A 72,089-nucleotide genomic window follows, 5' to 3' on the forward strand; every position below is an offset into this window, starting at 1 on the left:
AGGTACTATCTGCTTGGGAGGCAGTTTCGTTTAGTGACAGACCACTCGCCTCTCACTTGGATGAGGAGAATGCCAGGGTGACTAGGTGGTTCTTGTCACTTCAGAAGTTTAGGTTCACAGTGGAACACAGAGCCCGGAAACTGCAAGGCAATGCGGATGCCTTGTCCCGGGCTTATTGTTTGGTGTCTGGAGTTCGCCCCGAGGGGTCCAAACTGAGGGGGGGATATGTGAGAGAGCGAAGGGTGTGGTCTGGGAAGACAGGTATGTCCCAGCCAGGCAGCTAAAGGGTGTTTGGTAAAGTCCCACACCAGGGAGGTCAGCTGGGTAATCAAGGCCTGATAAAGTCTCTGAGTGAGGAATGGGAAGTGTGGCACCACACCACAGGCTGACCTGTCCAAACTGAATCTACAGAACAGGTACTGTGCCACCCGTTGTTGTTGCCAAGGTGGGAGTCTGGTAGCCAGGCTTTTGTATAGACAGGGAAAAGTTTGCTTGTGTTTAGTTTAATTCTCAGCCAAGAAGGGTTTTGTTTTGGTTATTTGTGCCTTTTGCAAATATAGCTTATATAGCTATAAGTCTCCACACACCTGAGAAGGTGGTCTCTCCCTAAGGATAGACGTTATCCCCACAATCAATTTTTTTCTGGTTATTTCTATATGTAATACATGGCATATTAGTCTGATTAACCCTTTTCACCATAAAGTCATTAACTTTATTAAACACTGTCTACCAATAAGTATTTGGATACCCAGTAAAGTTTTGTGGAGTTGGAGTTATGGTCTGGGGGTGTTTCTCCTGGTATGGACTGGACCCTTGGTCAACACCTATTGTACTATTTTAGATAACAGTGTGCTTCCTACATTATGGCGGTCATGTGGGTTGGACCAATGTTATTTCCAGGATGACCCCAGCTGTCATGTAGCGAAGTCTACCATGGCTTGGTACAGTGACAATCAGGTTAACCGACTGGACTGGCCTGCCCAGAGCCCAGACTTGATCCATATCAAGCACCTCTGGGACGAGTTGGATTGCCAAAGTAAGGGGTGCAGCAGCCGTCCAAAATCTGTGAAAGAACTTACCAAGCTGAATGGAATAAAATACCACTAGCTATCATATAAGGACTTGTGGAAAGCATGCCCCGCAAGGTTGAGGCTGTAATGGACACTCCTGCCGCTCGGACCACAGGTGTCCAAATATTTATTGGTAGACAGTGTATAACCTATAAACGTTTGAAGGTTGCTTTGATCTTGTCTTATCTATAACTTGCATTATGTCCAAATATAACCCTGCCGTCTATGCAGCTCATTTTTGGAGTCAGTGACCCCATCCTGCCCAACAGAGACTTATACCCAACCACATATTACTTTACTCCAAATGACCAGGCTCGGTATGAAATTATTATAAAGATTTTGAAAGACCATGGATGGAACTGGGTTGGGATTATTACTACAGGTGAAGAGAGCAATCAAATGGCAGTAAAAAAACTGAGTAAAATGATGGCCAAGTATGACATCTGCATCGAGTATATTATTAATCTGGAAATCAGGATGAATTCAGAGCAAAACGAGGAAGTGTTTGTGAAATCAACAGCTCAAGTTGTCGTGATCTGTGGACTTTACTCAGAGTTATATCAATCATTTATCCAAAAATTAGTGAAGCTTGAAAATATCACCTTGATCCTTCATGAATCATGGGTTAATTTTTTATCCAAAATAACATATCACATGGCGAGTTTTATCAACGGTAGCATAGTGGTTAGGGTTCCAAGAAGATCAGTATCGAAGGTTGTGGAATCTATTTTTAATGTGAACCCATCAACCCATCCAAATGATCCACTGCTGGAGGAGATCTGGTTCAAGCTCTTTAGATGTCTCTCCAATGATACAAAGAAAAATGGATTTTACCAGTGGTACTATAGAAAACAAGGCGTGAACTGTACCGAGATGTATTATATCCCACCATCGGAATACGAAATGACAGATACAAGCTTATACTATACATATGTATCAGTCTATATTCTGGCCCATGCTTTAAACACAGTGAAAGAAATGGGTAATAAATCAGGACTATTACAACATCAGGTAAGTACAAGTTCTACAGAACTTTACAGATATTGTCATCACTCACTGTCCTAAAATATGGCTCACCATCAAATTTACCTATTGGTATGTCTTGGGAGGATATCCATATAAACACAGGGGAAATGTACAAAATCGATGCAGATGTTGCTTTTGGCTGAATTCTAACCCAGGACCCCAGTGTTGTGAGGCTCTGGTGCTACCACTGAGCCACCATGCTGCCCAAGATAACAGAGCATTGCAGTGTGGTTACAACCATATGAATACAGCAAAGGAATGCTGTTACCATACAATAACCATATAGTGACAGAAATAAAACCTACACAGGTGCTATCAATACCATAACATAAAATCCATTTTCTCACCGGGAACATCATCTATGACAATAGTCATTGGCTTCACCTAGTGTTCTCTTTACAGCCCAGACCTTGTCACTTCTTGTTATAGATATATACACATATATATTTTATATAAACACATATTATGTACATATTGGTCTTAGACTGTGAGATATTTACTTGGGGTTTTATCATAGCCACAATAACCCGGGCCTCCGCCAAGGAGTATATTACAAACTAGTGCAGTGCCATGTCATACAGAAAAAACACGATACTGTTATGTCAAAAAAGGCAAGACAATTAATCCATAAGGTGAGGTATCACTAAGATAAGTGTGGACGTGGATTCAGTCTGTTGGTGGTGGGGTGAAGTGTCTCCCTGTAAATCCAGGTGTTAGATTGAGTTCTTTTTACCAAAAATAATCTGGGGGTAATGGTGGAGGAGGATGAGGAAAAAGCACAAGTATTAAATGCCTTCTTCCCTACAGTGTTTACACAAGAAAATCCATTGGCCAACAACATGATTAGGGGGAATGTGAACTCTCAACTACATGTCACCTGCTTAACCCAGGAAGAAGTGCGGCGCCGCCTGCAAAACAGTAAAATAGAGAAATCGCCCGGTCCAGATGGAATACACCCCCGAGTTCTGAGGGAATTAAGCATGGTCATAGATAGACCCTTGTATCTAATATTTAAAGGGGCTCTATCAGCAAAATCATGCTGATAGAGCCCCACATATGTGTGAAGCCTTTAAAAAGGCTATTCAGGCACCGTAAAAGTTATATTAAACTACCCCTCATTTTAAAATAAAACCCTAAAAAAGAATATGATCTACTTACGCATCGTGCACGATGGGCAGGCATTCAAGGTGCGCCGTCTTCTTCATCCACGCCTCCTCTTCCTCCAAAGACCTCCGGTCCCGTCCTCCTCCGGCGCTCGCGAACTGACATTGATATAAAAAAATGGCCTGGGTACATGCGCAGTAGCATGCGGCTTCTACTACGGCTTCTGCGCATGCACAATGGCCTTTTTTTTTTTTACCTTCAATCAAAATGATTAGGGGAATGGGTGGACTGGAGGACAACGAGAGGTTAACAAACTTGGGGTTATTCAGTTTAGAGAAAAAACGTCTATGGGGAGATCTAATAACAATGTACAAATACATGAAGGGACAATACAAAGAACTTTCTAAGGATCTTTTTACTCCTAGGCCAGTGATCGTGACAAGAGGACGTCCTCTACGTCTGGAGGAGAGAAGGTTTCACCAGAGACATAGAAGGGGATTCTTTTTTTGTAGATTGTGAGCCCACAATGTACATTTTTTTTCCCTATCAGTATGTCTTTTTTGGAATATGAGATGGAAATCCATGCAAACACAGGAAGAACATACAAACTCCTTGCAGATGTTTTTGTTTTGCCCTTGGTGAGATTTGAACACCAGGAACCCCAACGCCGCAAGGCTGAGGTGCTAACCACTGAGCCGTCGTGTGGCCCCATGAAGGGGATTCTTCACAGTAAGAACAGCGAGGCTCTGGAACTCTCTGCCCCAGGAAGTGGTGATGGCGGATTCACTGAACAAGTTGAAAGAGGGCCTGGATGCCTTTCTTGAAGAGAAAGATATAAGAGGTTATGGACTCTAGATTTTAAGGACACGTTGATCCAGGGTTTTATACCGACTGCCAGATTTGGAGTCAGGAAGGAATTTTTTTCCCCTGAAATAGGGCAATTGGCATGAGCCTCATGGGGATTTTTGCCTTCCCCTGGATCAACAATGTAGAGATTGTAGGGTTATAGGTTGGACTTGATGGACTGTCTTTATCCAACCTCATCTACTATGTGTTAGGATGGGGTCCCACAGGTTTTCCTTCCGGCGCACAGCGCCACCTGCACGTCGATCCAGCTCTCACCCCCAGCGTCGAACGGTGAGGTTCATGGAGTCTAAGTCCAGCGTTTGGCCTACTGAGCATGCTCGGACTTTTTGGAGACGCTCTGAGACTCTCATTCTCCCCCTACTGAGCATTCTCAGACTTTTTGGAGACGCTCTGAGGCTAAGTACCATTCGGCCCATACTGGGCATGCCCAGTGAGGTTATGGCCACTGCCCTGTGGGCAAGGAAATGCCTTTATATGGTGTGAGCCGACGCCTGCCGGGTGCTCACACTTTGACTAATAACTTTGAGACAGGAGGTCAGGGCTAGGTTCCTGTGAAAGGCAAGTTGTCAGTTCAGGGATTCTAGGTGGGATTCCTGGGTACTGCCAGTGGGGAATGCATTAGCCTGATTGAACTGTTCAGGTGTATTGTAGCTCCAAAGCTGTTTGTGGAGCCTTTGTGTTGCTGACCAGGGGTGACAATTAACCCTCGGCAGCCTTTGTTGCAGCCAGTTCACATTAAGGGTGCATTCACACTGAGTAAACGCTAGCTTATTCTGAACGTAAAACACGTTCAGAATAAGCGGCATCTAAAGCAGCTCCATTCATTTCTATGGGAGCGGGGATACGAGCGCTCCCCATAGAAATGAATGGGCTGCTTCTTTCACTCCGTGCAGTCCCATTGAAGTGAATGGGGAGTGCCGGCGTGTACGCTCCGGCATGAGCAGAGCTTGCCGTATACGCCGGCACTCCCCATTCACTTCAATGGGACTGCACGGAGTGAAAGAAGCAGCCCATTCATTTCTATGGGGAGCGCTCGTATCCCCGCTCCCATAGAAATGAATGGAGCTGCTTTAGACGCCGCTTATTCTGAACGTGTTTTACGTTCAGAATAAGCTAGCGTTTACTCAGTGTGAATGCACCCTAAAGCTGCACAAATACACTTGCCCAGTGAAGCCAACTGGTGTAAGCCTCATTGCAGCCATTTCACATTTAGGGTCCATTCACATGGAGTAACGTGCCGCGTGATGTGGCACGTATACGGCGTGTGAGACTGTGCGCACCATAAAAGCTCCCATTGATTTCAATGGGAGCCTGGATCATATATGCCGCATTATATTGCGACCGTTATTTTGCGGCCACAAAATCACAGCTGCAAAATAACGCAGCGTATACAATCCAGGCTCCCATTGAAATCAATGGGAGCTTTTACAGCGCGCACAGTCTCACATGCCGTATACGTGCCACATCAGGCGGCACGTTACTCCGTGTGAATGCACCCTACAGCTGCACAAACACCCTTGCCCAGTGAAGCCAACTGGTGTAAGCCGCATTGTAGCCAGTTCACATTAAAGCTGCACAATACACTTGCCCAGTGAAGCCAACTGGTGTAAGCCTCCTTGCAGTCTGTTCACATTGGGAACTGCGCAGACACATTACCCCAGTGAAGTTAACTGGTGAACGTGTGTTGCTCCCTGTTTCCACTAGACCGCATAGACCTACTGCTGCTCTGCTTAGGCGGACGGCCGCCCTCCTAGGGCTTGTGGACCTCGACTGCAGTCACTACCGCAGTCAAGAGGTTCTGTCAAATTATAATTTATATATATAGACGGAACCGTAACACTAACTATGTATGTAATTATGTAACTTTTGTCAGTAACTGGAAACGTATCATAAGCTTCAATTTCCAATTGTTTCTTTCTCTGTCATTCTTGAAATGCCCCTTTAATACTTTCTTAATGCTACAAAACTTACCAATCAGTGTTCTGCACCATTCTATTTCAGAGACCCATGCAGAAGACATGGCAGGGGTGTAACTAAAGGCAAAAGATCCCTAAAACAAAAGCCTAGCTACATCCAATCCATACATTTTAGCAGTATCTACATTTCCCCCTCCATCTCCATCTGACCCAGACCACCCTGAAGGCTTGTTCCCAACATCCCCACAGTGCACACAAGCTTCCTAGTTTTCCCATCCCCTGTCAGTAACTCCCACAAACTAATCCTGATGCTTTTTGTGACAAAGCCTCCAAAATTTGTCCAGGTCAAGCCTAGAACTTTCCTCCTCATAGCTGATCAGATTAGACTGAGAGGACAGATTCCTCATAAATCCCTGCTCGTTAAAGTTATAAATTTAGTTTTAGAGATGAGCAAAGTTTTGGAAAATTTGATTTGGCCGCTTCTCCGGATTTCCCAAAAAGATTTGATTCTTTGATTTGTGATGTTAAAAAAACCAGCTATTTCCTGGCAGCAGAGAGACTGTATAGTGGTGTAGAGTACTGTGCCTTGCAGTAACACACTTGGGGAGTCTGCTGTGATAGGCAAACAATACAGTGAGTCAGTATGACACGCACATGACAGGTGTCGCTCTTAGAACCGATGCGCACCTCACTTCACATTCATCTTCACAAAGGTGAGTCTCTACAAATTTTGGGCAGACAAGTGAGTTCTCTTTGGGATAACCATTGCTAACACCTGCCATGATTCCACACTACTGTCCAGTCAGGACAGCTTTTCCAGGGCACAAATCCAGTTTGACTGCCCAGACGTCCAGCAGATCTTCTACAACGGGTAGCAGGGTGCACTCTAAGTATGCCACCACCTGCTGGTTAAAGTTCTGCTCTCTGTCTAGCTGTTGATGAGGAGCTTCTTCACTATGTGGGTAAAGAAAGCTGCTCATCAGCGACTCTAGGCTCAGGTTGAGCCGATACTTCTCCTGCCACCCCCTCCCACAGCTGCCATGCCAGTGCAAGTTGAGCGCTCATGTCTGTCGGACATGCGAGAGGATGGACGATGTCACAGATAGTCCGTGGCCAACTTGCTACATAGCATGTCTCTATAGTAGTTCAGTTTGTACTCCTTCTCAGTGAGTGTAAAAAAAGGCCCCATTTTTTTTCCCAGTAGCAAAGGTCTAACATGATGGAGAGCCAGTAGTCATCCCTCTGCCAAATGGTGACAATTCAGCTGTCACTTGGGCTATTTGCACAAGTTACTCCAAGGGACTGTCTGCATCCATCTCCACTTCATACTGCCACGGTGTGTCTGGGTCATCTGCTTCACCTCTCTCTTGCTGTTCTGGCCGCTCTTGCTCCTCCTTATCACTCATTTGGCTAGACATTGCTTGTGCTCCAATCTCGTTTTCATCCTTCTCCTCTAATTCAAACCCCACAGATCTCATGTCGCCACAAGATGTTGGCACCAAATCTCCAGTCCCCTGACCAGCCGGCAGGTGTCACATATAATCTGCCACTGGCTAACATTAACGTTACATAGGGGAGTAGGTGTGTTTGCTTGTATCCTCAAGAAATTGTTTATGGCTTTTCTCTGTTCATATAGTCGATCTAACATTTGGAGGGTTTAATTCCAACGGGTGGATACATCGCATATCAGCCTATGTTGTGGGAGGCCATTCTGTCACTGCAGCTCAAGGAGGGTGTGCTTGCCGGTGTACGAGTAGCTGAAGTGCATGCAAAGTTTCCTTGACATTTTTAGAATGTCTTGTAGATGTTTGGAACACTTAAGGAAACGCTTGACAACCAGACTAAACACGTGCACCATGCAGGGTGCACGGCTAAGCCCTCCTTGAAGCAGTGCCGACACCATTTTTTGTCTTTGTCAGTCACCATGGTTACGATTTTACGTTCTCTTGAAGAAAGTCAGGATTCGATTTCTTGATTGGGACAATGGAGGAGTTCCTCCCCTGTTTGACTTAATTCTCCTTGGCAAACGAGGTGTAGAACAGCGTGACACCGCTGTGCCCTTCACATGTGGTATAATGGAGGAGCACTGGAAGTTGTCCCTGCAGTGGAGGCTGAGGACACAGTGGAGGATAAGGCGGAAATTGTAAGACCAATGGTGTGAGAACGTGGAGGCAGAAGCTGAGTCACCTCTACAAGTTGCTGTTGTGTCACAGTCACCCAGTGGGACATAAATGACATATATTGTCCTTGACCATAGTTACAACACCACACGTCAGCGCTGCCGTGCACTTTGGCAGACACCGACAGGCTCAAGGAGTGGACCACTTTCTCTTCTACCTATTTGTGCAGGGCTGCTACTTCCTTCTTGGCAAAGAAATGACAGCGTGGGACTTTCCACCTTGGTTCGGTGCAAGCCATTAGTTCTCTGCAAGGTGCAGAGTCCACCAATTGGGAAGGGAGTGACTATAGCACCAGAAACTTGGACAGGAGCGTGTTCACCTTCTGCACCAATGGATGAGCGCACACATACTGTGTTGGCCAAAAGTATTGGCACCCCTGCTATTCTATCAGATAATCCTCGTTGTCTTCCAGAAAATGATTGCAATCACAAACTCTTTGGTAATATCTTCAGCAGTGGCGTAACTAGGAATGGCGGGGCCCCGTGGCAAACTTTTGACATGGCCCCCCCATCCCAACTGACGCCAAAGACCTCGAACGACCCCCTCCTCCACACTCTATTATGTCCCATAGTGGCCCCTGTACACAGTATTATGTCCCTTACTGGCCCCTGCACACAGTATTATGTCCCACAGTGGCCCCTCCAGACAGTATTAATCCCAATAGTGGCCCCTCCACACAGTATTAACTCAATAGTGGCCCCTGCACACAGTATTAACCCCAATAGTGTCCCCTGCACACAGTATTAACCCCAATAGTGGCTCCTGCACACAGTATTAACCCCAATAGTGCCCCCTGCACACAGTATTAATCCCAATAGTGGCCCCTGCACACAGTATTATGTCCCATAGTGACCCCTGCACACAGTATTATATCCCTCTGTGGACACCCATAAACAATTATTATACTCTGGGGTCTTTTCAGACCCCAGAGTATAATAATCGGAGACCCGGGGAATAAGAACATTAAAAGCAGGTAAGCAACACTGTTGCTTACCTGTCCCCCGGCTCCTATGCTGTCGCCCGCGCTCACGTCCTTCTTTAATGACGTCGGACGTCACATGACCCGGGAAGCATGCCGGGTTCATGTTACGTCAGAGACGTCAGAAAAAGTAGAACGGAGGCCTGGCAGGATCGCGGAGAGGTAAGTAACAGTTTTTTTATGTTCCCTTACCTCTCCGGTCCGCCGATCATTATACTCGGGGGTCTGCAAAGACCCCTGAGTATAATGATAGCCTTTGTGGGGCCCGCGGTGTCACTTGCCGATCCCGGCCCAGCCAGGATCGGCAAGTGAATAGGGCCGTAACAGCCTATTGAAAAAAAACCGCAGCGGTAGCGGCTGTCACCGGGCCCCCTAATAGCCCGTGCCCTGTGACAGCCGCCTCCGCTGCCTCTGTGGTAGTTACACCCCTGATCTTCAGTTATTTTGCTTGCAATGAAAAAACACAAAAGAGAATGAAAAAAACAGTCACATCATTGATCATTTTACACAAACGTATTGGCATACTCTTAGAGAATATGAATACAATAATAACCCCCCTCCCCCACCTTTTGCCTATGTTTCTTTTTATTTCAGGTGCAGAGATACATGAAGTACATTCACTTCAGAGAGCCCAATGGATATCCCGTATTTTTTAATGAAAGAGGTGAAGTGCCCTTTGTCTGGATCATAGGCAACTGGGTTATTTCTAGAACCAATATGACTGATATTTCAGAATTTTTAGAAAGGATCATGGCTACCATTTATTTACCAATACCGAATAGGCGTATTTATACTAGAATATTGGAAAATTACATGTGGAAAAATGACAGAGTAAGAGGACACAAGTTACACACCGAGTCACAATACTATGTTTCTATTGAAGTCATGTCTCCATTGTATTTCTCAAGTAATTGTCTACAATTTTATCATTATTAAACCTTAACAGCAAACAATAAATTCTTTAATATTGTAGATTAATGGACTTTACCTGTTTTACATTATTTATAGCACGACCATAGACTAGCATCACACCAAAACCAGAAAGTGAGCTTTATAGGACCATATAAAGATCCTACAAACTCAGACATGTTCTGTACGTTCTGTACTGTGTGGGCATTAGAGATGGACAAACCTCATGAGATGGTCGAATCCATTGCTAAGGAGTCAGGTTCAACCCGTGTATTCCAAATTGCTCAATTTTTAACAAAACCATATAAATGTTGATTTACTTACTGCCACATGTATTGTGCAGAAAAAATATAGAAGAAACACGTGTCTTGTGTTACATTGTGATGCTCAAGTATCACCTGACAGCCTCTCGACCAATAGAAAGGGGTATGTGGACACATCGAACTGCTGATGTCATATACCATATAAAAGGTTTTGTATGCTGGAACACGAGGCACGTCAGTGATGATGGAAGTAGGAGATGGATGTGTTACTCACCACTTCATAATCCAAAGCAATGACTCCATTTTCTTCAGCATTGCACAGCACTTAGTACAGCAAACCTTGCGATACAGCGGGGAAAGCATAGGAGTAGGAGGCATAGAAATCAATTTAATCAATCAATTACAGGCAAACAGTGATAGAAATGATAGGAGGGAGGGAGAATATCTGTACTGTGTCAGTCAGGCTGCTACATGCAAACACTGTTAACCCTTTCAATGCCAACAATCTAATTCTGTCTATGTCTGTTATGAAGTTTGAAGTATGAAGTGATGTTTTTTTTACAGACAAAGTCGGTCCTTTAGTAAAAAATCTTTTCTTAAGGATTTGCATTTCTTAAATTAAATGCATACAAACTACTGTTCTCAGAGCAAAACACTGATTCCACTTGCGCTAATCTGATTAAAATCATATTGGGGGAGATTTGACTCCCCCAATAAACAGTGCGACTGAGCCTGCTAATCTGTTAAAATATCTGTTTATTAAGTGTTTTTTTCTATTGCCCAGCAATAGTCTTGCAGTCTGCGCTATTTTAAAAAAGTTAGTTAAAATCCATTTCTTTCATTTCCAGTAAATAAATATATATATATATATATATATATATATATATATATATATATATATACTGTATAAAAAAGCTGTCATTCTAGTAGAAAAAGAAGTAGATTCTGACTGTGCTAATCTAAATATACAGCGTGATGCAGTTTGCAAGTCTTAAAAAAAAAATCTGTTAAGCGTTTGTTTGTTTTTGGTTACCCAATATACATACAAAATATTGAACTATTGCCATTGTAACAGCAAAAATAAAAATAAAAAAATTAAAAAGTGCAAGTACTAACAATGAGCGTGTGGGTGGTAACAGCAACATTGCTTCTGGCAACGTTTGGTAGTGATCGGTGGTTTTATCTGAGAATAAAAACGTTTTTGAAAGCAGTGAAATCCTAATATTGAGTCAGGGATCTGTGTGTTCATTCTCCTTTGTACCAAGTTGTTTTTCTCTTTTGTCAACCATGTCTTCTTCACTGACACAGATCCCATTCTCTACTAGCCAATTTGTACACGATGAGAATGATATTCCTCATGGCCCAAGTCCTCTTTTTTTTTCCTCTTTGTGATGAGTTGGATGAGAACTGCCAGTGATTTTTGGATGTAGAAAAGGTAGGGATGGAAGACATGAGTGTTGGTGGAGGTAGCAGTGGCCAGAGGTGTGCTATTGGTCATGCTGGTAGGGGCATTAGAAGGAAATCTATCTGGAACAGTGAGTGCATAGAGAAAGCCCATTGTCATGATGAGTCACGAAAAAGTGGGGAAGATGAATTTGATGATGACTCTATTACAGATAAGAATTGGCCACTGTGTCAGTGTGACAGGGTGACATCACAGAAAGAGGGTGGTAGCAGGTGAAATAATAAGAATTCCACCTGATGTGAAGCCCCAACATCCAAAAGACCTGTCTGGGATAGATTTAAGACAAGTTTGGTGACACTGGAAGGGATGCTTCCACTGCTGTTGATTTTGGCAGGAGGTGAGGTCATCTCTCATATGGGATTTTTTTTTTTTTTTTTTTTTGCATATTACCAAATGAAAAATCAATGGTACTAGGTACAAGATCTGCAAACAGATAATTATCCATGGGTGTGCAGGCCCACATGTAGTAACTAGGTCTCTCTATACTAACACGAAATGGCATCACCAGCACATCTGGCAAAATATGTAAGCAGTGACACCAAGTGACCAAGACCATCTTATTCTATTTTTTCTCCCAGTGATCATCTTTGTAGGGAGGTCATGTCCACATCTGGCACATGGTCATTATTACTAGAGATGAGTGAGTAGTGAAATATTCGAGATTCGATATTCGTTTCGAGTAGAGCCTCAATATTCGACTACTCGATCAAATATCAAATCCCATTACAATCTATGGGGATAAAAAAAATGCTCGTTTCAGGGGAAACCACTATTCTACTAAAGGAGAGTCACCAAGTCCACGAGTAGCAGGAGGAGAGTGTTTAGGAGGAGCGCTGTGTAGTTAAAGCGCACGGACCCCATAGATTATAATGGGTCCGTGTGCTTGCAGCGCACTGCCCGCACAAATGATTTGTGTGGGCAGTGCATGGCAAGCACATGGACCCCATTATAGTCTATGGGGTCCGTGCACTTTAATTGTACAGCGCTTGCAGTTGTGATGATATTCCGTTGGGGGTCCTCCTGCAGACTCCTTCTGGACGGAAGGCAAGCACTAATGTGAACCAGCCCTTACTCGTACTGCAGAACCAGCATTGATTGGCTGAATGCTATACACTGTATAGCATTCGGCAAATCAACGCTGGTTCTGAATCGAATCTTTACTACAAATAGTGATAGTATTCGAAAGAGTACGAGTATTTCTAATACCGCAGTATTCTATCGAATACCTACTCGATCGAATACTACTCGCTCATCTCTAATTATTCCCATCTTCTCCATCTGCTTCGCCTCCTCTGTCACACCGTCAGTCATCATCCATCCGTAAGGGAATGTGTGTCCAGTAAACAGAAATCGGCACCCAGACATCTGCAAATGTAACTCCCACCTGGCCAAGTTGCTGGCGGTGCAGTTGCTGTTGTGTTGCTTATTGGAATCCACTGTGTTTTCCTAACTGATGACATTGCACATTATATGTAATAATAAGCTGTCCCTACTTGATGAAGAAAGTAATAAGGATTCTATATGTTACCATAATCCTCAATATCATTTTTCTATGAGAAGGCATCTAAGCAGTTTTTGACACCATCAGCTGTGACTGCTGTGACTGGCTCTTGGGGTGGCATGTTCCACAGATTCACAGACCTTTCAGTATAGAACCAGCCCCTGAGTAGGCTATTCCACGTACTCACAGTCCTTACAGTATATAAGCAGTTCCTTGGATAAACTATTGCACAGATTCACGCTGCTTACAGTGAAGAGACCTTGTCACCTCTATAGATGAAACATTACTCTTTATATTTATTTACATTGAACCCCCTTTGCCAAGTTGATGCCCAAACACTGAGTGTGTCCAAGTCTGCTTGTAAGCTCCATGTATCCTCAGCTGACTGTACTGTACTGAGTTTACCTCCCATAGTTATCTCCACCAGTCCCCTGTAGTTACTTTATAGTTTCAGAACCCATGGCATCATCATAACATCAGCATCTTGACATTTTTATGTCACAGTGTAGGGAGGGGTTAAAACTAGAGATGAGCGAGTAGTTAAATACTCGATATTTGATATTTGTTTTGAGTAGCCCCTCAATATTCGACTACTCGAATCGAATATCGAATCCTATTATATTCTAAGGGGGAAAAATATTTGTTTCAGGAGTAGGCAACATTCGATCAAATTGAACTTACCAAGTCCATGAGTGAGGGTCTGGCTGGATTCTCCGAGAAGTCTTCTCCGTGCAGCGTCCCCGCGGCATCTTCCGGCTCTGAATTCACTCTGCCAGGCATCGGGCCAGGGTAGAGCCGACTGCGCATGTCCACACTACAAGAAAATGGCCACTTACAGTCAAAGCGGCCATTTTCTTGTAGCGCGGGTATGCACAGTCAGCGCTGCCCAAGCCGACGCCTGAGCAGAGTGAATTCAGAGCCGGAAGACGCCGAGGGGACCCTGCGCGGAGAAGACTTCTAAAGATAGGAGAAGAACCAGCGTTGATTGGCCGACTGTATAGCGTTCGGCCAATCAACGCTGGTTCTGCATCAAATTTTTCCATTCGAATAGTGAGTGGTACTCAATCGAGTACGAGTATTTCGATTACTGTAATATTCGATCGAATACTACTCGCTCATCTCCAGTTAAAACAGACTTGCAATTTTTTGGATACCCAATTCATGTAGAAAAGGGCTGAGGTGGATATAGCACATTTATAATTTTCAGTTTAATGGGCACACTCTGCATATATTGGGCAAGTAAAATGCCAAGCTCCCAATGCTGGGCACCTCCATATTGTACACTGAAATGCTGCACACAGGGCTTTGGTCACACTCCTCCTTAACTAAGGATTAGTATTTATTCCTCCATACTTTACACTGCGTGCTTTTTTACTGTATCCATTTTGCTGCCCTCTATGCTTTACACAGGACTGCTGCACTACATTCACGCCTTACAGAGGGCTGCTATACCCCCCTACATATCTTACTGTACATGTATAAGCAATAGAAGGGGTGTAGAAGTCCATTGTGAAGTATGGAGTTGCCTTGGGTGAGGGGGTCTAGTTATTGTCCATCCTCTAGGTGGCGCACCAAAAGATTTTGTATGACCATAGCTGTGAGGTTTGTGATATTTGCCATAAGGTCAGGGAGGCAGGGAGTGAAATTTGAGAGACAACACATAAAATTCCCTCTTTTCTCCAGTGTTTGAGATATATACTTGCCACCACCAGTAGGAACACGCTAAGTTATTTTTGGGTGGGACTTGTGTAGTCTAAATCTACAGAGTGACCGAAATAGTTGACCCAATTATTTTATGTGGACAATTTCTATTGTAATATTAATTAATAAAAGTGAAGTTTTAGATATCATTTCTTCTAGTACGTTTTTGAGCCAGTGAACTATGAAGAATGAAGTGGCAGCAGGATGCCATGGTCTTGTGTAAAATTTGGATACCCTAACCCAATACCTAACCCAATTTCAGTATTTATCACACCTCTTATCTGTTCCTATATTTGTATTTCTGTAGACATTATCGTATACCATGCCTGAAGAAGAGCCGTATCTAGTCTTCAAAAAGCAAAACTGTTCAATATAAAAGGAGCTCTCACGACTTGTACATACCTCCCAACTTTTGAAGAACTGAAAGAGGGACAAAATGTGCGCGCCGCGGCAAATTTAGCCCCACCCACTTTTGTGTTGACTCCACCCATTCTCATTAATTTTTCATGTGCCCGCACACAGTATAATCCTCCTACAGTCACCCATAAATTATATGTTCCCCCTCTATCTCTCCCCCAGTTTCATATACACCCTTCATCTGCCCCCAGTTTCATGTCCCCCTCCATCTCTGCCCCCAGTTTCATGTCCCCTCCATCTCTGTCCCCAGATTCATGTTCCCTCCATCTCTGCCTCCAGATTCATGTCCCCACATCTCTGCCCCCAGATTCATGTCCCTCCATCTCTGCCCCCAGATTCATGTCTCCACATCTCTGCCCCCAGATTCATGTCCTCTCCATCTCTGCCCCAAGATTCATGTCCCCACATCTATTCCCCCAGATTCATGTCCTCTCCATCTCTGCCCCAAGATTCATGTCTCCACATCTCTACCCCCAGATTCATGTCCTCACAACTCTGCCCCCAGATTCATGTCCCCACATCTCTGCCCCCAGATTCATGTCCCTCCATCTCTCCCACCAGATTCATGTCCCCACATCTCTGCCCCCAGATTCATGTCCCCCCATCTCTGCCCCCAGATTCATGTCCCCCCATCTCTGCCCCCAGATTCATGTCCCTCCATCTCTGCTCCCAGATTCAGGTATCCACATCTCTGCCCCCAGATTCAGGTATCCACATCTCTGCCCCCAGATTCAGGTATCCACATCTCTGCCCCCAGATTCATGTCCCTCCATATCTGCTCCCAGATTCAGGTATCCACATCTCTGCCCCCAGATTCAGGTATCCACATCTCTGCCCCCAGATTCATGTCCCTCCATCTCTGCCCCCAGTGTCATGCCATCCTCTCCTTCATCTGCCCCCAGTTTCATGTTCCACCTCAGTGTACAGTACACATTACACTTACCTTCTCCTCGTTCCACCGCCGCTCTCTGCGCGCCTCTCTCTCTCACTCGCACACAGATCGCATTGTGTCTACAAAGCCAGTAGGTGGCGTGCAGTGGCGAAGCAAGGAGCTGAACTGTGACAGCTCCTTGCTTTAGCCGCGTATGTGTTCAACTCAGATCTGCATCCTCTGGATGCAGATCTGAGTTGAAATCGGGACATACCTCCCTCCAACCGGGACCGCAGGACACGTCACCGAAATCGTGAATTTCCCATGGAAATAGGGACAGTTGGGAGGTATTCTTGTGGAACAAAAATATTACAATCCATAGACAACAAGACTTTTTCACCATGGAAACTGTGACTCTGTAGAATAGTCTACCACTAAACTAGTTCTGTACTGTAAGATCTGTTGAATAGTCACCATTGATAGTGGTCAATGCAGTGACAACTGACGGCTTCAAAAGGACCTACTGTAGATATTGTCTTACATCAAGATAGCATTGACACTTATGGAGTTGTATAGAACCCCCCCCCCCCCTTCCCTTTCTTTCCTTCAGCCATATTCCTTCCCATTTGTTGGCTTGATGAAAGTGTCTATGTAACCAGACACTTACTTATTTCATGGGTATTTTAGATTTTATAACTTACATGATTTTTATTTCTTTTATCTAAGGAACCATACTCTCGGTGTAAAGATCCATGTAATCCAGGATACAGAAAGGCTCCTAATGGAGGAGTAAAAGTCTGCTGCTATGACTGTGTCCCGTGCTCTGAGGATGAAATGTCCAATGTAACAGGTAAGAATATTTTCTACTACAGATATATCAAGATGTAAATGTGAACTAAGGTAAAATTACTGAGAATAGAAGACTTCTGGACTCGCACACAGGGACTGTAGAATATGAATAAGCCTGCACCAAGTACCAACAAATAAGACCATTTTTACCCATCCTCCCCTCTACCTGGTTTGAGAATTTCTTTTACGAAGCAAATACTTAGAAATCCTTCTGAAAGCTCAAAGAAAAAAAAACTCCAGACAAGCTTCTTCACAAACACTAGGGTTGGTTAGGTACCCATTACGGTACCTGACTTTTCTGAGATTAAAAATCAGCATCAGAAATCTGTCACGGTTGTCAATACCTGAGTAACTGTGATACTGAATGCTGCTTGCACCAATATGGAAATGAGGTAGGAAAGCTGTCCCTAGCGCTACGATGGCTGACTAGGCCCTGCCTAAGGGTGTTAGTCAGCTCTACCCAAGCTAAGCTCGGCCCCAACAACTACTGGCTCTTTAGATATGAAGACCTAATAGACAGGTATGGTGAGAGCTGAAAGAGGCTAGGGACTGGGAAATTAGAGGTGGTCACCCCTAATGAAAGAATAAGGACAGCTGCAAACAGAAACAACCAGGATGGGATATGATGGAGAAATATCTGGCGCAGCACAACTATAAAAACACAACAGGAATTGAAGAGAGGAAAAGTGGACTAGTGAGGAAAGGGTATCACAGGTCAGGGGCAAAGTAAACCTGAGCCTTAAACAAAAACTTACTAATACTAAAACAATCACAGGCAACCAGAAAATGCAGGACAGGGGTTGAGCAGTTATGTTGAGGGTTAAACAGACTCTCACACAGAACAAACTCACATCACTTCCAAATCAGCTCCGGAGACCGTACAATTCCCATTAATCTCTCCTACTAAACTGGGCCAAAAATCCTGGTTGGTAACAACGAAAACCGGTGGGGACTGAAGCCAGCAGTGAGTCTTTTATAGACCCCGGAAAGACTTGATAGGTTGATGACAATGTCAAACACCTGAAGCTCACATCTACTGATACACCAAGGCAGATACACCCCCAACAGCTCAGTGGCAAAGGGAATGACCAGAGAGTCACAGGACACCAGCTCAAATCCCCAGAATATACACAACAATGTTATAAAACAACTCAAGTCCTGACAAAATCCAGCTTACATATGTAGCAACACCTGCAGAGAACTGTAAGTAGGTAGATAGATAAATAGATAGATAGATAGATAGATAGATAGATAGATAGATAGATAGGAGATACAGTCCTATGAAAAAGTTTGGGCACCCCTATTAATCTTAATCATTTTTAGTTCTAAATATTTTGGTATTTGCAACAGCCATTTCAGTTTGATATATCTAATAACTGATGGACACAGTAATATTTCAGGATTGAAATGAGGTTTATTGTACTAACAGAAAATGTGCAATATGCCTGAAACCAAAATTTGACCAGTGCAAAAGTATGGGCACCTCAACAGAAAAGTGACATTAATGTTTAGTAGATTCTCCTTTTGCAAAGATAACAGCCTCTAGTCGCTTCCTGTAGCTTTTAATCAGTTCCTGGATCCTGGATGAAGGTATTTTGGACCATTCCTCTTTACAAAACAATTCAAGTTCAGGAGGGGGTTACTGCCTCCTTTGGCATTCCTGAGCTGCTGTCCATCTCCCATTGGCTCCAAACTTCAATGTCCAGCCAGACACCTCCTTGCTCCAGTCTGTGGAATTCTGTTACAGGGTGTGCCAAACAGAAATCAAGCTCCATCTTGGAAATTCCTTTCTTTGTCTCAGAACTATGTAACCTTATTGAGGAAAAATTAGTATTTCTTATGACACAAACATGCAAAATAAAGTATAAGAATCTTGATTCATGTTCTCAGACTTAACATTCCCCTCTAAATACTAATTTTTCCCTAAGCCTGTGAACCTACTGATCTGTTCCAATGTGCTTCGTTCCTCTTTACCTCTTGGGTGACAACTTATCCATTGTAGATAAGCTCCCACTTAAAGGGCTTTCACATAGGAAAGTCAGATCCTAGCTGTCCCTAAAGCAACTCAACATATTCCCGGGGAGAAGCTTTCACATTGTCATACACTTTTATTGTCTCAATATCAGTCTCAGGTCTCATTGTCTAAATCCACAGCCTCGTTTATCATCCCCTTTAGACACAGGAATACACAGATTGATATCACTAACAGGATCAGTCTCTATGTTGCATAAAACATAACAGGAACATAAGTGCAGATCATCCAACAGTCCTTGATATTTCTCCTCTCAGGATTTCATATATCTCATCTCTTTATCTCCATCCAATCTTTGGGTTTAGTTTATAAGTGTCTCCACTGACTCAGAATCTGGAGGGAAGGAGAAAACTCAAGAATATACATTAATCATATGTTTTTCATAATTCGTCACATAGTCAGTCAGCACACCATATTACATCTGGAACAATTGTGAAAAAGACAACCCAAATATAGGGCTAAGGCTAATTTCTCCTGTCAAGAATTTACCTTACAGAGAATGCAAATACAAGTGGCAACCAATAATTACTTTCCAATACTCTGGGAGCTGCATGGGGGGTATGAAACACTTATTATACAGTATACTCATAATATAGCATAGTATTTTCCTTATTACCCATAAGTTCCATTATTACTTTGATGCTCTCAGGGATCTTACTTACACTACATCTTTCAGTAGCTGTCTACCTGCAGTCCCGTCTATGGTGATTTTCTTCACCAGATATGCCTCAGACCATCTTGACGAGAGATAACTATACACAAGCACTTACTCATACCGTCTCACCTTTAGTAACAGCATATACTTAACCTGCAATCCCTGGAACAGGTACAAGGGCCTCAGGCTCACCTATATCTGACTATAGTGATACTAAATCCTGCGGCTGCCCATCCTCCACTCACCAGGTCACATATGGCTACTACTAAACAGTACACTTAGTAAGAAGCTGCTTATGCCATAAGTGGGAACGATGTTCTCAGTACATACTCTCTTACCACCGGACACCAGGACTTGTACATCCTCTTTCCAAGTCTCCTTTCCTCCTAGACCATTTTTGGTGCATCAGTGTCTTAAAACCTGAAAAGAGAGCTAAAATGTTTGGGTCTAGCATGGTGACCCCTGTAGTTACATGTCCCCTTGGCTTATGCAGCTGGGCTAATGGCAGTATCTGCCCACATGCTACCCTACTTCTTTCCTATCAGCCTTGGTGTGTGGCCATAACTTCTGACTATACCTACCTATGAGCAGCCGCAGGGTCTCCATCACACAAAAAGTTCTTGCCCTCCAGATCGGACCATAATTTTACTATATCAAACACCTACCCTCAGACATTGTACCATGTTCAAGTGATGGCTTCTATCTGTGCTTGGTTTACCTCATATTCAATGACCGTGGCATATCCGTGGCAGAATCCACCATCTACAAAAGAACTCAATCAAAGTTATCAATAGATTCATATTAGCAAAAAAAAATAAAAAATTTCCTTAAGTTGTCTTAATCTTCTTCACTCCCCCTTGAACCAAACAAAAAGCATGATGTAATTATGAACTTTTTATACTCCAATGTTCACTAACAATGACTCTTGTGGTTTCCTATCTTTTTTTTTTTTTCTTAAATGACTTCATGTTCTGTGAAATAGATATTTTACCAATGACAAAGCTGGATACGTTCAAGAATGTCTATCTTCTTATCACACTGCAGGTGAGCTGTCCAGCCACTTATCTTTGCTTCCAAACCAAGATTTACAACCCCCTTTCTTAGCAGTGTCTTCTCATGCAAGCAGCTACACAGCCCACACATGACTGTGCCCCCCCTCCCTCTGTGTGTGTGTAGGACTACAGGATTCAGCAAGCTCTAATGCATACTTCTTAAAGGAACAGAGACACATTCATACAATCTCATCAGCAGAGAAGGCAGAAACACTGAGTAGAAGAATCAAATAAGTCTCCTGATCACGTAACAAAATTTATACACAAAGGACATTACACAGCAGATACGGGGGTGGCTTCTAATTCACTTAGTATAGGACAAAATAATTTTCCTTTCTTTACTTTTTTTTTTTTTTAAACCAAAACATCATCACAAAAATAACCTGTGCTACATCTTTTTATCAATCAGCATACACACACATACACACATATATTTTTTAAAAATTTCAAAACTTGGGACACCTTTTTGAGTTTCCATATCCGTTTTCCTACAATAGAGAACAATCCTGATTTATAGGAGCATGGTTCATCACAAAAGAACACAGAAGGTAAATAGAGTATACTGTGTACGTCTTGAGAGGGTCCAGTGTTAAAATCAAAGATGGTGAACACTAGGGCGACACCCTTCCCACCATGTTCCTTTGGACACAATAGATATGATAAGGACTGTAACTCTGGTGCTGGAACAAAGCCAAGTTTCGACTCCTCCGCACCTTCTTGAAGCTCTCGGCAGTCAGTTAATGCTGTGAAATCCAGGGAATCATACGAACACAATTCAAACAGCTAGCAGTTAGTACCGACACCAAAATTACACATTAATATTTTTCATGCAACTTTTTGAATATTCTCATCACAAACCCCACTTCTGTAATTACCACAGGTATTCAGAACCTATTAAACTATACTTGAAGTTACCTTAAGGGAAATCTACCAGACTTTTACAATTTTCTTTACTAGATCCCAACCAAAGTTTAAACGTATAATCCTCTAAACATCATAATAGTGGTATACAGTGAGGTCTTTTATAGCTGAACTTGTCACTAGTTTTACAAGGAATTATTTCTCTTGGCAATGTATCAGATTCTTTGTATTTGCTTTTAAAGTTACTCATCCTCACAATCAACTTCCAGAAATCCTTCATTTGCTATAGCACACGCACCTATAAACCATGCTGTGCCTTGTAACATTCTATTGTCTTTCAATATGCCTCTATTCTCTCAGATAGCAGCTGTCAATTGGACTGACTACAACCTCACTTGCTAAGGAATATGGCTGCCACAGGAAGTGGCCACTGCTGGGCTGGGCTGCAATATACCATTGGACGGCAATCCAGCTAACTTATACAGATGGCTTGTGTCCTTCACATACTTCTTTCCCTCCCTAACCTTAACCAATTCCACTGCCGTCTGTGCCTCACTGGGCAAAGTATGTTTACACTTAAACGCCATAACTAGAGATGAGCGAACAGTGTTCTATCGAACTCATGTTCGATCGGATATTAGGCTGTTCGGCATGTTCGAATCGAATCGAACACCGTGTGGTAAAGTGCGCCATTACTCGATTCCCCTCCCACCTTCCCTGGCGCCTTTTTTGCTCCAATAACAGCGCAGGGTAGGTGGGACAGGAACTACGACACCGGTGACGTTGAAAAAAGTAGGCAAAACCCATTGGCTGCCGAAAACATGTGACCTCTAATTTAAAAGAACAGCGCCGCCCAGGTTCGCGTCATTCTGAGCTTGCAATTCACCGGGGACAGAGGTTTCCGTCCAGTTAGCCAGGGCTTAGATTCTGGGTAGGCAGGGACAGGCTAGGATAGGAAGGAGAAGACAACCAACAGCTCTTATAAGAGCTAAATTCCAGGGAGAAGCTTGTCAGTGTAACGTGGCACTGACGGGCTCAATCGCCGCAACCCAGCTTTCCCAGGATCCTGAATGGAATACACTGTCAGTGTATTCCCGTATACCCGATATATACCCCGATACCCGTTCCAACGGTGTGCCCCCCCACCTTCACCCCAGAAATACCCTGCAAGTCCCCTAGCAATAGAATTGGGGCTATATACACCCACAATTTTTACTACTGGTATACAGTGCCATTGTCTGACTGGGAATTCAAAGAATATATTGGGAATACAAATACCCTCATTTCTTGCTACTGCCATATAGTGCCAGTTTCTGACTGGGAATTCAAAGAATATATTGGGAATACAAATACCCTCATTTCTTGCTACTGCCATATAGTGCCAGTGTCTGACTGGGAATTCAAAGAATATATTGGGGTTACGTGCACCCACAATTTTTACTACTGGTATACAGTGCCATTGTCTGACTGGGAATTCAAAGAATATATTGGGAATACAAATACCCTCATTTCTTGCTACTGCCATATAGTGCCAGTGTCTGACTGGGAATTCAAAGAATATATTGGGGTTACGTGCACCCACAATTTTTACTACTGGTATACAGTGCCATTGTCTGACTGGGAATTCAAAGAATATATTGGGAATACAAATACTCTCATTTCTTGCTACTGCCATATAGTGCCAGTGTCTGACTGGGAATTCAAAGAATATATTGGGAATACAAATACCCTCATTTCTTGCTACTGCCATATAGTGCCAGTTTCTGACTGGTAATTCAAAGAATATATTGGGGTTACGTGCACCCACAATTTTTACTACTGGTATACAGTGCCATTGTCTGACTGGGAATTCAAAGAATATATTGGGGTTATAAATACCCTCATTTCTTGCTACTGCCATATAGTGCCAGTGTCTGACTGGGAATTCAAAGAATATATTGGGGTTACGTGCACCCACAATTTTTACTACTGGTATACAGTGCCATTGTCTGACTGGGAATTCAAAGAATATATTGGGAATACAAATACCCTCATTTCTTGCTACTGCCATATAGTGCCAGTTTCTGACTGGTAATTCAAAGAATATATTGGGGTTACGTGCACCCACAATTTTTACTACTGGTATACAGTGCCATTGTCTGACTGGGAATTCAAAGAATATATTGGGAATACAAATACCCTCATTTCTTGCTACTGCCATATAGTGCCAGTTTCTGACTGGTAATTCAAAGAATATATTGGGGTTACGTGCACCCACAATTTTTACTACTGGTATACAGTGCCATTGTCTGACTGGGAATTCAAAGAATATATTGGGGTTATAAATACCCTCATTTCTTGCTACTGCCATATAGTGCCAGTGTCTGACTGGGAATTCAAAGAATATATTGGGGTTACGTGCACCCACAATTTTTACTACTGGTATACAGTGCCAATTTCTAACTAGGAATTCAAAATGCGCAAGGCTCCCGGAAAGGGACGTGGACGAGGCCGTGGGCGAGGTCGGGGGAATGGTTCTGGGGAGCAAGGTAGCAGTGAAGCCACAGGGCATCCCGTGCCTACTCCTGTGGGGCAGCAAGCATTGCGCCACTCCACAGTGCCAGGGTTGCTTGCCACATTAACTAAACTGCAGGGTACAAACCTTAGTAGGCCCGAGAACCAGGAACAGGTCTTGCAATGGCTGTCAGAGAACGCTTACAGCACATTGTCCAGCAGCCAGTCAGACTCTGCCTCCTCTCCTCCTATTACCCAACAGTCTTGTCCTCCTTCCTCCCAAAATTCCCAAGCTTCACAGAACAATAACCCCAACTGTCCCTGCTCCCCAGAGCTGTTCTCCGCTCCTTTCATTGTCCCTCAACCTGCCTCTCCACGTCACGATTCCACGAACCTAACAGAGGAGCATCTGTGTCCAGATGCTCAAACACTAGAGTCTCCTCCATCTCCGTTCGATTTGGTGGTGGATGACCAGCAACCCACCCTCATCGACGATGATGTGACGCAGTTGCCGTCAGGGCATCCAGTTGACCGGCGCATTGTGCGGGAGGAGGAGATGAGACAGGAGTTGGAAGAGGAAGTGGTGGATGATGAGGACACTGACCCGACCTGGACAGGGGGGATGTCAAGCGGGGAAAGTAGTGTGGATGTTGAGGCAGGTGCAGCACCAAAAAGGGTAGCTAGAGGCAGAGGCAGAGGTCAGCAGCTTAGGCGAAGCCAGGCCACACCCGGAATCTCCCAAGATGTTCCAGTTCGTACCCAGCCCCGAAAAACTCCCACCTCGAGGGCACGTTTCTCGAAGGTGTGGAGTTTTTTCAAGGAATGCGCCGAGGACAGATATAGTGTTGTCTGCACAATTTGCCTCTCGAAATTGATTAGGGGCTCTGAGAAGAGCAACCTGTCCACCACTTCAATGCGCCATCATTTGGAATCCAAGCACTGGAATCAGTGGCAGGCAGCAACGGCAGGACAAAGGCCGCCTGCCGTTCACGCCACTGCCACTGCCTCTGCCACTGCCTCTGCCTCTGCCACTGCCACTGCTGACTGTGCTGGCGATGCACTCCAGAGGACGAGCCAGGACACCACTTCATCTGCCTCCGCCACTTTGTTGACTTCTACCTCATCCTCCCCTGGTCCTGTCTTATCTCCTTCTCCTGCACCATCAAAGGCACCATCAGGCGTTTCTTTACAACAACCCACCATCTCTCAGACATTGGAGCGGCGGCAGAAATACACTGCTAACCACCCACACGCGCAAGCCTTGAACGCCAACATCGCTAAACTGCTGGCCCAGGAGATGTTGGCGTTCCGGCTTGTTGAAACTCCCGCCTTCCTGGACCTGATGGCAACTGCGGCACCTCGCTATGCCGTCCCTAGCCGTCACTACTTCTCCCGGTGTGCCGTCCCCGCCTTGCACCAGCACGTGTCACTCAACATCAGGTGGGCCCTTAGTTCCGCGCTTTGCACAAAGGTCCACTTGACCACCGACGCGTGGACAAGTGCATGCGGACAGGGACGCTACATTTCACTGACGGCACACTGGGTGAATGTAGTTGAGGCTGGGACTGCTTCCCAAACTGGCCCGGTGTACCTCGTCTCCCCGCCTAACATTCCTGGCAGGGACACGAGAAGAACACCCCCCTCCTCCTCCTCCTCTACCGCCTCCTCCTCCGCCACCGCCTCCTCCTCCGCTGTTAGATTGACCCCAGCTACGAGTTGGAAACGTTGCAGCACTGGCGTTGGTAGACGTCAGCAGGCTGTGCTGAAGCTGATCAGCTTGGGGGACAGACAGCACACTGCCTCCGAGGTGAGGGATGCCCTCCTCGATGAGACGGCAATATGGTTTGAGCCGCTGCACCTGGGCCCAGGCATGGTCGTTTGTGATAACGGCCGGAACCTGGTAGCAGCTCTGGAGCTTGCCGGACTCCAACATGTTCCATGCCTGGCCCACATCTTCAACCTAGTGGTGCAACGTTTCCTAAAGAGCTACCCCAATGTTCCAGAGCTACTGGTGAAAGTGCGGCGCATGTGCACCCACTTTCGCAAGTCGACAGTAGCCGCTGCTAGCTTAAAATCTCTCCAGCAACGCCTGCATGTGCCACAACACCGGCTTTTGTGCGACGTCCCCACACGCTGGAACTCAACGTTTCAGATGTTGAATAGAGTGGTTGAGCAGCAGAGACCTTTGATGGAATACCAGCTACAAAACCCTAGGGTGCCACAAAGTCAGCTGCCTCAGTTTCACATCCATGAGTGGCCATGGATGAGAGACCTTTGTGACATCCTACGGGTCTTTGAGGAGTCCACAAGGAGGGTGAGCTCTGAGGATGCGATGGTGAGCCTTACAATCCCGCTCTTGTGTGTTCTGAGAGAATCCCTGATTGACATCAGGGATAACTCAGATCACACAGAGGAGTTAGGGATAGCATCCGATCCGTCACAGCTGGAGAGTAGGTCCACACATCTGTCCGCTTCACTGCGTTTAATGGAGGAGGAGGAGGAGGAGGAGGAGGAAGAAGAGTTGTCCGATGATGTGATGGTGATACAGGAGGCTTCCGGGCAACTTCGAATCGTCCCATTGTTGCAGCGCGGATGGGTAGACATGGAGGATGAGGAGGAAATGGAGATTGAACTTTCCGGTGGGGCCAGAGGAGTCATGCCAACTAACACTGTGGCAGACATGGCTGAGTTCATGTTGGGGTGCTTTACAACCGACAAGCGTATTGTCAAAATCATGGAGGACAACCAGTACTGGATCTTTGCTATCCTTGACCCCCGGTATAAAAACAACATCTCGTCTTTTATTCCGGTAGAGGGGAGGGCCAATCGCATCAATGCTTGCCACAGGCAATTGGTGCAGAATATGATGGAGATGTTTCCAGCATGTGACGTTGGCGGCAGGGAGGGCAGTTCCTCCAGTAGGCAACCAAGTTCTCACCGGTCCACACAAACGAGGGGCACACTGTCTAAGGTCTGGGACACCTTGATGGCACCCCCTCGCCAAAGTGCCGCCACGGAGGGTCCTAGTGTCACCAGGCGTGAGAAGTATAGGCGCATGTTGCGGGAATACCTTTCCGACCACAGCCCTGTCCTCTCCGACCCCTCTGCGCCCTACACGTATTGGGTGTCGAAGTTGGACCTGTGGCTTGAACTTGCCCTATATGCCTTGGAGGTGCTGTCCTGTCCTGCCGCCAGCGTCCTATCTGAGAGGGTGTTCAGTGCAGCCGGTGGCATCATCACTGACAAGCGCACCCGTCTGTCAGCTGAGAGTGCCGACCGGCTCACTTTGATAAAAATGAACCACCACTGGATAGAGCCTTCATTTTTGTGCCCACCTGTGTAAAGCACCCCAACATGAAACTCCATGTCTGTACTCAACCTCTCCAATTCCTCCGCATCCTCATACTCATCCACCATAAGCGTTGCACAATTCTGCTAATACTAGGCTCCCTCCAACATGATTTCCCCCAACTCTGCTGGTTAGAGGCTCCCTCCACCCTGATTTCCACCAACTCTGCTGGTTAGAGGCTCCCTCCACCCTGCTTTCCCACAACTCTGCTGGTTAGAGGCTCCCTCCACCATGAATTTGCCCAAACTGGGCTGTTTAGAGGCTCCCTCCACCATGAATTTGCCCAAACTGGGCTGGTTAGAGGCTCCCTCCACCATGAATTGGTCCAAACTTAGTTTTTTAGAGGCTCCCTCCACCATGAATTTGCCCAAACTGGGCTGTTTAGAGGCTCCCTCCACCATGAATTGGTCCAAACTGGGCTATTTAGAGGCTCCCTCCACCATTAATTGGTCCAAACTGGGCTGGTTAGAGGCTCCCTCCACCATGAATTTCCCAAAACTTGGCTGTTTAGAGGCTCCCTCCACCATGAATTGGTCCAAACTTGGCTGTTTAGAGGCTCCCTCCACCATTAATTGGTCCAAACTGGGCTGGTTAGAGGCTCCCTCCACCATGAATTGGTCCAAACTGGGTTTTTTAGAGGCTCCCTCCACCATGAATTGGTCCAAACTGGGGTTTTTAGAGGCTCCCTCCACCATGAATTGGTCCAAACTGGGCTGTTTAGCGGCTCCCTCCACCATTAATTGGTCCAAACTGGGCTGGTTAGAGGCTCCCTCCACCATGAATTTGCCCAAACTGGGCTGTTTAGAGGCTCCCTCCACCATGAATTTGCCCAAACTGGGCTGGTTAGAGGCTCCCTCCACCATGAATTGGTCCAAACTGGGGTTTTTAGAGGCTCCCTCCACCATGAATTGGTCCAAACTTGGCTGTTTAGAGGCTCCCTACACCATTAATTGGTCCAAACTGGGCTGGTTAGAGGCTCCCTCCACCATGAATTGGTCCAAACTGGGTTTTTTAGAGGCTCCCTCCACCATGAATTTGCCCAAACTGGGCTGTTTAGAGGCTCCCTCCACCATGAATTGGTCCAAACTGGGCTGGTTAGAGGCTCCCTCCACCATGAATTTCCCAAAACTTGGCTGTTTAGAGGCTCCCTCCACCATTAATTGGTCCAAACTGGGCTGGTTAGAGGCTCCCTCCACCATGAATTGGTCCAAACTGGGCTGTTTAGAGGCTCCCTCCACCATGAATTTGCCCAAACTGGGCTGTTTAGCGGCTCCCTCCACCATTAATTGGTCCAAACTGGGCTGGTTAGAGGCTCCCTCCACCATGAATTTGCCCAAACTGGGCTGTTTAGAGGCTCTCTCCACCATGAATTTGCCCAAACTGGGCTGGTTAGAGGCTCCCTCCACCATGAATTGGTCCAAACTGGGTTTTTTAGAGGCTCCCTCCACCATGAATTTGCCCAAACTGGGCTGTTTAGAGGCTCCCTCCACCATGAATTGGTCCAAACTGGGCTGTTTAGAGGCTCCCTCCACCATTAATTGGTCCAAACTGGGCTGGTTAGAGGCTCCCTCCACCATGAATTTCCCAAAACTTGGCTGTTTAGAGGCTCCCTCCACCATTAATTGGTCCAAACTGGGCTGGTTAGAGGCTCCCTCCACCATGAATTTGCCCAAACTGGGCTGTTTAGAGGCTCCCTCCACCATGAATTGGTCCAAACTGGGTTTTTTAGAGGCTCCCTCCACCATGAATTGGTCCAAACTGGGCTGTTTAGAGGCTCCCTCCACCATGAATTTGCCCAAACTGGGCTGTTTAGCGGCTCCCTCCACCATTAATTGGTCCAAACTGGGCTGGTTAGAGGCTCCCTCCACCATGAATTTGCCCAAACTGGGCTGTTTAGAGGCTCCCTCCACCATGAATTTGCCCAAACTGGGCTGTTTAGAGGCTCCCTCCACCATGAATTGGTCCAAACTGGGCTGGTTAGAGGCTCCCTCCACCATGAATTTCCCAAAACTTGGCTGTTTAGAGGCTCCCTCCACCATTAATTGGTCCAAACTGGGCTGGTTAGAGGCTCCCTCCACCATGAATTGGTCCAAACTGGGCTGTTTAGAGGCTCCCTCCACCATGAATTTGCCCAAACTGGGCTGTTTAGCGGCTCCCTCCACCATTAATTGGTCCAAACTGGGCTGGTTAGAGGCTCCCTCCACCATGAATTTGCCCAAACTGGGCTGTTTAGAGGCTCCCTCCACCATGAATTTGCCCAAACTGGGCTGTTTAGAGGCTCCCTCCACCATGAATTGGTCCAAACTGGGTTTTTTAGAGGCTCCCTACACCATGAATTTGCCCAAACTGGGCTGTTTAGAGGCTCCCTCCACCATGAATTGGTCCAAACTGGGCTGTTTAGAGGCTCCCTCCACCATTAATTGGTCCAAACTGGGCTGGTTAGAGGCTCCCTCCACCATGAATTTCCCAAAACTTGGCTGTTTAGAGGCTCCCTCCACCATTAATTGGTCCAAACTGGGCTGGTTAGAGGCTCCCTCCACCATGAATTTGCCCAAACTGGGCTGTTTAGAGGCTCCCTCCACCATGAATTTGCCCAAACTGGGCTGTTTAGAGGCTCCCTCCACCATGAATTGGTCCAAACTGGGTTTTTTAGAGGCTCCCTCCACCATGAATTGGTCCAAACTGGGCTGTTTAGAGGCTCCCTCCACCATGAATTTGCCCAAACTGGGCTGTTTAGCGGCTCCCTCCACCATGAATTGGTCCAAACTGGGGTTTTTAGAGGCTCCCTCCACCATGAATTGGTCCAAACTTGGCTGTTTAGAGGCTCCCTCCACCATGAATTGGTCCAAACTGGGGTGGTTAGAGGCTCCCTCCACCATTAATTGGTCCAAACTGGGCTGGTTAGAGGCTCCCTCCACCATTAATTGGTCCAAACTGGGCTGGTTAGAGGCTCCCTCCACCATTAATTGGTCCAAACTGGGCTGGTTAGAGGCTCCCTCCACCATGAATTTGCCCAAACTGGGCTGTTTAGAGGCTCCCTCCACCATGAATTGGTCCAAACTGGGTTTTTTAGAGGCTCCCTCCACCATTAATTGGTCCAAACTGGGCTGGTTAGAGGCTCCCTCCACCATGAATTTGCCCAAACTGGGCTGTTTAGAGGCTCCCTCCACCATGAATTTGCCCAAACTGGGCTGGTTAGAGGCTCCCTCCACCATGAATTGGTCCAAACTGGGGTTTTTAGAGGCTCCCTCCACCATGAATTGGTCCAAACTTGGCTGTTTAGAGGCTCCCTCCACCATGAATTGGTCCAAACTGGGGTGGTTAGAGGCTCCCTCCACCATTAATTGGTCCAAACTGGGCTGGTTAGAGGCTCCCTCCACCATTAATTGGTCCAAACTGGGCTGGTTAGAGGCTCCCTCCACCATGAATTGCCCAAACTGGGGTGTTTAGAGGCTCCCTCCACCATGAATTGGTCCAAACTGGGTTTTTTAGAGGCTCCCTCCACCATTAATTGGTCCAAACTGGGCTGGTTAGAGGCTCCCTCCACCATGAATTTGCCCAAACTGGGCTGTTTAGAGGCTCCCTCCACCATGAATTTGCCCAAACTGGGCTGGTTAGAGGCTCCCTCCACCATGAATTGGTCCAAACTGGGGTTTTTAGAGGCTCCCTCCACCATGAATTGGTCCAAACTGGGCTGGTTAGAGGCTCCCTCCACCATTAATTGGTCCAAACTGGGCTGGTTAGAGGCTCCCTCCACCATTAATTGGTCCAAACTGGGCTGGTTAGAGGCTACCTCCACCATTAATTGGTCCAAACTGGGCTGGTTAGAGGCTCCCTCCTCCATGAATTTGCCCAAACTGGGCTGTTTAGAGGCTCCCTCCACCATGAATTGGTCCAAACTGGGTTTTTTAGAGGCTCCCTCCACCATTAATTGGTCCAAACTGGGCTGGTTAGAGGCTCCCTCCACCATGAATTTGCCCAAACTGGGCTGTTTAGAGGCTCCCTCCACCATGAATTTGCCCAAACTGGGCTGGTTAGAGGCTCCCTCCACCATGAATTGGTCCAAACTGGGGTTTTTAGAGGCTCCCTCCACCATGAATTGGTCCAAACTTGGCTGTTTAGAGGCTCCCTCCACCATGAATTGGTCCAAACTGGGGTGGTTAGAGGCTCCCTCCACCATTAATTGGTCCAAACTGGGCTGGTTAGAGGCTCCCTCCACCATTAATTGGTCCAAACTGGGCTGGTTAGAGGCTCCCTCCACCATGAATTGGTCCAAACTGGGGTTTTTAGAGGCTCCCCCCACCATGAATTGGTCCAAACTTGGCTGTTTAGAGGCTCCCTCCACCATTAATTGGTCCAAACTGGGCTGGTTAGAGGCTCCCTCCACCATTAATTGGTCCAAACTGGGCTGGTTAGAGGCTCCCTCCACCATTAATTGGTCCAAACTGGGCTGGTTAGAGGCTCCCTCCACCATTAATTGGTCCAAACTGGGCTGGTTAGAGGCTCCCTCCACCATGAATTTGCCCAAACTGGGCTGGTTAGAGGCTCCCTCCACCATGAATTGGTCCAAACTGGGGTTTTTAGAGGCTCCCTCCACCATGAATTTGCCCAAACTGGGGTGTTTAGAGGCTCCCTCCACCATGAATTTGCCCAAACTCTGCTGGTTAGAGGCTCAATCCACCCTGATTTTCAAAACAAATGTTGGTGCCAACCTCAACTTACTACAAGGGCCAAATTCACTGCTGGTGACAAGCTCTCCTCACTGCAAGTGCCAAATACACATGTTTCAAGGTGTTTTCCTACTGTCAGAGAGGTGGTATTGAGTGTGTAAAGTGTGTAGTTGTTAGGCTGTGATGTTGGGGTAATAGAGGGTCTTTGGTGTGTTAGATGCCCCCAGACATGCTTCCCCTGCTGTCCCAGTGTCATTCCAGAGGTGTTGGCATCATTTCCTGGGGTGTCATAGTGGACTTGGTGACCCTCCAGACACGGATTTGGGTTTCCCCCTTAACGAGTATCTGTTCCCCATAGACTATAATGGGGTTCGAAACCCGTTCGAACACACGAACATTGAGCGGCTGTTCGAATCGAATTTCGAACCTCGAACATTTTAGTGTTCGCTCATCTCTAGCCATAACATGATCACAAACTAGAAATATAACACTAGTGCAGCTGCTCACCAGTGCTAGACTCACAGTCACCGCCCAAGATCCACCTTCCCGGTTACAGGATCTTGTCGTCAGGTCCCCAACCCCAGACTGCAGCTCTATGTGTATTTCCACTACTCTACAACAAATCCCTAGCGGATGTATATTTGACCTTATGGATCCTAACTACTATTTCAAATCCCTGGCGGATTTGAGAAACCTTAAGGGTCCTACCGACACCTGTCCTTTGCTCTGTTTCCCCGGAATGACAGCCTGTGTCCAGCAATTATGTTATGGCATGAAACGCAACACCTTTCCTAAATAAACAGACGGCTTCCAACTATCTCACTTCACTTAAACATTCTCAACTTTCAGATCCAATCCATCTATGAAAAACTCTGACCAATTGAGCCACATGGGACAGAAAACAGCAATGCTTAGTTTTTAAAACTACCAGAGGAAAGTTCCAGAAACCCTGTCCCTTCTGGGGTTCAGACAAATAACCCGTCATAACCACCAAGTTTACTAGCCATCATTTCCCGATTCACAGGTGAGGATACATATATATATATATATATATATATATATATATATATATATATATATATATATATATATATATATATATATATATATATATTATAAGTAAACTCACCGTGATCAGCTGAGGTTCCGGACCCTCCTCGGAAAATGACGGAGTTCAATTAAGGTGACCTGTGCGGGTCAAAAGCCTCTCTGGATTTCCGTCAAAGTAGTTTCCTGGGTTTCAGCACCAAATTGTCAGAGTCGTAGTAGACTATATCCTGGATCAATCAGTCAGTCCAAATTAATGAGCATATTTGTGCACAATTGCTAAGAATGAGACAGACACTAAGTTCTAACACTAAGCCAGCTAGATGCTCTTTCGCCCAAGTCAAGTCTGCACTGCTGGCTCTTTATTGAAAGTCCACACACTTAAGAGACAAAGAAAGGAGGGGGTTACTGCCCCCTTTGGCATTCCTGAGCTGCTGTCCATATCCCATTGGCTCCAAACTTCAATGTCCAGCCAGACACCTCCTTGCTCCAGTCTGTGGAATTCTTTTTTTTTTTTTTTTAAATGTAGATTGTGAGCCCCATATAGGGATCACAATGTACATTTTTTCCCTATCAGTATGTCTTTGTAGAATGGGAGGGAATCCACGCAAAGATGGGGAGAACATACAAACTCCTTGCAGATGTTGTTCCTGGCTGGATTCGAACCCAGGACTCCAGAGCTGCAAGGCTGCAGTGCTAACCACTGAGCCACCGTGTTGCCCCTCAGTCTGTGGAATTCTGTTACAGGGTGTGCCAAACAGGAATCAAGCTTCATCTTGGAAATTCCTTTCTTTGTCTCAGAACTATGTAACCTTATTGAAGAAAAATTAGTATTTCTTATGACACAAACATGCAATATAAAGTATAAGAATCTTGATTCATGTTCTCAGACTTAACAAGAATAGTGTCGGCCATCTTCGTCTCATATACAGCTGGGTATCCAGTCTACAGTACAGGTACTGGAGAGGGGCTGCCAGCACCCATTTCACTCCCCCTCCTCCAACCCTAGCCCCTTCACCATGATGTAATTGTAAAAAACAATTTTAATAAATTTTTCATGGATACCCCCCAAGGGCCTGAAATCTAATTTTTTAGGGGTTACCCCAAGGGCCAAAAAATAAAACACTGCTGCTGCATGGCTCTAGTCACCCTAAGGGCCAAAAACACTGCCGTGTGCAAGGCTTAACTCACCCAAAGGGCCAAAAAATCTCTGCTGGTGCAAAGCTGAACTAAGTTAAAGGGCCAAAAACTCTGCAGGTAGAGGCTGAAGTCACCTGAAGGGCCTCAATCTCTGCTGGTAGCTCAGCTTAAGGGCCTGTAACTTAATTTGGATGGGCTCATGTTAAGGGCCTCAAAAGTGAATTTTGGAATTTTTACCACATCTCACGCACACACACACACACACACACACACACACACACACACACACACACACACATCCACAATGACAGGTCAGGGTGGGGACTGTTGGATTTCCCATTGCCTATTCCATCTGTGGTTGTCATGGGCAACATGATTTAAAGGGGTGCTTGTTAATGTTTGTTGAGCTTAAATTTGGGTTTGTGTCCGCCCATTTGGGGAGTAAAGAAGGTTTCCAGGTATTTTCCCACTTTGATAGAGGTTTTTTTGAGTGTGGAAAGTGTAGTTGTTAGGCTGTGATGTTGGGGTAATAGAGGGTCTTTGGTGTGTTAGATGCCCCCAGACATGTTCCCCCTGCTGTCCCAGTGTCATTCCAGAGGTGTTGGCATCATTTGCTGGGGTGTCATAGTGGACTTGGTGACCCTCCTGAGTCGAATGGTGGGATCCCCTGAAACGAAGCATTTTCCCCATAGACTATAATGGGGTTCAATATTCATTCAAATAGTCCAATAATGAGTGGCTATTCAAAATGAATAACGAATATTGAATATTTTACTGTTCGTTCATCTCTAATACTAACACATTTATTAAAGTAACAGTAACATATATAATAATACATATTAATAATAATAATAATAATATTGTCTGCTGAGTTCTTGTACAAACCACTAATATTCTTTACTGTTATTGCAGACAGTGACAAATGCCATAAATGTCTTAAAGAAGAGTGGCCGGATGAGAAGAGAGAGAAATGTGTCCCGAAAACCTACGAGTTTCTCTCCTATGAGAAGGACATTTTGGTTCCAGTTTTTTTAGCCCTCACTTTATTTTTTTCTGCTGTCACATTGTTCGTATTAAGAAGCTTCGTCTATTACTGGGACACTCCAATTGTTAAAGCCAATAACCGGACTGTGAGCTTCATCCTCCTGGTCTCCATCTTGCTCGGCTTCCTCTGTGTCTTCTTCTTCCTTGGTCGTCCAGTGGCCATAACCTGCTTACTGAGACAGACATCATTTGGGATCTTCTTTTCCATTGGTGTCTCTTCTGTTCTTGCCAAGACTATCACAGTCTGTATTGCCTTCAAAGCCACCAAACCTGGCAGTGTCTGGATGAAGTTGGTCTCACAGAAAGTTTCTAACTCTGTGGTCTTGGTGTGTTCTTCTGTACAAGTTCTCATTTGTGTTATTTGGCTGTTGGTGTCTCCTCCTTATGTAGAGTTTGACCATCAGTCTTATCCTGGGAAGATCATCATTCAGTGTAATGAGGGCTCAGATCTCTGGTTCTACTCCATGTTGGGTTATATGGGGCTCCTGGCCGCTGTCAGCTTTCTTCTGGCTTTCATGGTCAGGACATTACCGGACAGTTTTAATGAGGCCAAGTACATCACCTTCAGCATGCTGCTGTTCTGTAGTGTCTGGATGGCCATGATCCCGGCTTATCTGAGCACCAGAGGGAAATACATGGTGGCCGTGGAGATATTTGCTATCCTGACCTCATGTGCTGGCATTCTTGGCTGTATATTTTTCCCTAAAGTCTATATTTTACTTTTAAAACCTAATTTTAACTCGAGAAATGTAATAATGGTGAAAAACAAATTACAAATATAAAACAAGTCTGGGGTAACATGGTGACCTCTGGTTTTGCTTCAGATGATATAAAATAACCTTCATTTAACTCTTATGTCGGGAGTGACAGGAAATCTACACCCTGACGTGTCTGACACCTTGTACCCAATGACAACACATGAACGTGTGACAGCTTTTAAAATGTATTTTTATTGTTATAAGTGATTAGTGCAGGTAGTGATAGTAAATATTGTAATATAGGTGATACATAAGTATTCTTCTTTCTTCTCTTATCCCTCCCTTCTTCCCCTGCACTGATCACTGCACCTGAATGCTGCAATGAAATCTTTTGTGTATATACATAAAATAAGCTCCGCTCATAGAAGTCTATGGAGATGGTACAGGAGAGAAATAGCAAATATGGCTGCTGCTTAAAAATCTGGATTCTCATAACCTCCCATGACTAGGTATTGTTGTGAAATATTATCCAATGATGTGAAGATATAAAGCTCTCACTTTCAAGCTACAGGCATGTCTATTATCTCATTGCTCTGTCAGTCAGTCCTAGCTCTCACTGCAACCCTCTCCATAGACTTCAGTGCATTGAAATCATGTCTGTGATCAAACACCAGAGTATAGATAAGACAGCATGCAGAAACAGCGATCAGTGCAGGGGAAGAAGTTTACTATTATATATTACCTATATCATTTAATATTGCCACTTATATATATCTTACTATTATACATCACCTTTATATCACTTACTATTATATATCACCTTTATATCACTTACTATTATACATCACCTTTATATCACTTACTATTACCACATATACACTCACTGGCCACTTTATTAGGTACACCATGCTAGTAACGGGTTGGACCCCCTTTTGCCTTCAGAACTGCCTCAATTCTTCGTGGCATAGATTCAACAAGGTGCTGGAAGCATTCCTCAGAGATTTTGGTCCATATTGACATGATGGCATCACACAGTTGCAGTCGCAGATTTGTCGGCTGCACATCCATGATGCGAATCTCCCGTTCCACCACATCCCAAAGATGCTCCTCTATTGGATTGAGATCTGGTGACTGTGGAGGCCATTGGAGTACAGTGAACTCATTGTCATGTTCAAGAAACCAGTCTGAGATGATTCCAGCTTTATGACATGGCGCATTATCCTGCTGAAAGTAGCCATCAGATGTTGGGTACATTGTGGTCATAAAGGGATGGACATGGTCAGCAACAATACTCAGGTAGGCTTTGGCGTTGCAACGATGCTCAATTGGTACCAAGGGGCCCAAAGAGTGCCAAGAAAATATTCCCCACACCATGACACCACCACCACCAGCCTGAACCGTTGATACAAGGCAGGATGGATCCATGCTTTCATGTTATTGACGCCAAATTCTGACCCTACCATCCGAATGTCGCAGCAGAAGTCGAGACTCATCAGACCAGGCAACGTTTTTCCAATCTTCAATTATCCAATTTCGATGAGCTTGTGCAAATTGTAGCCTCAGTTTCCTGTTCTTAGCTGAAAGGAGTGGCACCCGGTGTGGTCTTCTGCTGCTGTAGCCCATCTGTAGCCTCAAAGTTGGACGTACTGTGCGGCGTTCAGAGATGCTCTTCTGGCTACCTTGGGTGTAACGGGTGGCTATTTGAGTCACTGTTGCCTTTCTATCAGCTCGAACCAGTCTGGCCATTCTCCTCTGACCTCTGGCATCAACAACGCATTTCCGCCCCCCACAGAACTGCCGCTCACTGGATGTTTTTTCTTTTTCGGACCATTCTCTGTAAACCCTAGAGATGGTTGTGCGTGAAAATCCCAGTAGATCAGCAGTTTCTGAAATACTCAGACCAGCCCTTCTGGCACCAACAACCATGCCACGTTCAAAGGCACTCAAATCACCTTTCTTCCCCATACTGATGCTCGGTTTGAACTGCAGGAGATTGTCTTGACCATGTCTACATGCCTAAATGCACTGAGTTGCTGCCATGTGATTGGCTGATTAGAAATTAAGTGTTAACGAGCAGTTGGACAGGTGTACCTAATAAAGTGGCCGGTGAGTGTATATCATGTATATATTTCTTACTATATCACTTGTACTACTTATTCCGGTTCACTTTAGTTCTGAGATTCTGCTAATAAAATGCTGCAATGTGCTCCACATACTCACAAATACATTACACTAGTGATCATCCTGTAAACTTGGCTTTAATCCTTTCATGAGTTTGGTCTTTGGATGAAAAATAGGAGATAAAGCAGAGTTCTTTCTCCCCTTGTAATTTCATGGGATTAGTTACAGCAGGGAAGATTATAAGACAACCCCCCCCCCCAATCCTGTATAACAGTATACAGTAACAGTATACAGCATTCACGCCCCTTGAACTTTTTTACATTTTGTTACCTTACCATCACAAACAAATGTATTTTATTGAGATTTTAAGTGGTCGCCACCACAAAATAGCTGGTAATTGTGAAGTGGAAGGAAAATGGTTATAAAACATTGTAATCAAATAAAAATCTGACGTGCAAAAGTCTTCAGCCCCCTTTACGACGATTCCCCTAAATAAAATCCAGTGCACACAGTTGCCTTCAGAAGTCAATTAAAGAGTTAATAGAGTCCGGTTGTGTGTAATGTAGTCTCAGTATAAATACACCTGTCCTGTGAAGGCCTCAGTGGTTTGTTAGAGAACACTAGTGAACAAACAGCATCATAAAGACCAAGGAACTCACCAGATAGGTCAGAGATAAAGTTGTGGAGAAGTTTGAACCAGAGTTAGGTTATAAAACATGTCCCAAGCTTTGAGCATCCCAAGGAGCCCTGTTCTATCCATCATCCAAAAATGAACAAGTATTCTACAACTGCAAACTTACCAAGACATGGCCGTCCACCTAAACTGATAGACCGAGCAAGGAGAGCACTGGTTAGAGAAGCAGCCTGTGGTCCATGATCATTCTGGAGGAGCTGCAGAAATCCTCAGGTACAGGGAGAATCTGTCCACAGGACAAATAGAAGTCACTCTGCACTCCACAAATCTGCCCTTTATTGAAGAGTGGCCAGAAGAAAGACACAAGTGCCATTTGCACTTTGCCACAATCCATATAGGGGACACAGCAAACACGTGAAAGAAGGGGCTCTGGTCAGATGAGACTAAAGTGGAACTTTTTGGCTGAAATGTGTGGCAGAGACATAACCCTGCTAATCCCCCTAAACACCCCATCCCCACTGTGACTCATGGCAGAAGCAGCATCATGCTGGGGGAAAGCTTTTCTTTAACAGGGACAGGGAAGCTAGTCACAGTTGATGGAAAGATGAATGGAGATAGATACAGGGCAATCCCGGAAGAAAATCTGTTGGAGGCTGCAAAAGACTTGAGACTTTGAAGGAGATTCACCTTCCAGCAAGACAATGACCCTAAACATACTACAGAGCTACTGTAGATTGGTTTGGATTACAGTATATTCTGGTTTTAGAATGGCCCAGTCACAATCCAGACCTAAATCTCATTCAGCATCTGTGACAAGACATGAAAATTACAAATCACAGACGCTCCATCCAATCTGGCTGCACAGAAGAACAAGGGGCAAAAGTCTCAGTCTCTAGATGTGTAAAGATGATAGAGACTGAGCCCAAAAGACTTGCAGCTGCAATTGTAGTGAAAGGAGGTTTTACAAAATATTGATATAGGGGGCTGAAGACTTTTGCACGTCACACTTTTCCGATTTTTATTTGATTAAAGTTTTGATAACCTTGTACCATTCACCTACCACTTCACAAGTATCTGCTACTCTGTGTTGGTTATCATTGAAAATCTCAAGAAAATACATTTAGGTTTGTAGTTATAAGTAGAGATGAGCGAATCGAAGCTGCAGAAGAGGAATTTGTTCCGAATTTCAGGAAATCTTTGATTCGCCAAGAAGCCAGATTTCCTCATGCATTGAGTCGTACGTCTTTAATAAAATGGCTGCTGTACATTTTAGGACAAGGGGCAGGGAACTCTGGGAATGCAGGATCACCCACAATGCCATGTGTGCAGCTAATCTGCAGCCGCCCCTGTGATGTCACAGCCCTATAAAAATCCTCAGCTTGGAAACAATTCAAAACTTCTAAAAATTAAGTAAAAAGTATTAGAAGTGTAGGTAAAGGATGGGGGAGGGGGGGTTTATAAAAGAGTAGTGAAGCAAAACAGGGTTCATTCGGGGTGGTTGCAGTGCCGGTAATAGCGACAATCCTACTATACCTTGCAGCACTCACTGCCATTATACTGCTGCCCATTACTCACCTGTGTATTCAAGGTAGAACATTACAAGCCTTTTGCAGTAGTGGAAAAAAATGAATTCTTAACTAGTAGGGTTGAGCAATCGTGTTCGGAAAAGGTCAGATTCCGATCGGCGTTCGAGAAAATTTCATGATCGCGATCAGTATTCCGAACACGATCTTTTTAGGTGGGATCAAGATCGGTGATTATTTCCCACAATGCTTTGCTACTGGCCAAACATTGTCGGAAAAGCTAAGGGCTCGTTCACACGGAGTAAACGCGGTGCGCAATGCGCCGCGATTTTGACGGTGCATGTTTGCGGTCGCGTTAACGCGCATTAACACGGCATTAACGCGACCGCAAACATGCACCGTCAAAATCGCGGCGCAAACGTCCTGTAAACGCGGCACATTGCGCACCGCGTTTACTCCGTGTGAACGAGCCCTAAGAATGTAGCCTTCACACTGAGTATACGCTCCGCTCATTCTGAGTGAAGTGTATACTCAGTGTGAAGGCTCCACTGTGGTTCCATAGAAATGAATGGAAGCAACCGGAAAACAGCCTTAACCCCCTGCGCACCGGCTGCCTCCATTCATTCTAATGGGAGACTAGCTAACATCTCTAGTAGCTACTTACCTGCAGAGATGACTGGTCCGGTGCCCGGTGTTCTCGTTCTTCTTCGCCTCGCTGTCCCCGCCTCCCAGGTTAGTGTTAAAGAGCTAGGAAGAAGGTGGGGCTTGTGGCTTAGGAGAGTGTGGGCGGGTACTGGGAGGGGCAACGTCATGTCTCCCGCCCTGTATCCGCCCACACTCTCCTAACCTGGGAGGCAGGGGCAGCGAGGCAAAGAAGAATGAGAACACCGGGCACCGGAACAGCCATCTCTGCAGGTAAGTGGACACCAGGGGGGACTAAGTAGCCAGAGGGTTAAAAAAAAAATCCTCTGGCTACTTAGTGATTAAAAAAAATCACTACACAGCGTGGATTCTAATAATTAAAGTGTTCAATTGTTAGATTCCATGCTGTATAGTGAATAGGATTGTTTTTAAAATCCGATCTCTGATTAGTAAAAAAAAATCCCATTGACTTGCATTGGGATCGGAATTGGGATAGAGATCGGGTTCGAATGAAAAATGATCGGAAATCGGATTTCAAAATCGATCCTGAAAAGTCAAGATTGGCTCAACCCTATTAATTAGTAATCTCTGCAGCTATCTGTTATAACTAGAGATGAGCGAACACTGTTCGATCGAATAGGCATTCAATCGAATATCAGGCCGTTCGATGTATTCATTCCCAATTGAATACCACGCGGCATACGCAGTAAAAATTTGTATCCCCTCCCACCTTCCCTGGCGTGTTTTTTGCATCAATAACTGTGCAGGGCAGGTGGGACAGGAACTACGACAACGGAGGCATTGAAATTTTTTTTTAAAAAACCCATTGGCTGCCGAAAACATGTGACCTCCCATTTATAAGAATAGTCCAGCCCAATATATATTATTATCCACCGCCATATTAGCCATTTTTGCGGTCAGAGATAGGGAAAGAAACATATCTGCTGAGGGCTAGATAGGATTTAGCTTCACATAGGCAGGGGAAAACCAAAGAACAACAACAGCTCTTCTCAGAGCTATAAACTGTAGGGACATCAGTCCAGCTTTCCCCGGACGGTGGAAAAAAGGGATACACAAGTTACTTCTTGCTATAGACGTGACAAACAGCTTTTATTAGGGGTGTCCCCCAAAAAACATAGCAGGAATCCACAGCAGGCAGTTCTTGCTATACGTGAAAAACAGCTTTTCTCTGGGGTCCCCCCCCCCCAAAAAAAAAATAGCAGGAATTCACAGCAGTTACATCTTGCTATATACATGCAAAGCAGCTTTTTAGGCTGTGTAACCCTAAAACAGGGATACAGAGCAAATAGGTCAGGCTATGTCCGCTCAATCCAGATATACAGGGTGTGTCACCCCAAAACCTAGGTGGGAGAGACAGAAATTCAGTCAGGCTATATCAGCTCAATCCAATTTTTAAGGGTCTACCCCCCAAAAACTAAGTAGGAGACACAGCAATCCAATCAGGCTATATCAGCTCAATCCAATTTTTTGTTCAATCCAGTATTGTTTTCTCTCCATGATGTGAACTATGCCTTTGTCTCTTGAAAAGCAACCAAACATGAAGTCAGCCATGTGTGCCAGTATGTTACTTGGCATGACATTGCTGCCTCCAACTGTAAGGGTCACTTTTAGAGATGAGCGAACGCCATTCGATACAATAGGTATTCGATCGAATATCAGGCCGTTTGAGGTATTCAATTCCAATTGAATACCACACGGCAAACGTAGTAAAAATTTGTATCCCCTCCCACCTTCCCTGGCGCGTTTTTTGCACCAATAACTGTGCAGGGGAGGTGGGACGGGAACTACGACAACGGAGGCAGTTAAAAAAATTGATAAAACCCATTGACTGCTGAAAACATGTGACCTTCCATTTATAAGAACGGTCGCCGCCCTATTCGCCAGAGATAGGGAGAGAGAGAGATCTGCTGAGGGCTAGATAGCGATTAGCTTCAGATAGGCAGGCAAGAACTAAAGAAGAAAACCAACAGCTCTTCTCAGAGCTATACACTGTAGGGACATCAGTCCAGCTTTCCCCGGACGGTGGAAAACAGAGATACAGAACAGATACAAGTTCATATATAGCAGAGAAACAGCTTTCATTTTTGGCTGTCCGCACACAGAATAGCCAGAATCCACAGCAGTGACTAGATCATATAGAGCTGATATAAACCTTGAATTTTGTTGTTTCTGGTAAAATTGCAGCAATTCACTGCATTTACAAGTTCATATAGCTGAAAAACAGCTTTTCTTTGTGGTGTATAGACCTTCAAAAAGGGAATAGTACATCCAAAATGCGCAAGGCTAGCGCAAGGGGATGGGGACGAGGACGAGGGCGTGGAAATGCAGATGTTGAGCAAGGCTGCGCTCAAACAACAGCGTCTACTGCGCCTACAGCTCTGTGGCAGCAAGTATTGCGCTTCCCCACAGTCCCTGGCTTGATGACCACATTGAGTAGGCTGCAGGGTACAACCCTAACCAGGCCCGAGCACCAGGAAGAGGTGTTACAATGGCTGGCGGACAATGCTTCCAGCACATTCTCCAACAGCCAGTCAGCCTCTACCTCAACTCCTCCTCCTACCCAACAGTCTGGTCCTCCTTCCTCACAACATGCCCAATCTTCCCAGCAACTTAAACCCACCTTTCCTACCTCCCAGGAGCTGTTTTCGGCTCCATTCACTGTCCCTTTCTCTGTCCCACCACGTCCTGAATCACCAGAGGTAACAGATGAGTTGCCTGATGCACAAACACTGGAGCATCCGTTATCTCCTGTTGTTTCTGTTGGCCAGCATTCGTCCCTCAGTGACGACGATGACGAGACACAGTTGCCATCAGGGCAGCCTGTTGCCGTCGTTGTTGCGCAAGAGGAGGAGGAGCCATCGGAGGATTTGGAAGAGGAGGTGGTGGACGATGAGGCCACTGACTTGACCTAGACAGGGCGGAAGTCAAGCGGGGAGAGTAGTGGAGATGTGGAGGGAAGTGCAGCACCAAAGAGGGTGGCTAGAGGCAGAGGCATGTCCAGAGGCAGAGGACAGCTGCTTCACTGAAGCCAGGCCACAGCCAGCAGGGTCCAAAATGTTCCCTCTTGTACCTAGCCTAGAAAAACTACCCCATCGAGGCCACGGTTTTCGGTGGTGTGGAATTTTTTTTAATGTGTTTGCTACGGACAAATATAGTGCCGTTTGCACACTCTGCAACTGCACTCTGAGTAGGGGCTCTGAAAAGAGCAACCTCACAACCACTGCCATGCGCCGTCATTTGTAAGGCAAGCACTGCCTCTACCGCTCTTGCCAGTGTTGGCACTGCAGTCCAGACCAGCAGCCAGGAAACCTCCACATCTTCCTCCACCACTTTGGGGACTTCTACCTCATCCTCCCCTTTTCCTGCCTCAGCTCCTTCTCCTACGTCAGCTCCTTCTCCTGCCTTACATCCTTCTCCTGCCTTTGCTCCTTTTCCTGTACCATCATGCGCCTCCTCAAAATAACCCACCATCTCCCAGACGTTTGAACGCAGACACAAATACAGCGCTACCCACCCACATGCACAAGCCTTAAACACGCACATCTCCAAACTGCTGGCCCAGGAGATGTTGCCGTTCCGGCTTGTTGAAAGTCAGGCCTTCCGTGACCTGATGGCAAGTGCGGCACCTCGCTATGCCGTCCCTAGCCGTCACTACTTCTCCCGCTGTGCTGTCCCCGCCTTGCACTAGCACATGTCACGCAACATCCAGTGGGCCCTAAGCTCCGCGATTTGCACAAAGGTCCACTTGACCACCGATGCGTTGACAAGTGCATGCGGACAGGGACACTACATTTCACGGCACACTGGGTGAATGTAGTTGAGGCTAGAAGTGGGTCACAATCAGGGGCAGTCTACCTCATTTCCCCGCCCAACATTCCTGGCAGGGGCTCTGAACCACCACCCTCCTCCTTCTTCTCCGCCATTACATTAATCCCCAGCTACCAGCTGGAAACGCTGCAGCACTGGCGTGGGGAGACGTCAGCAGGCCGTGCTGTACCTTATAAACTTGGGGGACAGACAGTACACTGCCTCCGAAGTGAGGGATGCCCTCCTTGATGAGTCGGCAATATGGTTTTCGCCCCTGCACCTGGGCTCAGGCATGGTCGTGTGTGATAACGGCCTCAACCTGGTAGCGGCTCTGGAGCTTTCCAACCTCCGACACCTTCCATGCCTGGCCCATGTGTAGAATTTAGTGGTGCAACGTTTTTTGAAAACATACCCCAATATAGCCGAGCTACTGGTGAAAGTGCGGCACTTGGGTGCCCACTTTTGCAAGTCCACAGTAGCCGCTGCTAGCCTCCGAAGCCTCCAGCAATGCCTCCATCTGACATAACACCGGCTGATGTGCGATGTCCCCACACGCTGGAACTCGACGTACCACATGTTGAGTAGAGTGTGTGAGCAGCAAAGACCCTTGATGGAGTACCATCTCCAAAACCCAAGGGATCCTCAGAGTCAGCTTCCGCAGTTTCTGCACCATGAGTGGCCGTGGATGGCAGACTTATGCGAGATCTTGCATGTCTTTGAGGAGTCAACCATGAGGGTCAATTGTGATGACGCAATTGTGAGTGTCACAATCCCCCTCCTGTGTGTGATGCGAGAATCACTCATCGCCATCAGGGATGTTAGGGACATCAAGGGGTCCTCATAATAGAGTATGTTGCAGAATTTCAAATTAATTAATTAATTAATTAATTAATTAATTAACAGGCCTGGAGAATTCACACACAAATACACTGCTGGTGGTGTATCAAGTGTAATTCCGCTTTATTGTTACAGAGAGGTAGTTTTTATACAATACAGAGCAGGTTGAACTATAACATAACATAGTTGGCATACCAGGATTGGCTGTGGAGAGGTCCTAGCCTGTAACCATTGGCTAAAGCCTACTGTAATCTCCATCTAATTAGAGATCAAAAGGCTTGGTGCCACTCTTGGAGCTAACATTCAATGGACTATAGACATCCTGTGTTTACACACTCTACATTGACACAAAGGTGCAGCCCTGAAGTCGATCAGATAGATAAGGATTCATTAACATTCCATCTCCTTATCACCTAAAGAAGGGTTTTCCTTCTTTGATCTTTTGTTTAAAATCTCAATAGTACAGCCCATAGCGTCTCCATGTTAATTAGTCTAGCCAATTCCTTTTTGAGACAAAACTACTTATCTTTGATAGGAACAAGATGGCTGACAAAATACAAGATGGAGGATGTGATCCTAAAAGGGATAATGCATTGGACACTGAGGAGTCGGGCATAGGTGCTGAAACATCCCAGCAGGATAGTCAGGGCACACTCCTGTCTGCTTCACAGCGTACATTGAGGGAGGAGGACGAAGCGGTAGATCTCATTGTCACACAGGAGGCTAGCGGGGCAGTTCATTGTGTCCCATTGCTGCAGCGTGGTTGGGGCGAAATGGAGGAGGAGTAGGAGGAAATGGAGAGTGACCATTCCGGTGGGGGCAGCCAAGTGACGCCAAGTAACACTCTGGCACACGTGGCTGAATACATGTTGGAGTGCTTTGCAACTGACAAATGCATTACCAAAATCCTGGAGAGCAACAACTACTGGATTTTTGCAATCCTCGACCCCCGGTATAAAAATTATGTTTGTAATTTTATTCCGGTAGAGGGGAGGGCCAGTCGCATGAGTGATTGCCACAAGCAAATGGTGCAGAATATGATGGAGATGTTTCCATCAACTGTCGTTTGCGGCACACAGGAGAGTTCCTCCAACAGGCGACAAACTGTCATCCGGGCCACACCTGGCAGGGGCACACTCTTCAAGGTCTGGGACACGTTAATGGCACCCACTCGCCAAAGTACCATCACTGAGGGGCCTAGTGTCACCAGGAGGGATAAGTATAGGCGCATGTTGCGAGAGTACCTGGCCGACACCAGTCCCGTCCTCTCCGATCCCTCTGTGGCCTATACTTATTGGGTCTCCAAGTTGGATTTGTGGCTGGAACTTGCGATGTACGCATTGGAGGTCCTTTCCTGCCCTGCCGCCAGTGTGCTTTCCGAAAGGGTCTTCAGCGCTGCTGGTGGCATAATTACGGATAAGCGCAGACGGCTGTCAGCTGACAGTGCTGGCCGGCTGACGCTCATAAAAATGAACAGCCACTGGATAGACCCATCATTTTCATGTCCACCGGTGTCAAGCACCCTGACATGAAGTTGCATGTGTGTGCTCACTCTCTACAATTCCTCCTCATACTCCTCCTCCATCAGCGCTGCACAATTCTGATCCTACCAGGATGAATCCACCCTGATTCCCCCAACTCTGCTGGTTAGAGTGTCACTCCAGCCTGATTCCCCCCAAGTCTGCTGGTTAGAGTCTCAATCCACCCTGATTCCCCCCAAGTCTGCTGGTTAGAGTCTCAATCCACCCTGATTCCCCCCAAGTCTGCTGGTTAGAGTGTCAATCCACCCTGATTCCCCCCAACTCTACTGGTTAGAGGATCAATCCACCCTGAATTCACCACACTCTGCTGGTTAGAGTCTCTACTCACTCCAAGGGCCAAAAACACTGCTTTCTAAGGACTCTACTCATGACAAGGGACAAAAGCACTGTAGTTTAAAGGCTCTACTTTCATTCTACTTTCTCTCTTTCATTCCAAGCCGTACACGCGAGAGCGCTTCCCATTCACTTCAATGGGAGTGCTCGTAGTGAAAAAAGCAACCCATTCATTTCTATGGCGAGCGCTCATATGCCGGCTCCCATTGAAATGAATGGGATCTGCTTTATACACGATGATTCTGAATGTGTTTTCACGTTCAGAATCAGTCACCGTATCCGTAGTGTGAATGCACCCTGATAGTTTTTTTTTTGAGTGTGTATAGTGTGTAGTTGTTAGGCTGTGATAGTGGGGTAATAGAGGGACTTTGGTGTGTTAGATGCCCCCAGACATGCTTCCCCTGCTGTCCCAGTTGCATTCCAGCGTGTTGACATCATTTCCTGGGGTGTCATAGTGGACTTGGTGACCCTCCTGAGTCGAATGGTGGAATCCCCTGAAATGAAGCATTTTCTCCCATAGACTATTGTAACCCCCTCACAGGAGTTACTAATGGTTATTTGGCCATACAAGTGCCTTACATGTTATGATAGTTTGTATATGCTGCCATGTTCATTCTGTAGTCATTTGTGTAATGTTGTTAAGCTGTTGTTCTCTGGTTTCACTTGTCCTAGTGAGCTGTGGTCTCCATAGTAACACACACTATAGTGGGCGGATCTATAGCTGGAACAGGAAATAGTCATAGCAGGGAGAGGAAGTAGTATTCTGTAAGCAGCCAGGGAAGGAGAAGGAAGGAGAAGTGTGGCAGTGGCCATCTTGTGTGTCAGACACTGTTCTGTGAGGATTGCCACAGCAGCAGCAGGGCAGAGAAGCTGTGACAGCGCCCCCATCACTATCAGTAAGAGGACAGGATTAAATCAGGCTAAGCAGAGCTGTAACCCTGGCAGCCTGCACCAACCTCTACAAGGTAACTGAACCCCTGCAGTAAACCAGAATCCGGATCTGCAGACATCTTAGACTCTCTGCTAATACATGGGAAGGTGTCAACCAGCTACAAGCCCCTGTGCCACAGCTCACTGCTACAGGACAAGTGACCAGCAGATGCCTGTTACAATAAAGCAGTGAGCACTTCTACTGATCCTGGCCTGGACATTGCCTTCCTTGCAGCTACGCCCTGGGCACAAGCTTCTTGTTGGAGGGAGCACTGGCACCCACATCACCATCTACAGCCCAGGGACCAGTGGGTGTCCCAATACTCCAACTGGCGTCACATCTAACTGACTCTGCCTATCACCCTGTGCACCTCTCCTGGGAGTTCTGGTGTCTATAAGGTCACCGTGACAGTCCAGCCTCCTGCACGGTTCTCCCGAGGTGGTCGCACTATAATGAGGTTTGATATTCGATCGAATAGTCGAATATTGAGCGGCTATTTGAAACGAATAATGAATATCGAATATTTTACTGTTCATTCACCTCAAATTTGTATGCCTTTTTTGACAAGGAGGTGTGCTTGATGTGAAGGGCGTGTGGGCAGTGTGACTTGGTGAAAAGCTTGTTTGGTGTAAGATATGATAATAAGCTCAGTAATGTCTCTAGAATTTTGGTAGGTTGAAGTATGTAAACTTGATAAATGTGATACATTTGTAGGTTGTCTAAGGCTACACTATATACATCTTCAAATAAAATGGTGACATTTGCCTCGGTGTGTTTTGATTGTTTTTGTGGTGTTTTTAGGGGCATTTTTAATTTAATTTTTATTTATTTCATTTGGTCAGAAAATTAGAGACCCGCTACACACCAGAAGGAGCACATGAGATTTACTAGAGCTTTGCAGATTGTACTTATTATCTACCCTCACCCTTTATCGATTGTAGATCAATGTGTCCATTGTTACCCCAGAGCATCTTGAGGTGTCTATAGGCCTGATTTTGAAGTTGTCACCTAGTCGACCAGGAGAAGCTTTCCATGCAGTAAGAGTAGCGGCTGCATTGCCACTTCTCCTACAGTGTCAACTTGGAAGCCCTTGTAGACACAACTTGGGGACTTGTAGACACATTACGTAAGCAGCTTGAGCACCCCCATTAGTGTCTGGTGAGAAGATGCAGCTTGGGGTAATTTCCAGCTTCCAGACGGTGTTACCAGAATATATTACTTAGAGGTCCCAAACTTACTTTCAATTGTAAATCTGTGATCTCCAGTTAGACAAGTTCCACATCACCAAGGACCACTTCTGAATTTCTTCCACTGACCTCAAACAGGGGGATATTCCAGCCAGACAGTTTATAAGTCTGCATCGTGTTGTACAACCTTGGGGCAATACTCCTAGGTTTTTAACCCTTGTACTATGGGGTTGTTCTTGTTGAGGGGACTCCTACTCCCGTGTCCCCAGCTTCTCAATACATCTTTCAAGATTAAAAAGGACACATTCCCACATTGATTTTGGAGCTGGATGTTACATCCACCAAATCTTCTTGAATTACGTGGTCTACACAAGCCACAAAAATTATCATCCTGTGAACCTGGAAAGACACAGACCCATCTATAATCCACCAATGGCGCAAAAACATTCAAGAAACGAGGAACTGATTAACTTGAAATCTAATACCTTAAAGAAAAAATCTTCAAAACACAAAGTCATTGAATCACTTATCATTAGAGATGAGCAAACGGTGAAATATTTGAGATTCGATATTCATTTCGAGTAGAGCCTCAATATTCAGCTACTCGATCGAATATCGAATCCCATTACAGTCTATGGGAAAAAATGCTCATTTCAGGTGAAAACACTATTCGACTAAAGGAGCGTCACCATGTCCTCGAATAGCAGGAGGAGAGTGTTTAGGAGGAGCGCTGTGCAGTTAAAGTGCACGGACCCCATTATAGTCTATGGGGTCCGTGCACTATAACTGCACAGCGATTGCAGTTGCGCTGATAAAAAGTAAAAAGTAAGCTCCCTCATAACCGCAAGCTGCCAGCTCTCCCGACTAGCAAAGTCGAGCCTGTGGCAAATCAATGCTGGTTCTGCAGCAGGCTCGTCCTTGCTAGTCAGGAGAGCTGGCAGCTTGCTGTTACGAGGGAGCTTACTTTTTCTCATACGAATGAATTGACCAGCGTTTATTGGCCAGTGTGCAGCATTCAGCAATCAACGCTGGTTCTGCTGGAGGCTCGTCTGTGAGAAGGTGAAGTCTAAAATCGGACCACAATGGAGACTGCTGTGGTCCGATCTTAGACTCCGCCTTCTCACAGACACTGTATCGCATTCGGCCAATCAACGCTGGCTCTGAATCGAATATTTACTGCGAATAGCTAGTAGTATTCGATCAAGTACGAATATATTGAATACCGTAGTATTAGATTGAATACCTACTCGATCGAATACTACTCACTCATCTCTACTTCTCATGTCTCCAGAACAAACCCATGACCTTCCCCGGTCTTGCACTGAGCTCATGTATTCCTGGACCTGACAAATAATAATAAAGACTTATTCTATTCCAAGAAATAAAAATGTCACAGAAACGATTCATTATAAAGTATCAGGAACAAAGAGGAAACTGAACAAATCGGACATTGACAGTGGTTTTGTTTTTCAAAGTTCTCATGTTTTGTTCTCTGGTTTTGGTTGAAAAACAAACAAAAAAAAAAAAAACATTTCTGATGGTTTTAAATACAGATTTTACATAAGTGTTACAATATATAAAAATTACATTAAGACACTCGAAGAAAAAAACAAACACTAGAGATAACATTCCTGCAATTGTGGCCTCAGTAGTGTCAGGGGTTAATGTGAGTGATGACAATCTTTGTACAGGGCTGTGGAATATGTCTGTGGTATATTCTGTATAACACAAGGACGGCTGGGACTGGTTATTTCTTCTACAAGTCTCTATAGTAAGGACGGTTCAGAGCACAATCCTCGGAGAGCAGATCCAGAATGATGTGCGGTGAGAGCAGAGAATGTAACATCTATCCCATCATACTGTATAAAAGGAGGGGAGATGAGAGCAGTCACCATATAGCATGTCCTGATCCTGGGGGCCGTGCTGTCTGTGTCACTGCTGGGCTCACTGCTTCTATCCATCAAGTCTTATTGATGACAGGATACACGTCGTCTCATCATCATCATCATCATCATCATCAAAATCATCATAATCATCATCATCATCCTACTTCTACAAGGAGATGTGCAGTTTCATTACTACGTTCCTTCTTCTTTACTTTCCTTTAGCACAATTAGTCTGTGATCTCAGGATAAGAGAAGTTGATAAGATTGTACAGAAATGTTCCCAGGATGGAGATCTCATCATTGGGGGGTTGTTGACACTGCATAAATCTGCATATTATCATCAACTCTCAGGCTACAATTACAAAAGTTTTTGGTGTTCTGAGTAAGTTCTTACTTACGAGGCTGGTGCAGAGACCTGAACAGGCAGTGACGTTACATATAGAGTCTGAGGAGCCCTGACAGTGTTATACACTATGTATTATCGATATATATATAGTCCTAGGAGCCCTGACAGTGTCATACACTATGTATTATAGATATATAGTCCTAGGAGTCCTGACAGTGTCATACACTATGTATTATAGATATATAGTCCTAGGAGCCCTGACAGTGTCATACACTATGTATTATAGATATAGTCCTAGGAGCCCTGACAGTGTGCAATACATTCTGCCAATCAACGCTGGTTCTTCTCTTACCTTTAGAAGTCTTCTCCGTGCAGCGTCCCAGCGGCGTCTTCCGGCTGGAATTCACTCTGCCTAGGCATCCGGCCTAGGCAGAGCCAACTGCGCATGCGCGGGCATGCGCTCGCATGCGCAGTCGGCTCTGCTTAGGCGTCGGGCCGGGCAGAGCCGACCGCGCATGCGCAGTCGGCTCTGCCTAGGCCCCGATGCCTAGGCAGAGTGAATAACACCCGGAAGACGCCGGGGGGCGCTGCGCCGGGAGAAGACTTCAAGGAGAATCCAGCCCGACCGTCACTCGTGCACTTGGTAAGTATAATGTTATTGAAGTTTGCCTACACCTGAAACGAGCATTTCCCCCCATAGACTATAATGGGGTTTGAAATCTGTTTGAACAGTCGAACAGTGTGCGGCTGTTCGAATCGGATTTCGAACCTTGGACATTTTAGTGTTCGCTCATCTCTAGTTATAGATATATATAGTCCTAGGAGTCCTGACAGTGTCATATACTATGTATTATAGATATATATAGTCCTAGGAGCCCTGACAGTGTCATACACTATGTATTATAGATATATAGTCCTAGGAGCCCTGACAGTGTCATACACTATGTATTATAGATATATATAGTCCTAGGAGCCCTTACAGTGTCATACACTATGTATTATAGATATATATAGTCCTAGGAGTCCTGACAGTGTCATACACTATGTATTATAGATATACAGTCCTAGGAGCCCTGACAGTGTCATACACTATGTAATATAGATATATATATTGTCCTAGGAGTCCTGACAGTGTCATACACTATGTATTATAGATATATATAGTCCTAGGAGTCCTGACAGTGTCATACACTATGTATTATAGATATATATAGTCCTAGGAGCCCTGACAGTGTCATATACTATGTATTATAGATATATATAGTCCTAGGAGCCCTGACAGTGTCATACACTATGTATTATACATATATATAGTTATAGGAGCCCTGACAGTGTTATACACTATGTACTATAGATATATAGTCCTAGGAGTCCTGACAGTGTCATACACTATGTAATATAGATATATAGTCCTAGGAGTCCTGACAGTGTCATACACTATGTAATATAGATATATAGTCCTAGGAGTCCTGACAGTGTCATACACTATGTATTATAGATATATAGTCCTAGGAGTCCTGACAGTGTCATACACTATGTATTATAGAGATATAGTCCTAGGAGCTCTGACAGTGTTATACACTATGTATTATAGATATATAGTCCTAGGAGTCTTGACAGTGTCATACACTATGTATTATAGATATATATATAGTCTTAGGAGCCCTGACAGTGTCAGACACTATGTATTATAGATATATAGTCCTAGGAGTCCTGACAGTGTCATACACTATGTATTATAGAGATATAGTCCTAGGAGCTCTGACAGTGTTATACACTATGTATTATAGATATATAGTCCTAGGAGTCTTGACAGTGTCATACACTATGTATTATAGATATATATAGTCTTAGGAGCCCTGACAGTGTCATACACTGTGTATTATAGATATATATAGTCCCAGGAGCCCTGACAGTGTCATACACTATGTATTATAGATATATATAGTCCTAGGAGCCCTGACAGTGTCATACACTGTGTATTATAGATATATATATAGTCCCAGGAGCCCTGACAGTGTCATACACTATGTATTATAGATATATATAGTCCTAGGAGACCTGACAGTGTCATACACTATGTAATATATATATATATATATATATATATATATATATATATATATATATATATATATATAGTCCTAGGAGTCCTGACAGTTTCATACACTATACAACATAGCCACTAGTCCGAAACCCATCCCGTCCTCTGCAGGACAGCTCATTACAAGGTATACCCACCAAAGATGACACCACTGACTATCAGTAGCTGGAATATCCAAGGGCTGAACGCCTCAGCCTTTGGATCCAAACCAAACGATCCAGACTTTATAGACAGACTAAAAAATATTGACATCCAAATCCTCCTAGAGACATGGACCCGGGCAGAAGATGAATCCCTAACACCCATGGGCTATAAGGAATTTTCTGTCGCTGCTCAGAAAAGCAAGACCACCAAACTAGGCCGCCACTCAGGAGGCATACTAATATGGTTCAAGGAGGGGCTTAAAGAACATGTGAAAGCCATTAAACGTGGAGACAACCACATGTGGATAAAAATAAGCAACTCCATCCTCAACGGCCAACACGACATCTATCTCTGTGCAGTATACATCCCCCCATCAGAGTCCCCCTACAACAACCCAGACATTTATGAGGTCCTACAAAGGGAATCTGCCCAGTTCCGGTCCCAAGGCAGAGTGCTGATCTGCGGTGACCTAAACGCCAGGACTGGCACAGAGAAAGACTTTCTGTCCTCTGATGGAAACCTGCACATCCCGGTAGGCGAGGTCCACCACCTGGAGTCTACACAGAGAAGAAGAAATAGCTATGACATAGTCGTCAACAAGAGCGGGAGACAGCTGCTGAACCTGTGCCGGAGTCTGGGACTGTACATAATGAACGGGCGTACCAGAGGGGACACTCAGGGACGCTTCACACTAAACTCCCATGTGGGCAACAGCGTGGTGGACTATGTCATCACAGACGCAGACCCAGCAGACATAGATGCTCTCATAGTCACCCCTGAGACACACCTGTCAGACCACAATCAGATCCTGCTGTACATGAGATCCACTGACAAGCCTCTCACACAGCAGCCCCACCAGATTGGTCTCTGCAACCTGCCACCATCCTTTAAATCGGCCAGTCACTGGGCCACCGAATACACCAACGCGGCTAACCGACCCGAAATCAAGGAACTTCTCACAAACTTCTATATGAGTTCCTACCAGCCAGACCAACAAGGTGTCACCCGAGCAGTGAAGGACTTCAAAAACATCCTGTACACCACAGCAGAACTAGCAGGCCTGAAACAGACAAAGCCCAAGAGACCGACTAACAAACAGTCTCACAAATGGTTTGACAGCGACTGCAAGGCTCTATGCCGTTCTCTAAGGGCAGTCTCCAACCAGAAACACAGAGACCCCAACAACAGAGAGACGAGGGAAGCCTACAACAATCTATGAAAGCAATACAAAGGCACCCTCAGAGAGAAGAAACAGAGGTACCTCTCCCACAAAATGGAGCAACTGGAGGACTCCCTACAGGACAGCTCGTTCTGGGAGACCTGGCACCATATGGGCACAAAGCCCAAGAAAAACTCTCCACATCCAAAATGGCAATATCTGGCTCACCTACTTCAGAGATCTCTACTAGAGATGAGCGAGTACTGTTCGGATCAGCCGATCTGAACAGCACGCTCCATAGAAATTAATGGATGCATCTGGTACTTCCGCTTTGACGGTGGCCGGCTGCTTAACCCCCCGCGTGCCGGCTACGTCCATTCATTTCTATGCGAGCGTGCTGTTCGGATCGGCTGATCCGAACAGTACTCGCTCATCTCTAGTCTCTACAAAAACATCCCTGAAGAAGACCTAACCCCAGAACAGCAACAGATAACCACCAAACTGAGGGATATGGAGAAAGTCATCAAGGACTTCCAGAACCCTCTGGACTCACCAATCACCATAAAAGGCATACAGGATAGAATTGCCCTGCTGAAAGGCAAAAAGGCCAGCGGCCCTGATGGCATCCTACCAGAGATGATCAAATACAGCCCTCCAGCAATACACACGGCACTGGCAAAACTATTCACCCTTGTCCTCAACACCGGACACTTCCCCCAAGACTGAAACAAAGGCCTCATAACCCCCATCTATAAGAATGGAGACCAATACGACCCCAACAACTACAGAGGGATCTGCGTCAGTATCAAGCTGGGGAAACTGTTCAACAGCCTCATCAATAACAGAATCCTCGCCTTCCTCACACAACACGGGGTCCTCAGCAAGAGCCAAGCAGGGTTCATACCAAACCACCGCACCACAGACCATATCTCCACCCTGCACAGCCTCATCAAGACTCACGTCCACAACACCAGAAGAGGCAAGATATTCACCTGCTTCGTAGACTTTAAGAAGGCGTTTGATTCAGTATGGCACCCAGGCCTACTCCTAAAACTCCTAGAGAGTGGAATAGGAGGAAGAACGTACGACGTCATCAAGAGCTCCTACACCGGAAACCAGTGCAGTGTGAAGGTGAATGGGAAAAGGACAGCATACTTCCAACAGGCCCGAGGGGTCAGACAAGGCTGTAGCCTGAGCCCAACGCTCTTCAACATCTATATTAATGAACTGGCTACAGCCCTGGAGGCCTCACCAACCCCAGGCCTCACCCTGAACGACCATAAGGTGAAGTTCCTGCTATACACCGATGATCTCCTACTCCTGGCCCCCACCGAGAAAGACCTCCAAGAAAGCCTGTCAGTGCTGGAAAAATTTAGCACCACATGAGCCCTACCCATCAACCAGAAGAAGACCAAAGTCATGGTATTTCAGAAGAAGGGCCACAACAAAGCCCTCACCCCACAATTCACACTGAACGGCTCCACACTGGAGAAAACCAACAGCTACACCTACCTGGGGCTGGAGCTCAGCCAATCAGGAAGCTTCAAAGCAGCAATAGAAACCCTGAAAGCAAAAGCCTGCAGAACCTTCTACGCCATCAGAAGACAACTGTACCACCTCAAACCACCGGTGAGGGTCTGGCTGAAGATATTTGATGGAGTCATCTCCCCAATCCTTCTCTATGGCAGCGAGGTTTGGGGCCCAGCCACCTACCCAGACCAGTCAAAGTGGGATTCCAGCCCAACAGAGAACTTCCACCTGGAGTTCTGCAAGTACCTGCTCCATTTCCATCGCAGCACCTCCAACATGGCCTGCAGGGCAGAGCTAGGAAGACTCCCCCTATGGCTCACCATGCAGAAGAGGCCGCTATCATTCTGGACTCACATACAGGGCAGCAGTCCTGGCTCTTACCACCACCAAGCCTGGCTGAGCCACAGAGCCCCAGAGAAAAACTGATACTCCCCAACCAAGCATCAGCCATCTGCCAAGCCAAAACCCCCAACATGCCCTGAACAAGGCTCAAATAAAAGGAGTCAATGAGAGAGACAAAGAGCGGTACATTGAGGAATGGAGAAGCGCAATAAATAACTCCAACAAACTCATTATGTACCAGTCACTGCAAAGGGACTACACCATGGCCACCTACCTGGAGAGAATACGCCACCCCAAACACAGACAGACCCTGAGCCGGTACAGACTGAGCGCCCACAACCTAGAGATAGAGACGGGGCGACACAGGCAGACGTACAAGCCACGGGAGAAGAGACTGTGCCAGCACTGTGACCAGGGGGCCCTAGAAGACGAGACCCACTTCCTGCTACACTGCACCAAATACTCAGCTGTGAGGGCCGTCTACTACCAAAGACTCTCTGACCACATCCCAGACGAGAAGAGGAAACTCTACATCCTATTGGGAGAAGAAGAGGCCACTTTGGAGATCGCTGCCCAATACGTGGCAAGCTGTCACCAAACAAGAGGAAGATGAGAATCCACGGACTGTTATACCACAAATCAGCTACCCCACTATGCCCCCCCATACTCCACCCCCCCTCCACTATAATAGCTTTGGCAATGCAAAATATCTATTTGGACGTGCCAATAAAGCCTATTTGATTTGATTTGATTTGATTTGATGTATTATAAATATATAGTCCTAGGAGCCCTGACAGTGTCATACACTATGTATTATATATAGTCCTAGGAGCCCTGACAGTGTCATACACTATGTATTATAGATATATATATATATATATATATATATATATATATATATATATATATATATATATATATATAGCCCTAGGAGCCCTGACAGTGTCATACACTATGTATTATAGATACAGTCCTATGAAAAAGTTTGGGCACCCCTATTAATCTTAATCATTTTTAGTTCTAAATATTTTGGTATTTGCAACAGCCATTTCAGTTTGATATATCTAATAACTGATGGACACAGTAATATTTCAGGATTGAAATGAGGTTTATTGTACTAACAGAAAATGTGCAATATGCATTAAACCAAAATTTGACCGGTGCAAAAGTATGGGCACCTCAACAGAAAAGTGACATTAATATTTAGTACATCCTCCTTTTGCAAAGATAACAGCCTCTAGTCGCTTCCTGTAGCTTTTAATCAGTTCCTGGATCCTGGATAAAGGTATTTTGGACAAACAATTCAAGTTCAGTTAAGTTAGATGGTCACCGAGCATGGACAGCCCGCTTCCAATCATCCCACAGATGTTCAATGATATTCAGGTCTGGGGACTGGGATGGCCATTCCAGAACATTGTCATTGTTCCTCTGCATGAATGCCTGAGGATTTGGAGCGGTGTTTTGGATCATTGTCTTGCTGAAATATCCATCCCCGGCGTAACTTCAACTTCGTCACTGATTCTTGAACATTATTCTCAAGAATCTGCTGATACTGAGTGGAATCCATGCGACCCTCAACTTTAACAAGATTCCCGGTGCCGGCATTGGCCACACAGCCCCAAAGCATGATGGAACCTCCACCAAATTTTACAGTGGGTAGCAAGTGTTTTTCTTGGAATGCTGTTTCTTTTTGGACGCCATGCATAACGCCTTTTTTTTATAACCAAACAACTCAATCTTTGTTTCCAAAATGAAGCTGCCTTGTCCAAATGTGCTTTTTCATACCTCAGGCAACTCTATTTGTGGCGTACGTGCAGAAACGGCTTCTTTCTCATCACTCTCCCATACAGCTTCTCCTTGTGCAAAGTGCGCTGTATAGTTGACCGATGCACAGTGACACCATCTGCAGCAAGATGATGCTGCAGCTCTTTGGAGGTGGTCTGTGGATTGTCCTTGACTGTTCTCACCATTCTTCTTCTCTGCCTTTCTGATATTTTTCTTGGCCTGCCACTTCTGGGCTTAACAAGAACTGTCCCTGTGGTCTTCCATTTCCTTACTATGTTCCTCACAGTGGAAACTGACAGGTTAAATCTCTGAGACAACGTTTTGTATCCTTCCCCTGAACAACTATGTTGAACAATCTTTGTTTTCAGATCATTTGAGAGCGGGCTGTCCATGTTCGGCGACCATCTAACTTAACTGAACTTGAATTGTTTGTCCAAAATACCTTTATCCAGGATCCAGGAACTGATTAAAAGCTACAGGAAGCGACTAGAGGCTGTTATCTTTGCAAAAGGAGGATGTACTAAATATTAATGTCACTTTTCTGTTGAGGTGCCCATATTTTTGCACCGGTCAAATTTTGGTTTAATGCATATTGTGCATTTTCTGTTAGTACAATAAACCTCATTTCAATCCTGAAATATTACTGTGTCCATCAGTTATTAGATATATCAAACTGAAATGGCTGTTGCAAACACCAAAATATTTAGAACTAAAAATGATTAAGATTAATAGGGGTGCCCAAACTTTTTCATAGGACTGTATATATATAGCCCTAGGAGTCCTGACAGTGTCATACACTATGTATTATAGATATATATAGTCCTAGGAGTCCTGACAGTGTCATACACTATGTATTATAGATATATAGTCCTAGGAGCCCTGACAGTGTCATACACTATGTATTATAGATATATATAGTCCTAGGAGTCCTGACAGTGTCATACACTATGTATTATAGATATATATATAGTCCTAGGAGCCCTGACAGTGTCATACACTATGTATTATAGATATATATAGTCCTAGGAGTCCTGACAGTGTCATACACTATGTATTATAGATATATATATAGTCCTAGGATTCCAGATCTCTGGTCAGTTATTTATCTTGATATATTTTTGTCTATTTACAGGATACATTTTGAGGGATTTGTACATTTTCTGATTTTTCTCTTTGCCATTGATAATATTAACCAGAATCCTGACATTTTACCCAATATTACACTGGGATATGATGTTTATGACACATGTGTAGATGAGCGTTTGGCGGTACACCATGTATTACATCTTCTATCTGGCCGGGGTAATGTAATACCTAATTACTCCTGTAGGGGGCATGGCCAGTTGGCCGGTATCATTGGAGACCACCACGCATCTACCACTATTCCAGCAGCACAAATCCTTGGACTATATGGATATCCTCAGGTATTGGACACTCTAGACATTGTCTATTAGTGTAATATGAGTGAGATGGGATATATGTGAGTGTATACCTGACCTATAGAAAGCCACAAATCTACAACAATCACAAAGTGTCTTAGATAATGGAGAGATATTACTAGATGTATAGTGAATACTAGAGATGAGAGAACAGTGTTCTATCGAACACATGTTCGATCAGATATCACGCTGTCCGCCATGTTCGAATTGAACTCCGCGTGGTAAGCTGACTAAAAACTCGATTCCCCTCCCACCTTCCCTGGCGCTTTTTTTTTTTGCACCAATAACAGCGCAGGGGAGGTGGGGCAGGAACTACGACAACAGGGACATTGAAAAAAATACTAAAAACCCATTGGCTGCCTCAAACATGTGACCTCTGATTCATAAGAACAGCGCCGCTCAGCTTCGCGTCATTCTGAGCTTTCACTTGGTCACAGACGGAGGTCTCCCTCAATTTAGATAGGGATTAGATTCTGCTAGGCAGGGATAGGATAGGAGAGGAGAAGAGAACCAACAGCTCTTTAAGAGCTACATTGAATGGAGAATCCAAAAAAAAATGATTGTCACAGTGTCTACCCACTAACGCTAACGTGGGATTCACAAGGTGCATCAGAGCTACCCAGCTTTACGCGGTGGGGATAATACTAAGTGGGACAGTGTATTCCCACATACTCTATATACCCTTAATCCACGTTCTAACAGTGTGCCCCCACCCCCACCCCCCATAGCTAACTGGTATACACTGAAATGCTCAGCCCATAGAATGTGGATTAAGGGTATATAGGGTATGACAGTGTGCCCCACCCCCACCCCCCCACCCCCCCACACTTAACTTGAATACACTGGAATATTCAGAGCATATATGCAGCATCACGGTTGTCACGATGTGTAATCCCCTAAAAGCAGATTTCCTCTACATACATTCAAAATCCTAGGATAATGAAGCTTCACCCAGGTTGTGACTGTTTTCATTTCCCAAATAATTTGGGTATGCATACACCTGAAATCTAAGCCTATTGCCATATTCACCTGGGTTGTCAGTGTTAATTGCTCAAATTATTTGGGGATACATACACCCTACATCTCAGGCTCTTGCCATATTCACCCAGGTTGTCAGTGTTCATTCCCCAAATAATTTGATACATACATACATTTTAATTCTCAGGCTAATGAAGCTTCACTAAGGTTGTGACAGTGTGTAACCCCCCAAAAAACCTTGGCATACATACAGTACATTCTAATTGTCAGGCTATAGAAGCTTTAGCCAGGTTGTGACGGTGTGTAACCCCACCAACACTAAGTGGGATACACATTAATTGTCAGACTATGTACGCTAAACCCAGCATTCCACGGTGTGTCCCCACAAAACCTAAGTGGGATACACACCAATTGTCAGGCTATGTACGCTCAACCCAAGGGATACAGGTCCAAATTATACACCCAATTAGTGTAATTCGTAGAGGGATCGGAGAGGACAGGTCTGTGGTTGGCCAGGTACTCAAGCAACATGCACCTATACTTTTCCCTCATGACGACATTAGGCCCCTAACTGGCAGTAGCTTGGGCAGGGATGGGGGGGAAACATTAACATGTACCAGACCTTGTACAGTGTTCCCCTGGTGATTGTGCAGCGGATGGAAGTTGTGAGCCTCATGGAGGAAATATCCTCTCTGACGCCCAAGAGGGAAACATTCCCATCATATTCTGCACCAGTTGCTTGTGCCAATTATTTTTGCAATTTTTTTTTTCCTCTCCCCTAATATAAACAAGGAACAGACATTTGACCTAGACCGGGGGTCGAGACTTGCAAAAATCCAGTATTATTTGCTCTCCATGATGTGAAGTATGCGTTTGACTCTTGAAAAGCAACCAGACATGAAGTCAGCCATGTGTGCCAGAGTGTTACTTGGCATTACTTTGCTGCCCCCAACTGTAAGGGTCACTCTCCATTTCCCCCATTTTCCACTCCCCTTAACACCATCTGTGGTGAAGCAATGGGATGCACTGAAGTGCACCCTCTAGCCTCGTGTGGGACAGGGACATCAGATGGCACTCCATCCCCCTCGTCTTCCTCCGCCAGCCAACGGTGTGAACATGAGAGGAGTGTGCTCTGAATGTTTTCTGCCTAGCAGAGGCTAGTTCTCACTCACAAAAATGGCCACACTTTGACCTGTATATCAGGCACAATGGTGTAGGTTTCAAAAAACATTTGCATAAACAAGTTGAAAACGTGGGCCATGTATGGACCGTGTTTGAGTCTGGCAAGCTCCAGATCAGCTACCAGGTTCCAGCCATTATCACTCAACAGAAACACGCCCGGGCCCGGGTGCAGCAGGGAAAAACATTGCCATCCCAGCCAGAATGTCATCCCTGACCTCGGAGGCACTGTGCTGTCTGTCCCCCAAGCTGATGAGCTTCAGCACATCTTGCTGACATCTCCCCACGCCAGTGTTACAGCGTTTGCCGCTTGTAGCTGGGGTGGAGGTTGCAGCTTGGTAGGCTTTCAGTTAACTCCTGTCATTTTGGGCTGGGAGAGGAGATAGGCCACCCCAGTTTGCACCCCGGGCCCAGACTCCACTACATTCACCCTGCCTGTCATTAAAGATATGCTGCATCCCTGACCGCAGGCGCTTGTCAATTCGTTGGTGGGCAAGTTGACCTTGCAACAAAGCGCAGAACTCTGGGCCGAATTATGTTACGGTACACGTACAAGCGCAAGGCGGGGACAGCACAACATGAGAAGTTGTAACGGCTATGCCTGCCATAGGGACGTGACCCAGCTGCCATCTGGTGACGGAAGGCCTTAGTATCCAGAAGCATAAACGCCTACATCTCCAGGGCCAACAGTTTTTAGATAAGGCCCTTCAAGGCTTGGGAATGTGGTTGGGTTGCGCTGTACTTCTGCCTGCAATGAAACGCATGAGAGATGGAGAGTGGCTGTGAAGTGGATATGACAGATATGTAGGTGTCCAGGCTGGTGGTCTGGCCTGCAGCACCAGCACTGTAAACAGTGGAAGTGGCAGTGTCGGCAACGCCGGTCGACGATTGTCCTGTGTTTGCTCTCTCCCACTGAGCCCAGGGCTTGCCTTCCAAATGATAGCACACGCAAGAGGTGGTGAGGTTGCTCTCTTCAGATCCCCTAATCATGTTAGACTTGCAAAGTGAGCAAACTGCACTAAATTTGTCATGTAACTGACATGTATATGATGGGTCTATCCATTGGCTGTTCATTTTGGTGAAAGTCAGCCTGTCAGCGGACAGACAGCTGTACTTATCGGTGATGATGCCACCGGCTGCGCTGTAGATCCTTTCAGATAGCACACTGGCAGCAGGGAAGGACCTCCAAAGCGAACAGCGCAAGTTCCAGCCACAAATTAAACTTGGAGACACAATGAGTCGGCCAGGTACTCCCGCAACATGCGCCTATACTTGTCCCTCCTGGTGACACTAGGCCCCTCAGTGGCGGTAGTTTGCTCAGGGGGTGCTATTAACGTGTCCCATACCTAGGAAAAGTTCTTGAAACAGGGTAGAGCTTTGCATCTTTGCCCTTGCTGCCTCTGGACATCCCTTTGCCTGTAGCCACCGTATTTGCTGCTTAGCTTGCCTCCACATCTACACTGCTTTTGCCCCTAGACATCACCCCAGTCCATGCCTCTGCCTCTAGCCATAACTCTGCCACCCATGGAAACTCATGGTGAAGAAACTGAGGGAGTTGACTTTGAAGAACCCTTGGGTTTTGTAGATGGAACTCCATCAAAGGTCTGTGCAGCTCACACACCCTGGTCAAGATATGGTATGTAGGGTTTCAGCGTATGTATGTATGTATGTTTAGATCCGCTAATTTCGGGTATGATTTTAAAAACCGTAGCATCACTACATTGAACACGTGGGCCAGGTATGGAACGTGTTGGAGGCTGGCAAGCTCCAGATCCCTCCAACAAGACAAAAAACAGCAGGGAAAAACAAATTGCCATCTCATCCAGGATGACATCCCTGACCTCAGAGGCAGTGTGCTGTCTGTCCCCCAAGCTGATGAGCTTCAGCACGGCCTGCTGACATCTCCTCACGCCAGTGTTGCAGCGTTTCCAGCTCGTAGCTGGGGTCAATTTAACGGCGGAGGAGGAGGAGGGTGGTGTTTCAGCAATCCTGCCAGGAATATTGGGCGGGGAGACAAGGCAGGCCGCCACAGTTTGCAACCTGGTCCCAGCCTCAACTACATTCAGCCAGTGTGCCGTGATTGAGATGTAGCGTCCCTGGCCGCATGCACTTGTCCATGCGTCGGTGGTCAAGTGGAACTTTGTGCAAAGCGCAGAACTTAGTGCCTGCCTGATGATACGGGACACATGCTGGTGTAAGGCTCAACTCACCCTAAGGGCAAAAAACACTGTTGGTGAATTTTGTTCAGTTCAAAAAGGACTCTGTGTTTAGATTTGGCTCAGTCGCAGCTCCAGAACATGCCTTTGAAGGCAAGGTTTCCTTTAGTGGCTCCATCTTGTTGTTTGGACAATTAACACCCAATCAGAACCCTGTATAGGTAATGTAGAGTACGATATTAGAGGACCATTACCGCTAGTAGTTGTTGCAGCCAATTCTCCCCCTTTGCGGTCCTCTAAATAAAAATTACCCCCAGGACTTGATGCCAAAAAGTTATCAATTTCCCAATCAAAATGAAGGTCAATGTCTGGGTCCTCAGTCCAATCCACTGCATCAATCCAACACAATGAGAGTGATGGTTCTGGAACCACTGTTTTAGGGGCAAAGAGTTTTAAAGGGGCTAACACTCTGCTGGTGCAAGGCTTTACTCACTCCAAGGGCCAAAAACACTGCTGGTGCAAGGCTCTACTCACTCCAAGGGCCAAAAACACTGCTGGTGCAAGGCTCTACTCACTCCAAGGGCCTCAATCTCTGCTGGTAACTCAACTTAATGGCCTTTAACTTAATTTGGAAGGGCTCACATTAAAGGCCTTAAAAGTGAATTTTGGAAGGTCTTACCACATCACACACACACACACACACACACACACACACACACACACACACACACACACAGTAGCGGATCCAGGGTTTGCGGGGCCCTGGGCAATTGACTTTGGCGGGGCCCTACATGCAGTGCGCCGCAGCAAATTAGGCCCTGCCCACTTTTATGTTGACTCTGTCCATTCTCATTCATTTTTCATTTGATTCCACACAGTATAATCCTCCTACAGTCACCCGTAAATTATATGTCCCCCCTCCATCTCTCCCCCATTTTCATATACACCCTTCATCTACCCCTAGTTTCATGTCCCCTCCCTCTATCTCTGTCCCCAGTTTCATGCCATTCTCCCCCTTTATCTGCCCACAGTTTCATGTCCCCCCATCTCTGCCCCAGTGTCATGCCATTCTCCCCCCTTCATCTGCCCCAATGTCATGACATTCTCCCCCCTTCATCTGCCCCAGTGTCATGCCATTCTCCCCTCCTTCATCTGTCCCAGTGTCATGCCATTCTCCCCCCCTTCATCTGCCACAGTGTCATGCCATCCCCCCTTCATCTGCCCCAGCATCATGCCATTTTCCCCCCTTCATCTGCCTCAGTGTCATGCCGTTCTCCCCCTTCATTTGCCCCAGTATCATGCCGTTCTCGCCCCTTCATCTGCCCGAGTGTCATGCCATTCTCCCCCCCTTAATTTGCCCCAGTATCATGCCATTCTCCCCCCTTCATCTGCCTCAGTGTCATGCCGTTCTCCCCCCCTTCATTTGCCCCAGTGTCATGCTGTTCTCCCCCTCCATCCACCCCAGTGTCATGCTATTCTCCCCCCTTCATCTGCCTCAGTGTCATGCCGTTCTCCCCCCTTTATTTGCCCCAGTATCATGCCGTTCTCGCCCCTTCATCTGCCCCAGTGTCATGCCGTTCTCCCCCCCCTTCATTTGCCCCAGTATCATGCCATTCTCCCCCCTTCATCTGCCTCAGTGTCATGCCGTTCTCCCCCCCTTCATTTGCCCCAGTGTCATGCTGTTCTCCCCCCTCCATCCACCCCAGTGTCATGCTATTCTCCCCCCTTCATCTGCCTCAGTGTCATGCCGTTCTCCCCCCCCTTCATTTGCCCCAGTGTCATGCCGTTCTCCCCTGCTTCATCTGCCCCAGTGTCATGCCGTTCTCTCCCCCTTCATTTGCCCCAGTGTCATGCCGTTCTCGCCCCTCCATCCACCCCAGTGTCATGCTATTCTCCCCCCTTCATCTGCCTCAGTGTCATGCCGTTCTCCCCCCCTTCATTTGCCACAGTGTCATGCTGTTCTCTCCCCCTACATCTGCCCCAGTGTCATGCCGTCCTCCCCCCCTCCATCTGCCCCAGTGTCATGCCGTCCTCCCCCCCTCCATCTGCCCCAGTGTCATGCCGTTCTCCCCCCTTCATCTGCCCCAGTGTCATGCTGTTCTCCCCCCCTCCATCTGCCCCAGTGTCGTGCTGTTCTCCCCCCTCCATCTGCCCCAGTGTCATGCCGTTCTCCCCTCCATCTGCCCCAGTGTCATGCCGTTCTCCCCCCCATCTGCCCCAGTGTCATGCCGTTCTCCCCCCTCCATCTGCCCCAGTGTCATGCTTTTCTCCCCCCCTCCATCTGCCCCAGTGTCATGCTGTTCTCCCCCCCTCCATCTGCCCCAGTGTCATGCTGTTCTCCCCCTCCATCTGCCCCAGTGTCATGCTGTTCTCCCCCCTCCATCTGCCCCAGTGTCATGCCGTTCTCCCCCCTCCATCTGCCTCAGTGTCATGCTGTTCTCCCCCCTCCATCTGCCCCAGTGTCATGCCGTTCTCCCCCCCTCCATCTGCCCCAGTGTCATGCTGTTCTCCCCCCCTCCATCTGCCCCAGTGTCATGCCGTTCTCCCCCCTCTATCTGCCCACGTGTCATGCTGTTCTCCCCCCCTCCATCTGCCCCAGTGTCATGCCGTTCTCCCCCTCCATCTGCCCCAGTGTCATGCCGTTCTCCCCCTCCATCTGCCCCAGTGTCATGCCGTTCTCCCCCCTCCATCTGCCCCAGTGTCATGCCGTTCTCCCCCCTCCATCTGCCCCAGTGTCATGCCGTTCTCCCCCCCTCCATCTGCCCCAGTGCCATGCTGTTCTCCCCCCTCCATCTGCCCCAGTGTCATGCCGTTCCCCCCCTCCATCTGCCCCAGTGTCATGCCGTTCTCCCCCTCCATCTGCCCCAGTGTCATGCTGTTCTCTCCCCCTCTATCTGTCCCAGTGTCATGCCGTTCTCCCCCCTCCATCTGCCCCAGTGTCATGCCGTTCCCCCCTCCATCTGCCCCAGTGTCATGCCGTTCTCCCCCTCCATCTGCCCCAGTGTCATGCTGTTCTCTCCCCCTCTATCTGTCCCAGTGTCATGCCGTTCTCCCCCCTCCATCTGCCCCAGTGTCATGCCGTTCCCCCCCTCCATCTGCCCCAGTGTCATGCCGTTCCCCCCCTCCATCTGCCCCAGTGTCATGCCGTTCTCCCCCCCTCCATCTGCCCCAGTGTCATGCTGTTCTCCCCCCCTCCATCTGCCCCAGTGTCATGCCGTTCTCCCCCCTCCATCTGCCCACGTGTCATGCTGTTCTCCCCCCCTCCATCTGCCCGAGTGTCATGCCGTTCTCCCCCTCCATCTGCCCCAGTGTCATGCCGTTCTCCCCCTCCATCTGCCCCAGTGTCATGCCGTTCTCCCCCCTCCATCTGCCCCAGTGTCATGCCATTCTCCCCCCTCCATCTGCCCCAGTGTCATGCCGTTCTCCCCCCCTCCATCTGCCCCAGTGTCATGCTGTTCTCCCCCCTCCATCTGCCCCAGTGTCATGCCGTTCCCCCCCTCCATCTGCCCCAGTGTCATGCCGTTCTCCCCCTCCATCTGCCCCAGTGTCATGCTGTTCTCTCCCCCTCTATCTGTCCCAGTGTCATGCCGTTCTCCCCCCTCCATCTGCCCCAGTGTCATGCCGTTCCCCCCCTCCATCTGCCCCAGTGTCATGCCGTTCTCCCCCTCCATCTGCCCCAGTGTCATGCTGTTCTCTCCCCCTCTATCTGTCCCAGTGTCATGCCGTTCTCCCCCCTCCATCTGCCCCAGTGTCATGCCGTTCCCCCCCTCCATCTGCCCCAGTGTCATGCCGTTCTCCCCCTCCATCTTCCCCAGTGTCATGCTGTTCCCCCCTCCCCTTCATTTGCCCCCCAGTTTCTTTGGGCCCCCTCCATCTTTGTCCCCAGTTTCATGCCGTTCTCTCCCCACCACCTTCATGTTCTCCAGTGTCATGCCGTTCCCCCCCTCCCCTTCATTTCCCCCCCCAGTTTCATGGGCCCCCTTCATTATGTTCCACCTTAATATTTAATACAAAACAAACACTTACACTCACCTTCCATCGTTCCCCCGACGCTCCGCTCTCACTCCAGTCACATACGCGATGCAGGAGCTGTGACCTCAGCTCCTGCTTAGCTGCGGCCCGGCTTGCGTGTGTAAGCGTGATGTGATGACGTCATTGCGCCTACACACGCAAGCCGGGCCGGAGCTTTAAAGCAGGAGCTGAGCTCACAGCTCCTGCTTTAATCGCGTATGTATTTCAGCTCATCGGCGGACGGACGCCGATGAGCTGAAATTGTGACAGGCAAGTGCCGGGGGGCCCCCAGAGGCTCTGTGGGCCCCGGCACTTGCCCGACTATGCCGAGGCTGACCAGGACCATTTTGTTAGGGCCGGGCCGCGGGGCCCCGCTAAGCGCGGGGCCCCGGGCGGTTGCCCGGCTCGCCCGGCCCTGGATCCGCCCCTGCACACACATCCACAATGACAGTTCAGGGTGGGTACTGATGGATTTCCCATTGTCTATTCCATCTGTGGTTGTCATGGGGAATGTGATTTAAAAGGGGTGGTTGTTAATGTTTGTTGAGCTTAAATTTGGGTTTGTGTCCATCCATTTGGGGAGTAAAGAAGGTTTCCAGGTATTTTCCCACTTTGATAGAGGTTTTTTTGAGTGTGGAAAGTGTGTAGTTGTTAGGCTGTGATGTTGGGGTAATAGAGGGTCTTTGGTGTGTTAGATGCCCCCAGACATGCTTCCCCTGCTGTCCCAGTTGCATTCCAGAGGTGTTGACATCATTTCCTGGGGTGTCATAGTGGACTTGGTGACCCTCCAGACACGGATTTGGGTTTCCCCCATAGACTATTATGCGGTTCAAAACCCGTTTGAACACTCGAACAGTGAGCGGCTGTTCGAATCGGATTTTGAACCTCGCTGATTGGCCAATGCATTCTATTAGCCCGATGAAGTAGAGCTGAATGTGTGTGCTTAGCAATGGCCAATGCATTCTATTAGCGTGAGCTGAGTTTGCACAGGGGTTCTAGTGCACCCTCGGCTCTGCTACATCAGATGTAGAGATAGACTCTCTCCTGGCCCAGATTACAGCACTAGAACACTTACACAAATTACAGTCACTGAGCGCCAACCTTCACAAACTCAACACTTTAAGAGAAAAGCTCAAAACACTTTTAAACTTCTCTGCAGCCAAGTATCTTTTATACTCCAGATCTAGATTGTACGCACATGGAAGCAAGGGGGGGGGGGGGGAGAGGCCTGTGTAGCCTCCCCTTTGAACCCGGCGGCTGTTCGGGAAGGAGCCCGAGCGCATTATGGAGGGATTGGCCGACTCCAAGGGCAAAAATCTACCTCAGCCCTTTGAAGGACAGAGCTCCTCCTTTTGGGGTCGGGGAGCCTCTAGAAGAGGAACCAGAGGCCAGCGGCGGTCCGGCAGAGGAAGAGGTCGGGGTTCCTCTCGTGGCCATAAGAGAATCTCCTTTTAATTCTCCCACCTCTCCCCCCCTTCCCCCCCTCCCTGTGGTGGGCGGTCGTCTTTCCCACTATGTGGATGCCTGGCGCCAAAGTGTTCGGGACCCCTGGGTCATCCAAATGATCCAGGAGGGTTATAAAATCAATTTTATTTCCCAGCCGCCAGAGAAGATGGTAAGAACCCGCCCTCTTCAGGGCTCCAAACAACTTCATCTGGAGAAATCGATTCAGGAGTACGTGGACAAGGCCGCGCTGGAGGTGGTACCTCGCGCAGATCAAGGCACAGGCGTCTATTCTCCAGTCTTCTTGGTCCCCAAGTCATCAAGCGAGTGGTGCATGATCATCGATCTCAGGTACCTGAATCACTTCATCCGCAAGGTGCGGTTCCGCATGGAGACCATCAGGTCAGTGCTACCTTTCCTACACCCTGGAGATCACTTTGTCACTCTGGACCTGAAGGACGCCTACCTCCACGTACCCATCTTTCCGGCACACCGAAAGTTCCTAAGGATTGCCGTATACATAGAAGGGAAAGAGGCGCACTTCCAGTTCGCAGCCCTCCCGTTCGGCATATCCTCCGCCCCTCACACCTTCACAAAGGTCATAGCTCCGGTCTCTGCCGCCCTGCGCCTTCAAGGCATATTCATAGTCTCGTACCTGGACGACTGGCTTCTGAAGGCTCATTCAAAGGAGGTTCTTACCACGCATGTGCAGACCATCGTAGCTCTACTAGACAAGCTGGGGTGGCTGGTAAACTGGCAGGAGTCAGTAATGGTGCCATCAACACAAGTTCAGTTCCTGGAACTTATTCTAGACTCTCTCAACATGACGGTCTCTCTACCCTCTCCTTGCAAAAGGAAAATTGCTCGGGCAGTACATCATCTATCTTCTACACGGAAGGTCACCATCAGGACGGCTATGAAGGTCCTTGGATTGATGTCCGCTACCCTAGATGCAGTTCCTTGGGCCCTATGGCATATGCGGCCACTACAGAACGAGATCTTGAGAGTCTGGAATTACAGTCCTTCAGGTTTACAGAAGCCAATCCAGTTAACCATCAGCACCCGGCAAACCTTGCCCTGGTGGACCCGTCTACGAGATGGGAAGTCCTCGGTCCAGCCCGCCTGGACCCTGTTGACTACAGATGCCTCCCTCACAGGCTGTGGAGCTCATCTGGGGGAGACCCCGGTATAAGGTATGTGGAATCCGCAGGAGAGGATGCCCTCATCCAATTTGTGCGAGCTTACTGCAGTTCATCGAGCCCTTCTGTCATTTGCATTACTTCTACGGGGGAAGGCGGTCAAAGTAAGGTCGGACAATCTGACGACAGTCCATTATATCAACAAGCAGGGAGGTACCAGGTCCCCCTCACTCCTACAAGTCACCAACCTGATCTTCTCCTGGGCAGAACGGAACCTCTCCCAGCTGGCCGCGGTACATATCCAGGGTCGCCTGAACGTCCTAGCGGATCAACTCAGCAGAGGCCGCCCGACCGCAGGCGAGTGGTCCTTGAATCAGGACATCTTCCACTACCTGACCAGGAGGTGGGGTCTCCCCAAGGTGGATCTGATGGCCACCCAACACAATGCCAAAGAAGAAAGGTTTTGCTCCCGTTACCGGGAAGACAACCCTTTGGCTGTGGATGCCCTGTCAATACCATGGAGGTTCGAACTGGCATACGTGTTCCCTCCCATCCCGATGATCCCGAAGGTATTGACGAAACTCAGGCAGGACCAGACCTCGGCAATAGTGATCATGCCATTCTGGCCAAAAAGGGCATGGTTCACCGACCTTATCCTTATGAGTCGGGGGAACTACTGGAGGCTTCCACCAGTCAGGAACCTGGTGTCACT

General features: G+C 46.6%; 1 protein-coding gene across 1 annotated transcript; it reads left to right on the forward strand.

Moving 5' to 3' along the window:
• The first annotated feature begins 1,295 nt into the window (after positions 1-1,295).
• On the forward strand, positions 1,296-36,243 carry LOC142216111 (vomeronasal type-2 receptor 26-like). The gene is made up of 5 exons (XM_075284139.1): positions 1,296-2,081; positions 8,089-8,105; positions 9,745-9,973; positions 16,996-17,119; positions 35,330-36,243. Exons 1-5 carry the CDS (start codon positions 1,296-1,298, stop codon positions 36,241-36,243), a joined length of 2,070 nt encoding a protein of 689 aa, XP_075140240.1.
• Positions 36,244-72,089: the final 35,846 nt, after the last annotated feature.

The sequence above is a fragment of the Leptodactylus fuscus genome, chromosome 1, assembly GCF_031893055.1.
Source record: "Leptodactylus fuscus isolate aLepFus1 chromosome 1, aLepFus1.hap2, whole genome shotgun sequence".
NCBI lineage: Eukaryota > Metazoa > Chordata > Amphibia > Anura > Leptodactylidae > Leptodactylus > Leptodactylus fuscus.

Coding starts and splice junctions, on each gene's coding strand:
- LOC142216111 (XM_075284139.1), top strand. CDS start 1,296: ATGCAGCTCATTTTTGGAGTCAGTGACCCCATCCTGCCCAACAGAGAC. Junction 9,974..16,995: donor ACATGTGGAAAAATGACAGA/GTAAGAGGACAC, acceptor CTTTTATCTAAG/GAACCATACTCTCGGTGTAA. Junction 17,120..35,329: donor TGAAATGTCCAATGTAACAG/GTAAGAATATTT, acceptor CTGTTATTGCAG/ACAGTGACAAATGCCATAAA.